At 44.4% G+C, this 72,089-nt stretch overlaps 1 protein-coding gene across 1 annotated transcript; it reads right to left on the bottom strand.

Annotated features, from left to right (window-relative positions):
* Positions 1 to 13,728: 13,728 nt before the first annotated feature.
* Positions 13,729 to 41,084, bottom strand: CB1H8orf74 (chromosome B1 C8orf74 homolog). Its single transcript, XM_030311880.1, has 4 exons — positions 41,037 to 41,084; positions 39,296 to 39,488; positions 16,727 to 17,130; positions 13,729 to 13,965 (listed from the first exon to the last, which is right to left on the bottom strand). Exons 1-4 carry the CDS (start codon positions 41,082 to 41,084, stop codon positions 13,729 to 13,731), a joined length of 882 nt encoding a protein of 293 aa, XP_030167740.1.
* Positions 41,085 to 72,089: the final 31,005 nt, after the last annotated feature.

The following is a 72,089-nucleotide window of genomic DNA, read 5'->3' as shown; positions in this document are numbered from 1 at the left end:
AGTCAAAAAAACCTTCTAGTCCCAAATAAGTTAATGTCAAGGTAATATTATATTCTAAAATTTCAGATAGAGTGACAGTGGCTGTATGGGTGCAGGGAAGATTATTGTTGAGTAATCGTTGACAGCATTAATTAACCATTTATTTAACCCTCATTTACCTAGTGTTCTGTGCCAATGTGGCAGATCAAATAGGACTAAAAATGCTTTGTCACTCCCTGCTCAATTTTCCTACTCCCTCGATTCTGGGCTGGACCTAACACTGCTCTGGCCAGTGTAATACAATGGAAGTGAAGCTCTGTGTGCCCCTTTCATTTTAAAAGGGCTGTCAGCTTCTACTTCCTCCTTCTTGGAGCCCAGCCACCATGTTGCAAGAAAATCCAAGCAACCACATGGAGAGGCCCATGTGGAGGAGAATCAGGGCTCTGCGTCAACAGTCTCAGCTGAGTTCCCTGTCAGCTGATCATCAACTTACTGGCTATGGAGCTCAAGCATCTTGGGAATGGATCCTACAGCCCCAGTTGAGCTGCCCTAGCCGATGTCATGTGGAGTAGAGAAAAACTGTCCACATGAACCTTACTCAAGTTGCAAAATCATGATTATTTTTTTGAGCCTCTAAATATGGGGTTAGTTTGTTATGCAGCAATAAAGAACAGAAATAGGCAAAGCTGGTGCTGGTATATGGGGATCCAAAGATGAAGACGTGTCTCAGCCTATGCAACTCCCCAAAATAGAACCCAAGACAAAGGTTTGCTGGAAGCATGTAGTGGTTTGGAAAGTGATCATAGAGAGCAGGAATGAAGACAAAATAGAGGAACAGGAGGGAAAGCCAATCTAAGGTGTGCTTCTGAGTTGTCCACCATTGTGGGTGACTGATGCTTGATCCCCCTGGGACTTTCTGAGGAGTCCTACAGGTTGTGTCTCAGAATTGTCTGCCTGAGATGGAAGAAAGAGGCATTTATCCACAGCTCCTACTTCCAACTGGCTGGGTTGTTCCATGGATGTTAAGTCCCCTGTACTTCCAGGATGTGCATGCATGAGTGCTGTGCTGGTTCCTGATGGTGCCCCATGCAGTGACATCAGAGAAGTCCCCAGGCAGGAAACAGGAGACATTTGGCATATGCTGGAGATAAGGTGTTGTGAGCACGAAGTGGACAAAATCTGTACGGAAGAGGTTTTTATAGCCCTGGCTCAAATAAGAGATGAGACCATGAGAAGAGGACGTAGCTCATAAGAGGTATCCAGGATAACAGGACGTTTGAGGATCTGTCTAGTGTCCCTTCTCAGCTCCATGAAGCTGTCAGGCTATCTCAATTGCCCCTGAAGGCTGGGTTTATTCTGGGCTTTGAGTCCCAACCACCAACTATCTCCTGGTTCAGATTTTGAAAGTAAGTGCCTCTAGACAACTAAGATGGTCAAACGGTGTTGTCATGAAGACAGACAGCACTGACTCAAGTTAGTGCTTCTTGCAGAGTCTTGAGCAGCACTCTCGACTTGCACCAATAGCTCTATCCTTTTGCTAGAAAAGTTCCAAAACCTTTGTCTACCTGTCTGGCCTAAGTCATTCGCAAATGCATGAAGGACACTTGGAATCCTCCATAAGAAAACACCCAAGGCTGGTTTACATGAGAGGCTCTGGGCCAGTTTGAGCTGTGCCACTTCCTTTGCTCTGGGGGTCATGGAGGTGGCATTTCCAGGTTCTGCTAGAAGTCTGAAACCCACAGGAAGAACAATATCCTGGGAAACTCTTTGGGAATGATGGGGACTGGGTAACATAGTCTTACTGTATCAGGTTCAGAAAACTATTTCTCTGTTCTCACTCTGGCCGAGGTGCCCTGGAGCCTTGACTGGGAGCCATGTTGCCATGTTCTTAGAGTGTTAGAGCAGGAAGGAGCCTCAGAAAGGATCCAAGGGTTACCTCTCTCCTCATTTCAAACATGTGGGTACTGGGAGTGGCCTCTGGCTTCTCAATCCTTTGAATAGGTTAAAAATGTTAGAAATGTTAGAAAGCCCTTTGAGTTCTTCAGAGGACATTTTACAAGTACCACTGTGAGGAGGTATAATAAAGCATTTACAGTTGATAGAAGTTTGGATGTAATGCATTTTGTGGTAGACACCCTACTGAATGAATAGGGGGTGATGACACTGCTGTTGGGGTAGACATTTTCTGAAGAGGGAATAATGGTGGAGTAAATTCTGTCCAGTGTTTCTCAAATCCTCCTTTTGACTTTGTGTGCACAAATTCCAAGAGCAGAGGTTCTGTCCCCTGGACCCTGAATGGTTTTCCAGCATCAAAGAGTGGATGCTGTGGCCTCATTCCAAGTCCAGAATAAAGAGTGGCTGTCACTCTTACACCACTACACATTTTCGCAGAGTAGTATACATGTGTACAGGGACGGTGCCCTTTGAGGCAGCGGATGAGACAAGAGTTCTCATTTAGAGGGTAGAAATTCTGGTCGCTTCTGCTAAGACTTCACCACGTGACCTTGAGCAATCATTTCACCTGTCTATTGGCTCCGTTTCCTCATCTGTCATGGGGGAAGCATTCTCTGTCCTGCCTGTCTTACTGACCTCAGTCAGATAAAGGGTGTGTGCACACTGGCTCAAACCACTGACAGGGGAGAGATGCCTCTAGGGTGACTGGATAAAGGAGCAAACTCTCAATCAATCTCTCCTCTTTCTCTTCTGGTTCCCTGTGTATATTGTCTTCCTTCTCTCAGGCTGGAATCACAGCTACTGGCTGCTCTTATCAGAACCCTGCTTGCCCTCTAGAAAAACCCATGAATCACTCACCAAGGCTGGGGGCATGGTGGGTGGGGTGAGAATAGAGCATTTTGACTGGTCCAGCTTGAGTCATGTGTCTATGCATGGCTCAACCATTGTGGCCAAGTGCAATGGAGTACTATGTGTTCATCCTTTGGCCCAGAAGGGAGGCACTGTGTCTAGGAACCTCCATCACAAACACTTGATTGGAGTAGCAGGAGGAAAATAGTTCTTCAAAGAAGGAATTATTGATTTGGGCAGTCAAAACTGTAAATGCCCACTGAGGTGTGGAGCTACTTTGTAAGCTTACTTGTAAGCCAGGTAAGTGTAAAGTGCCATCAATGTTTCTGTTGTTAGTCCTGTATCTGACTTTCTATGAGGAGGAAGAGGGACCGGGGCCCTGCTCCACTGTGAGTACTTTGGCCAAGGATGGGGACTTAATTTCTTACCCATCACTGAAAATGCTGATGTCATTTAAATAAAACCGTTCTCCCCTTTAAAACTGAGAGCACAGGATGAGTGCTTCTCCTCATGATGCTTCTCCTTTTCTACTCCACCCACATAGTCACTTTTTCCTGAACAGGTGGTCTTTGGCAACGCTCAAGTCTATGGGTCTGCAACATGCCCAAATGTGTGAGGTGGAAGAAGACATAACAGAGGTACAATGGCTCCTGGCTCTCAAAGGAGTTACAGACTAGCTGGAAGCACAGCTGGCCAACAAGCAACAACAGTGCGGAAGGATGAATGCTCAAGAGCTGGTGGGGTAGAGGAGCTTGGGATGCCTGGTTTGGGGAGACGAAGGTCTCTGCTTTTGTGGACTTCCCCTCCTTGCTCCCCTGCCATTGCCAGACAACATGGAAAAGCAGTAAAACATGGAGGTGAAGAGGATGAGCTCCGTCTATCCTGCCTGGTGTTGTTTAACCCCTGCTCATCAGCTTTCTCATTACACAGTGGGGATGATAATACTAGTGCTTACATCATACGATTGTCATGAAATTATAAGATGTTGCTACATAACAGTGTTTACAAGAGTGCCTGACACACAGTATATGTTCAACACATATCACCATGTGTTACATTCAATATTTACTTGTTCACTTTCTCTCTCTTTCTGTCTTTCTCTCTCTCTTTCTCTCCCTCCACTAAATTATAACCTTCATGAGGAGGGATTTTTTTATTGTTTAGTGTAACAATCTCAGGGCTTGGAAGAGGTGCTAGCACACAGGCACTTACTAAATACCTGTGTATTGCATGTAAGGTGGCTAATAGTATACTTGGCTTGAAATATTTTAGTAACCTCCTCCCAGCCTCTATATCCCTCCAATAATTTTGCTCTCCTGCCTAAATCTTTTAAAGGCTCTTGGTGCTCCTGGGTGGCTCAGTTGGTTAAGTATCTGACCCTTACTTTCAGCTCAGGTCATAATCTCACGATTTGTGCAATTGAGCTGTGTCAGCTCTGTGCTGACAATACGGAGCCTCCTTTCACTCCCTCTCCTCTCAAAATAAATAAATAAATAAATAAATAAACATTAAAAAAGGATAAAGTCTCACAGATGAACATAGGGGAAGGGAAGGAAAAATAAGATAAAAACACAGAAGGAGGCAAACCATAAGAGAATCTTGATTACAGAGAATGAGCTGAGGTATGCTGGAGGGGAAGTAGGTGAGGGGATGGGTTAAATGGGTGATGGGCATTAAGGAGGGCACTTATTGGGATGACCACTGGGTGTCACATGTAAGAGATGAATCACTGGGTTCTACTCTTGAAGCCATGACAACACTGTATATTAACTTTAATTCAAAAGAAATAAAGTCCTCTTTCTCCGCATCCTTACCAACATCTGTTGTTGCCTGAGTTGTTAATGTTAGCCATTCTGACAGGTGTAAGGTGGTATCTCATTGTGGTTTTGATTTGTATTTCCCTGATGATGAGTGATGTTGAGCATTTTTTCACGTGGCCATCTGGATGTCTTTGGAGAAGTGTCTATTCATGTCTTTTGCCCATTTCTTCACTGGATTATTTGTTTTTTGGGTGTTGAGTTTGATAAGTTCTTTATAGATTTTGGATACTAACCCTTTATCTGATATGTCTTTTGCAAATATCTTCTCCCATTCTGTCGATTGTCTTTTAGTTTTGCTGATTGTTTCCTTCACTGTGCAGAAGCTTTTTATTTTGATGAGGTCCCAGTAGTTCATTTTTGCTTTTGTTTCCCTTGCCCCTGGAGACATGTTGACCCAGCAATTGCACTACAAGATATTTATCCAAGGGATACAGGTGTGCTGTTTCAAAGGGACATATGCACCCTAATGTTTATAGCAGCACTACCAACAATAGCCAAAGTATGGAAAGAGCCCAAATGTCCATCGATGGATGAATGGATAAAGAAAATGTGGTATACACACACACACACACACACACACACACACACACAATGGAGTATTACTCAGCAATCAAAAAGAATGAAATCTTGACATTTGCAACTACGTAGATGGAACTGGCGGGTATTATGCTAAGTAAAATTAGTCAGTCAGAGAAAGACAAATATCATATGACTTCACTCATATGAGGACTTTAAGAGACAAAACAGATGAACATAAGGGAAGTAAAAATAATATAAAAACAGGGAGGGGGACAAAACATAAGAGACTCTTAAATATGGAGAACAAACAGAGGGTTACTGGAGGGGTTGTGGGAGGGGGGAGGGGCTAAATGGGTAAGAGGCACTAAGGAATCTACTTCTGAAATCATTGTTGCACTATATGCTAACTAATTTGGATGTAAATTTTAAAAAATAAAATAAAATAAAAAAGAAATAAAGTCTCCTTTTCCCACAAATCAAGAGTTCACACTCTTTCCCTATTCTGTATAATTGGCTTCAGCCTGTGTGGACAGCTTTGTCACTTTCTCTTGCTCCAATCCCTACAACCACCTGGCACAGTCTACTCACTGTCCTAGCTCCTGCTTTTTCTCCTCCAACCTGAGCCTTTACATATGCTTTTATTTTCTTTCTGTATAACGTGCCTTCCCCTATTTCCCCCTCAATTAGAATCCTAATTCTCTTTCACAGTCCATTTCACACTTTCAGTTGAGAGCCTCTCCTTGACCTCTCCTATAGTACTACATTTCTCCCCTTGGTGTGTCTATTTTGGCATTTGTCTTGTTCTTCCTTGTGTTAGCATTGGTGGGGTGGGTATACATCTGCCTCCTGTTTAGACCCGGAGCCGGAGCTCATTCAGGGCACTGTGTCTTTTTTGTATCTTCATATGTGCTTGTTGAAGAACCTAATATGTTCTTCATATGTGCTTAATATGTGCTTGTTGAAGAACCTCAAAGTTACCCCAAATCCTATCACCTCAAAGTTATTGGAGTCCTTTACTTGCTATGGCCTACATATTTCACATCCCAGCCCATGAGTATCTTGCTTATTTACTTGCTTATTCATGTTCTGCTTTATAACATGAACTCAGAGGTGCCTGGGTGGCTCACTCAGCTGAGCATCCAACTTTGGCTCAGGTCATGATCTCACTGCTCGTGGGTTCGAGCCCCACGTTGGACTCTGTGCTGACAGCTCAGAGCCTGGAACCTGCTTCAGATTCTGTGTCTCCCTCTCTCTCTGCCCCTCCCCCAGTCACACTCTGTCTCTCTCTCTCAAATATAAATAAACTTAAAAAAAAACCACAACAAGAACGTGAACTCAAAGATGGGAACCTTGTCTATCTTGTTTACATGTGAGTCCCTAGTGCTTAACAGTGTCTCGTCTGAACAACTGGTCAAGTGATATTTGGGGGATGAATAAGTTCCAACTGGCTCTGACATCAGTGTCTTTGTGGGAGGAGTCTGCTCTGTCCAACTGAATTGCTCACCACTTTCCCACATCCCTCCTTCTCCATCATTTCTGCTTTCTGACTCTCTCAGTGCAGGTCTGACTTCTATATGCCCAGCAGCCAATTCTAGGTACATGTCTGTTCCATAGTTTTTTAACGTGGTGAGAACAGTGCTCTTACCAACACTTATATATTTCAAGTGATATCACCTCAAAATCAATTACTTTTGTCTTTCATGTGGAACTTTTAAAAAAGCACATTCCCAGTAGTATTCACAATATTGAGAGATGTTTCACCTTGAACAGAATGAACTTCTAAAAGCTTTACTTTGATTGTCTGGATTAGATGAAAAAAAGTGAGTTGTTATTGGAATTAACAGATTTTTTCCTATCAACCCATCTGATTACAATAATATAAAACTGGCATCATTTAATCATGTTTACCATTCTTCCCTTGGTGGTGGTTATCAGGTAAACAGTTATCACTTCACTCCTAGCATGTGTGCAAGAAAACTTGGAATTGACAAATGTATTGGCAGCGTTGTCCAGAAAAACACAACCAATCGATAGAAGATTATATATATTTATTTAAGAGTTGTATGATAAGGAGTTGGCTTGCATGGTTATGGAGCCTGGCAAGTCCAAAATCTTCACAGTTGATGTCTCAGGCTGGCAGGCTGCTGTAGAAACAGGAAGAGCTCACGGTCCATTTCAAATGCTTCCAGGCAGGGAGAATTCTCTCTTACTTGGGGAGAAGGCAGCATTTCATTTTATTCAGGCCTTCAACTGATTGGATGAGGCTCACCCACATTAGGGAGAACAATCTACTTTATTTAGTCTGCTAATTCATTTTTTTTTTTGCTCTTTTTATTTATTTATTTATTTTTTTTATGAAATTTATTGACAAATTGGTTTCCATACAACACCCAGTGCTCATCCCAAAAGGTGCCCTCCTCAATACCCATCACCCACCCTCCCCTCCCTCCCACCCCCCATCAACCCTCAGTTTGTTCTCAGTTTTTAACAGTCTCTTATGCTTTGGCTCTCTCCCACTCTAACCTCTTTTTTTTTTTTTCCTTCCCCTCCCCCATGGGTTCCTGTTAAGTTTCTCAGGATCCACATAAGAGTGAAACCATATGGTATCTGTCTTTCTCTGTATGGCTTATTTCACTTAGCATTACACTCTCCAGTTCCATCCACGTTGCTACAAAGGGCCATATTTCATTTTTTCTCATTGCCACATAGTACTCCATTGTGTATATATACCACAATTTCTTTATCCATTCATCAGTTGATGGACATTTAGGCTCTTTCCATAATTTGGCTATTGTTGAGAGTGCTGCTATGAACATTGGGGTACAAGTGCCCCTATGCATCAGTACTCCTGTATCCCTTGGATAAATTCCTAGCAGTGCTACTGCTGGGTCATAGGGTAGGTCTATTTTTAATTTTCTGAGGAACCTCCACACTGCTTTCCAGAGCGGCTGCACCAATTTGCATTCCCACCAACAGTGCAAGAGGGTTCCCGTTTCTCCACATCCTCTCCAGCATCTATAGTCTCCTGATTTGTTCATTTTGGCCACTCTGACTGGCGTGAGGTGATACCTGAGTGTGGTTTTGATTTGTATTTCCCTGATAAGGAGCGACGCTGAACATCTTTTCATGTGCCTGTTGGCCATCTGGATGTCTTCTTTAGAGAAGTGTCTATTCATGTTTTCTGCCCATTTCTTCACTGGGTTATTTGTTTTTCGGGTGTGGAGTTTGGTGAGCTCTTTATAGATTTTAGATACTAGCCCTTTGTCCGATATGTCATTTGCAAATATCTTTTCCCATTCCGTTGGTTGCCTTTTAGTTTTGTTGGTTGTTTCCTTTGCTGTGCAGAAGCTTTTTATCTTCATAAGGTCCCAGTAATTCACTTTTGCTTTTAATTCCCTTGCCTTTGGGGATGTGTCGAATAAGAGATTGCTACGGCTGAGGTCAGAGAGATCTTTTCCTGCTTTCTCCTCTAAGGTTTTGATGGTTTCCTGTCTCACATTTAGGTCCTTTATCCATTTTGAGTTTATTTTTGTAAATGGTGTGAGAAAGTGGTCTAGTTTCAACCTTCTGCATGTTGCTGTCCAGTTCTCCCAGCACCATTTGTTAAAGAGGCTGTCTTTTTTCCATTGGATGTTCTTTCCTGCTTTGTCAAAGATGAGTTGGCCATACGTTTGTGGGTCTAGTTCTGGGGTTTCTATTCTATTCCATTGGTCTGTGTGTCTGTTTTTGTGCCAATACCATGCTGTCTTGATGATTACAGCTTTGTAGTAGAGGCTAAAGTCTGGGATTGTGATGCCTCCTGCTTTGGTCTTCTAGTCTGCTAATTCAAATATTAGTCTCATTCAAGAATGCTCTGACACACACCAGAGTAACATTTGACCAGGATTTAGACAGTGTTCTTAAAATCACTGATGACCTTGGAGGTAGATGCTGATGCTTCTGGAGCAGATCTGTGTCCTGCTTTTTATGTAGTCAGTGCTATCACCACGGTTCTCTGGGAAGATGGTAAATGCTGATAACCATTTTGTGCATGTTACAGTTTTATCGTTAACTTTATTGAAAAAAGATATTTACATTTCCATTACTCATGCAGTTTCTTTTTTGTTGAACTTATTGCTACTGAAGGTTTATTGTAAAATGAAAACGCCATAGCAAACACTAAAATAAATAGTTCTAGATTTATACTGCACAGAATGTGGAAAAGTTGCCACAGCAAGGCTGCTCCCATTACTGTCTATGGGCCCTTGAGCAAGACCTCTGCCTTCTAGCTTCTGCACATCATACCTCTCACCCTGACTTTCCCCACTGACCGGGGAGGCCTGGTGGCCTGTGGTTTCCTGCACCTTGCAGGGCACGGCACAACTGGCAAGAACAGAAATACTGAGTCTGTATCTTAGCACCACTCCAGAGGGGGAATTACTCTCCTTAGTGGCTTGTGTCTATGTGCATTTCAACGTCTAGAGGAGAGCTGCACGCAGTGTCTCTGAGATGGCTGCACTGAGTCAAGAAAGGATTGGGAAGGAGAGGCAGGTCAGCCCTCATTGTCTTCCAGATGTATCCTGGAGTTGAAGTGAGAACTCACTCACTGCACATGTGACGCCCACTCCAAGAGATGCAATTGTGGCAGAAGCCAGAAGTACAAGGGAAAGGGCACCAATCCTATCTTGGTTTCTTTTAAAGCAATTATTATTTTTTTTTACAATGTTTTTATTTTGTTTTTGAGAGAGAGAGAGAGAGAGAGAGAGAGAGAGAAAGCAGGAGAGGGGCAGAGAGAGACACACACATACAGAATCCAAAGCAGGCTCCAGGCTCTGAGCTGTCAGCACAGAGCACAATGTGGGGCTTAAACCCACAAACTGCAGGGGCATGACCTGAGCTGAATTCAGACGCTTAACCGACTGAGCTACCCAGGCGCCCCTTAAAGCAATTCTTAAGAAGAGTCCATTACACAATAACAAACTAGGCAGGGCACTAGGACAATATGGGTCAACAGTCATGATCCATGACAGAGCATTTGGTCACCCTACATATAGGTGCTTTATCCTTGGGCTCTAAGGGATGCTCTTATCTCAACTCAGTTTTTAGGGTCGTTTCTCTGTTTGGAGTTTCCACATCTGTGTGGTGTCAGTGACCAGGACTTGCATGAGCGTGGGGGCAAGATGGGGATTCTGCCCTCCCGCAGACTTGGGGTCCTCCAAGAATTGCTGCCGAAGGCAGTTCAGTGATGCTTCCTAGGTGAATGGGAGGGAAGGGCTTCCCAATGGGACCACCCATTCTCTGTTCTTACCTTGATGTAGAAAGCCCAATTTTAACTCCTGGCCTATATGGGGCCTGAGGCCTCCACTCTTGTCCCCATGGAGGCCTTAAATCCACTTGTTGTTGTGGCGTCTCTCCTCATTTCTGATCCTTGTGACTTCCCTGTCCCAGCCTCTTTCATAAATGCAACTCAGCTACCCATGAAACAGACATGTACTGAAACCAGAATTTCTGTATGTTTGAGTAGGAGCTGAAGGGGGAGGATTGCTTAGGATGTCCCCTCCCTCTCAGACATCAAACCTCTAGGCCTCCTCTGCTTGCCCTGGAATAGAAGGCACCAAATGACTGTGGAAGTCAGATGGGCATAGGGGTGTTTTCTCCCTGCTAATCGGAGACAGCTTCTTAAAGGCAGAAACTTCTAGCACAAGGCTGAGCCCGTGGAAGATTCTATAGGGAAGGCCAGGGCAAGAGAGTTTTCTACCTCTGTCATACGGTAGAGGCTACAACTCTGCTTTTGGCCTTGGAAGGAAGGAGGATTGTTTTGTATCTGAGGAGTTTGATAAGATAGATTCTCCATACCTCTTTGGGCAGAGGAAGTAAGTTCCAGGATTTTCTTAACATTTTCATTCATTCATTCATTCATTCTTCCTTAACTCTCAAAACATTTTTTAAAAGTGTATTTATTTATTTTGAGAGAGAGAGAGAGAATGTGGGGGAGGGGCAGAGAGAGAGGGAGAGAGAGAGAATTTCAAGCAGACTTCACACTGTTAGCATGGAGCCCGACTTGGGGCTTGAACCCATGAATGACAAGATCATGACCTGAGCTGAAACCAATGGCCGGATGCTTAACTGACACCCAGGTGTCCCACCTCCCAAATACTTTTTTAACATCTACACCTAATGTGTGGCTGAAATGCTAGCTGTGATGCCAACCCTTCCAGGTTAAGGAGAAGAGCTGCCCCTGAGGGCAAAGGAGGGCCCTACAGACTCACTGTGTGGACACAAGTCTCTAAGAACCACTTCTTCCCCCTTCACAGCCACTACAGGAAACTCTTATGGCTCCCATCTCTTTGCTAGAGGCCTGACTATTGCTGGGAGGAAGACCCTTGGCCAATCTGTGGGTCCACCAATGGGGGTGGTGACTAGGGGCTCTCTTGGCAGGAGAGCTGGGGAAGGTCCAAGTCCAATGGGGGCAACAACACCAATAGAACCCTGTCAACAGCTCAGGGTCTGAGTGGCCAGAAACTGAAAAGGTTCAAAGCTTCAGGGGTCCTGAGGGTCGGTTGGGGCATTGGCAGGACAAGCCTGGGACATTGGGTGTGGATGGGATGGTTGAACAACCCCCCTTGACTTGGGAGAAAGGCAAGGCAAGAGGGAGATATTAATCCTTTTATACCGGATTGACCCAGCCTAGTGTTGACCACTGCTTCCAGCATCTTCTGGATACTCTAACAGTACTCTCAGCAAAGCTTCTTCCCAGGCTGGCCAGGGTACCTGATTCTCTCCTGCTCCAGCACTGTCTCTAGCGTATGGCCTGGAAGAGTGCCCATCTGCCCCTTCCCCCTCCCCCCAAACACACATACATACTCACACACACATACACGCACACACACACATATTTTAAGCATACATACACCCACGCATGCACATGTGGGTGTGCACGCACACACACATGCACACACACACACACACACACGCACACATCTCATCCACACAGGCTGCAGGAGTGTTTTGCAATTCTGGTCAGGCCTGGGCAGGATAAGATGGCAGCTCTCATATTTCCCTCTAGGTCATAGTGGTTTCAGTCACATAGTAGATGTGGATGTTTAAAAAAAATGTGAAATATGAATACATGAATAAGTGAGTGAGTGAAGGGATGGAAATTTAAGAAGAACCTGGAACCTCCTTCCTCTGTCCAAAGAGGTCTGGGAAAGCTTACTGTATTTCTGATATAAGGCACACTCCCAGTGGCCTCAACGTAAGATGGAAAAGAGTGGGGCAGTGCTCCTTGTGAGGCGCCTTCTCAGCTGGGGCACACCTGTCTCCTGGACTTCTCTCAGAAGGTACTCCAGGCCAGTGATGTGCCTGCTCTGGGGCTCCCTCTCTCTACCTGAATCCAGCTTGACCTCCAAGAGCAGGCTGACTGCATGGAAACACATGGAGCCAGGCACACTTTGGATGGCAAGACCCAGAAGGCAGCAGTGGCAATGGTGAGATGATGGGTGTGATCCACTGTGGCCCATCCCATCATCAGCAAATAAATAGGGCAGACCACAGAGGTGGGAGAGCAGACTGCTGGCCTGGGAAGAATCAGTGAGTGGTAATGTCTCTTCTGTCTTAATCCTGGGCCCACAGTCCCCTGTCAGTTACACAGCTGTGATAAGCTGACTACTACAGGATTTGTGCCACTGTGTGGATGAGGCATGAGGCTGTAGGGGAAGCAGCACAGAAATAAGAATCCAGGTACCCGAGTTCTAGTCGTGATTCTCTCATTGCATCTTGTGTGACTTTGAGATAGGTACTTGACTTCTTTGAACCTTGAGCTCCTTGAAAAATGAGTATAGCCAACTTTGCTTCATCTCTCTTCTAGGGGAGATGGGGCCTCCCAGGGTTAGAATGAGAGAGAGACTTTAGACACCAGCCAGCAATGCCCTCACCTGACACAGATAGAGAGCTGAGGTCCAGAGACAGAAGGGACATGGGCAAGGTCACACAGCAGACCAGAGGCAAAACTGTGCTCCCAACCAGGTTTCTGGCCTCTTGGGCAGCGCTGGTTCCCCTGCCTCAGTCTACAATGTAGGTCCTCACAAAAGGAAGAGTTTTCTAGAGGCTCTAGGCAGCTCTAGATCTTCTAGCAGGGAGACCAGCACGTGAATTAACAGGCTGCAGGAGGTCAATCCTATTGTACAAATTGCAGAAAGGAAACAGAATCCCAGGACCTGTTCCCACACTAGCCAGAGAACCACTTTGTTAGCTGGAAGTCTTTCCTGGTGTCTGGTGTCACCCTCACCCTTATCCATTTAAACCCACTGGTGGTAGTTCTGTCTTTAGTGTCTAAGCTCAGCCTTAGTCAACAAGTGATGTTTGCCTGTCTGAGCATAAACTCTGTGCTTAGCAGAGAAAGACAGCTTTCTTCCAAGATGCAGGGAAAATTCATTTGGGTTCGATTTTCAGGGGGTAGAAGGTGGTTTTCAGAAAGAAGAGAGAGGAGATATGATGACTGCCATTTTATTTATTTTAATCACTAGAAAGCTCTGATCTACTGGGTGCTGAGCACATCACATAATACTTTCATAATTGTCAATGGCTTTTCCTCAATCATAGTCTTTAGTCAGTGGACACCAGGAGCTCTCTACTTCTTCTTTGCTTTTGCTTTCTTTCCTTTGTTTGTTTTGTAGAACTTAAGAGATTCATCTTGGCCTGGCTGGCCAGTGATAGAGAGGGGGGAAGGGATAGGAGCATTGAGGTTCAAAGTCTTCTGAAGTTTCAGGTCCAAAATATCAAAAGTTATCTGTATCTCATATTGCAGCAGCTCCTTCAGGCATTCAGTCTGAATGTGAATGACCTCATCAATGAGCTTTTCTAACTCCTGGAAGAAATAGAACATGGCTGGTGATCAGAACTCTGGGGAGACTGAGGCTATCTGCAGATATCCAATTCTGAACACATCCACTCCTTTTTCTGTGTTCTAAACCTTACATTTCCCCCACCAGATCTCTTGGTCACCCTTCTCACCCCTACTCTGTGCTCTGAGAGGCTAACTTATAAGGGCTGCCTCAACCAGCTACCTTGACCTATGGCTTTGAGTTCAGCCAATGGGAGGTACTGGCAGGAGATCTGAGCCTGGGAAGAGAATGAAGTCTCTCACCTCCTTCAGGATCCACTGTAGATTGTCCATGACTCTAACCCTCTGCCTACAGCCTCCTAACCCACAACCCTCTCCTACAGCTCTCTTTTTGGATTCCAGTGACTGTTTCTTTCCTTCTCCCATCAGGCCTACTGTGGCAACAACCCTGTTGGACTGTGTCATTGACTACTAACATTGTTCTGGGCCCATAGGCTAGTCCCATCTTCTCCTATCTTCTGGTCAATGAACTTTCCATTTGGATATCATCCCCCTTCCTTCCCCTCCTGCCCTCATCTCATTTTTACATCTCAAAGTTCTAGTAGCAGCACTGTCAGAAGGGACAGTGCAAGTTGCTCAGAGAGTGGGAATGTCCTCCAGCCAGCCAGCCATGGAAAGAATGGAAAGTCAATCACCATCTGCCATGTTAAAATGAGACCCTGTCTGTCATCTCAATCAGGATTATGGCACCATGGAATCCTGGAGACATGGACCATGTAACTGTGTGTCTCTAAATTTCCTGCTTGAGGAACCAAACAGCAGAGGAGAGTTTGTGCTTGTCTTGAGGGTGTCAGGGGACATACTTAGAGTAGCTGATGCCTAGAAGACATTTCTTTGAGATCTCTTATTTTAACTAAAACCTAGTGTAAAATCTTATATTTGCCCCAGAATATCTCCTTGGTTGTTTTATATAAAAGTAATGTTCTTCCCCTAAGTCCTTGGGGAGGACTGTGCTCCAAGAGGATGTACTGTGTTTATCCTATGGTGTTCAGTGTCCCCACCTCTGGCACACAACCAGGGGCACACAGTGGAAGGGACTCTAGTCCACGAGCTCCACCAGGCAGGGACCAGCAGCAAAGTAATGGGGGCTGGAAGAGGACCTGGGAGGGGCAGGGAAGGACAGCAGGAGTGGGAGGGAAGGCAACACCTCCCATCCATCGCCTTGTCCACATGTTCTAGAGCAAGGTCCCCCAGAGGAGACAAGCTATTGCTTAAGTTCTTTTTTTCTTTAAAAATATTTTTTGATAGGGGCGCCTGGGTGGCGCAGTCGGTTAAGCGTCCGACTTCAGCCAGGTCACGATCTCGCGGTCCGTGAGTTCGAGCCCCGCGTCGGGCTCTGGGCTGATGGCTCAGAGCCTGGAGCCTGTTTCCGATTCTGTGTCTCCCTCTCTCTCTCTGCCCCTCCCCCGTTCATGCTCTGTCTCTCTCTGTCCCAAAAATAAAAATAAAAAACGTTGAAAAAAAATTTAAAAAAAAAATATTTTTTGATAGAAAGCACAAGCAAGGGAAGGGCAGAGGGAGGGAGGGAGAGAGAGAGAGAGAGAGAGAGAGAGAGAGAGGCAGAGAGAGAGAATCTTAAGCAGGCTACATGCTCAGCACGGAGCCATACGCAGGGCTCGATCCCATGACCCTGGGATCATGATCCAAGCTGAAATCAAGAGTCAGATGGACACTCAACTGCCTGAGCCACCCAGGAGTCCCTGTTGTCTAGGTTCTGTTGGGTCTTTCTTTGCTGGACATCTTACTGCACTAAGATTACCTGGCAGCCCAATGTGCTATTTCTCTGGGAGACTTGACTTAACCTTAGAAGAGTATCATTTATTCTATTGTGTTAATTGCTTTTTAGAGATTTTCCCCATGTTATAATTCACAGGGCTGTTCACTCTTTGGCTGACTTTGAAACACACAGGCCCTGTGACTCTCCACCCCCACCCCAGCATATACCAACATATGCCCTCATGTGTACACATATGCAATACTTGTCTCTGTGTTCAAAGATAATGCAGCAATGATGATATTAGTGCCTATGTTTAGTTAAAAAATAAATTTGGACTCTTCCAGGCCCTTAAGAAGTTGATTGCCCTGGGGCCAAGATAGTCACCATTTAGTAAAGAGCTGGTCATTGAGACTCTGGCTCCTCGAGCCTCTGTGGCCTTAAGACTGGTCAAGAGGGCAGCCCGATTTCTTCTATCCATGCCAGACTCTTCTAGGTTCTCCCTGGACCACTAGCCCCACCCCTTTGCCTACCTCAGCATATCACTCACATTGGGCTGTCCCCAGTGGACCTTCCTTTGTCACCTTCCCCCACCCCCAGGCCTCAATGGATGCCAGCTCTGCAAGTAGATGAAGGGCACTGAGACCATCTGTGGTGGTTCAGATCCTGGGCTCTTCATTAGACGTTGGGATCCACCAGGCCTCAGTCCAAATGTAAACAATTCTACTTGCTAGGTTGGTGACCTTGGGCAAGTGGATTAAATTCTCTGAGCCTCAGTTGTCTCATTACTAACATGGGGACAAGAATTATACCTCACAGAGATGTTTTGTGAAACATGCATGCAAAGCCTGTGGCTAAAGCTCAGTGACTGTCCCCTTCTGCCCCGTCCCATGTGTGCAGACCATGGAGTCCTGTCTGTGAGTCTGACTCCAGCTTTGATGTGCTCTTGGTAGGAATGCGCATTTGTATGTGGTAGGTGAGCATCCTCCCACTTCATGGGTCCAGCCTTACCTCCCTCTTTAGAACCCGGCTGGGCTGCTCAGACACCTCAGAGAACGTTTTCTGTAGCTTGTGCTCCTGCTCCAGGTGCAGCGCCTCCTTCAGGAGCAGTACATTGGTGCGTTTCTGCACCTCAGCCTTACGGAGCTCCGCCATCTGCTGCTCAAGCTGCCAGATGTCCTTGTCCATGCCCTTGGCCAGCGGGAGGGGCTGGGGCGGTGCACATACTTCCAGGTGGTTGACAGTCAGGTTGACTTCCTGGTCCTGGCCCAGGACATACTGGTAGAGTTTGTAGTGGCGGATGAAGGTGTTGTGGAAGTAGTCACAGAGGGCCAGCAGGTGGGTGGTATTGAACTGTCCCTGGTAATCTCTGAGTTTGTTCCCTAGGATTGTCACTGCCTCAGTGATGGAGCAGCCTGTGGGCACAGAGGGGCTGAGCATTGAATGTGAACTGAGGTAAAGCTGCATTGATAGGTGATCAACATAGGTTCTGAATCTAGGCACCATCCACCCATCCACCCATCCATGCACCCATCCATTTCCCATCTGTCTGCCCATCCATCCTCCCATTCATCCCCCTACCCACCCACCCATCCATGACACCCACGACCCCAGAGCCCATGTCCTACTAGTTATTCTATATTACCATTTATCAGTTCTTAAAAATTATGGAGTAGAGGCACCTGGGTGGCTCAGTTGGTTGAGAGTCTGACTTCAACTCAGATCATGATCTCATGGTTCATGGGTTCAAGCCCCTCATCGGCTTACTGCTGTCTGCACAGGGCCTGCTTCAGATCCTCTGTTCCCCCCTTTCTTTTCCCCTCCTCTGCTCATGCTCTGTCTCTCAAAAATGAATTAATATTTTAAAAAAATCTTTAAAAAAGGCTATGGAGTATATCACATTTCTCCTTTTACCTTGGCTTCTAGGAAGTTCAAAGCCAAATTTAAGTAGTAACTTACTTTATCTCATTTTTTAATATGATTATCTCACCCCTTACCAATATTTTGACCTTTAACTCTTATTTTGAAGGTTTACTTCAGCTGTTCTTTATGTTGTTTCCACTTGAAACCCTTTGGAAAGGAAATGAGGGTGTAAAAAAAGGGATTCTGATAAGAGTAGGCTATGAGATGGCTGGAGAGACAGATGTCCAGACCACTGTTATCTTGGAGATGTGTGTCACAGATTTAGGCAAATATTGCTTCTATCTTGCAAACAAAGATCAGCTCTGGGATTACACCATGGGCAATGCTCCTGAGCAAACCATCTTCTCTCACCCCCTCCCATACACTCCTTTTGCTCACAACTTTATCAAAAGCTCAGGGTAGTGTGATCAAGGAGGAAGGACTCTTCCCAGCATGTGATTGGGTCTTAACACAGGGGGAGGTTCAGTAAAGGGTCATGACTGAATGATGGGTATGCCTTGATGAACAGACATTGGGCAGAGAGAGGGGCAAGAAACAAGGGACAGAGAAAGAACATGCCTTAGCGTAAGGAGACCTGAGTCCTCACACAGATGCCATCCCTGAAGTGCACTGTAAATTCAGTCAAGTGTCTCTTGCTTCCTGACTCAGTGTCTACCTCTGTAGAATAGGAGCTTGGGCCAGCTAACCACCAAGTCACATGATTTGGGGGATTCAGTTTTATCTACTGAAGGGAGAGATTAAGTATTGCATGCAGGGAACCTGGCTTTCCTCCTGGAGTGGAGGCCCAACCTGTCTGTAGATCCCCCTCCTCGTCTCTCCTATGTGAGGCTCCCATAGGGCCCTAGTGAAGTCTCTTACCTTCCTAGCCAGAGGGCTCCTTTCTCCTTTAGGAGGAGCTGTCTCAGTCTTGCCCTTGTAGTTGCTTGTAAAGTCCTCCACACCCCACCCCCACAATGAACATTGTATGTTCATTTTGGCTTCTCACTCTTGGCTCTGTATGGGAATATTTACCTCAAATCTTCCCAGAGTGCTGAGATGGTAAGTTATCACTGTCTTAGAAAAACATTAGTAGATGGAGCACTACTCCACTTTTAGCCTCATTTAGAATGTGCTTGGGAGTGTCACTTGGATTTAGACTTCAGTCTTCTGGGTGAGGGATGAAGAGAGGCCTCTCCAATGTGCAGAACAGGAGGTTGGTAGGCTGTGTTTTCCCCTTCTTTCAAGGCAAATCATCAGGCTCAGAGGTCCAAGAGAGTGCTTCTGTTTCAGGATGGTGTAGAGGGAGGGCACTGGATTTGGAGGCCTGAGACAGTTCTGTCCCGTTTTAGTTGTGACATTGGGCCTTCATTCCCACAGATGTAAAATGAGGGATAATATTTAGTTGATAGGATTTTTATGAGGATCAAATGGGATGACTTGTCCAAGTGCCTGATACAGAGCCTGCTACAAGGTAGTGATCAATAAACAGTGTAGGGAAAGAAGAGTTTGTTTCTGCCCTGTGAGAAAAGTCTCTCCTGGCCACATATATCTTTCCTTCTTTCCATTTCTCCATCTATTCATCCACCTATCAATTCACCCATCCATGCATCTATCCATGAATGCATGCATGCATCCATTCACCCTCCATGCATTGCATGCATGTATCCACTTTTCCATCCATCTTCCACCCATCTATCCACCCATTCATCCACCCATCCATCCACTCATTCACCCACCCATCCACCCATTTATCCATTCATCCATCCATCTATTCACCCATCCACCCATCCATGCACCCATCCATCTGCCCATCCACCCTCCCATTCGTCCTCCTACCCACCCACCCAACCATCCACTCAAGATTAATTTGTCAATTGTTACTGAGTGCCTATTAATTACTAGGAACTATGCTAAGTCAATACTATGGCACTACTGTGACAAATAAGACACATTCTTTGTTTCTAAAGTGCTCACAGGAAAGACAAACAAGTAAATGTTATGATATGTGTGTAAAGAGAAACAGAAACAGGTGGAGAGGAAGGTTCAGTTGAGGATAGGGATTCCCCTGGAGGAGATAATGCATGAGCTACATCTCAGAGGCTTAGTGGGAGGACTGAGCCAGTAAAGATGGTGAGGGAGGCATTTTCTGGGTACAGTCTGGGTGAAAGCATTGGGGCAAGAAGCTGTATGGCATGGGTGGGGAACAAGCCTGGGTTTGTTATTTTTGGCATATAAAAATGGAAGCAGAAAATGGCAAGTGTTGTGTGGAAAGGTAGGCAGAAGACAGATGGGAGGGCCTTGAATGCTGCATTCAGAAGTATTGCATTGTAGGAAGTGCAGAGTCTGCCTAGCATTGTAGGAAGATTGTACACATGGTCATGCTTGCCTTGAGCTAAATAACATTGATGTGGTGTTGGTGCATCGCATTGTCCGGTCCAGATGGGATTGTTGTGGCCTGAGACTGCCAAGTCAGCAGGTGCGGGCAGATTTGAGTGGCAGGACTGATGGTCCGATGTGGAGTGTGGTAGTGACCTGCAGATGCTTACATAAAAAGAGTGGTGGGACCACTAATAGAATATGATACAGGTGGCACATTCACCTCTGACATGACCCCTGCCCTCAGAGAGATTCCAATTTGTAGAAGAGGTGACAAAAAGATGACATTCCCCTTTTTATGCTCAGTCCCCAGCACAAGGCTTTGTGCACAGTTGGAGCCAATGGGTAGCTAGTGAGTAAATGAGCAAATTCTGATATTAAGTGCAGTGACAGAGTTATTCATTTATACATCCAACAAGTATTAGGGACTTTTCATGTGTTAAGACCTGTTCCAGGTTCCAGGGAGGCAGTGAAGGGCTAAGGAGAAAACACACAGAGTATAACTCTGTTCAGGGTTCTTCAGTCTGGGCGGACACGGAATAGGAAGAAGTGACTTTGTTAGGGAAGTCAAAGAGCAGTTCTCTGAGAGGGTGATGAAGAATCTGAGATGAACAGTGTCAGAGGAGTTACTGGGCAAAGAGAGGTAGGAGAGAATGAATCAGGCAAGGGCAACATCATGTGCCTGCAGTTGGAGAAAGCATGGCCCATTTGAGAAACCAAAAGACTGGGGGTGAGGGGCTGTCAGGCTAGAAGGCAGCTGGTGAGAGATTCCCTGGTTCTAGAAAAGGTTGGGTGGTGGACAGCAGCCCAGTGGTGCAGGACCTCCTAAGACCCTATGGGAGGAATTTGGTCTTCAGCCTAAGAGTGATGTTAAAACAATGACCCTTTCGCAACATGAGTCAGATCTTGGTCTTCCTCTGCATAAAACCCTCCTTTCCTCTTCTCCTTCTGCTTCTGCCTGGCACACTGGCCTTCCCTTATTTTTCCACCATACCCTGTATTCCCTTGTGCCAGGCCTTAGGCTTGGATGCCATTCCTGGCTGATGACGTATTCTTCACTCCCAGGATGCCACCTTCTCACAGACACCTCCCAGACCACCCTACCCCCAGCCCATCCTCCAAATATTTAATGTATGAAGGAAAAGTTGAAAGTTAAGGTTACTGAAAACAGTTTTAAAAATTAATTTTGTAAATTTTTGTCAAAGAAATGGCAGTTTTGAATGACATTTTAAGATTTGATTGCATTGCTATTATCGTTATGCATCTACATAAATTGCTTCTTTGCATGTGTAATTTGACAATTACAATTTACATAAGTGAATAAATTATATTAAAATTACTTAGAAGTTACAGTTGTAACATTAAATTAGATGTTGATAGCTTTTAAATTTTGAATTTAACTTAAAAATTTTCTTTAGTCATCTTTAACCCTGCATTACATACAAAGAGTAAGCTTTATATGTGTATAAAGCAGACATACATACAACACAAAATCAGATATACAAAATATTTATGATATTAAAACTAGATAGTAGGTCATTAAGGAGTAGGTCATTAGGGAAAAATGTCTAGAATGCCTCCTCAGTATGATCCAGCAATTCCACTTCTCAATATATACCCCAAAGAAATGAATTAAAGATCTTTAAGAGATCTGTTCTCCCATATTCAAGGCAGCATTATTTACAGCAGCCAAGATATGGAAACAACCTAAGTGTGCTGATGGATGAATAGTTAAAGACATTGTGAGATATATAGATATAGAATATACATAGAATTCTATTCTATGATCTATATAATCTCTCTCTATATAGGATATATAGAGAGAATATCTATCTATCTATCTATCTATATCTATCTATCATTTATCTAGAATATTATTCAGCCTTAAAAAAGGAGGGCACTTGTTGGGATGAGCACTGGGTGTTGTACACAAGTGATGAATCACTAAATTCTACTCCTGAAATCAATATTGCACTATATGTTAACTAACTAGAGTTTAAATAAATTGAAAAAAGAAGTAAATCCTGTCATTTGCAACGACATGGATGGGCCTGGAGGACATTGTGCTAATTGAAATAAGAAGGACACAGAGAGACAAATACTGCATCATCCCACTTATATGTGAAATCTAAAAAAAGTGGAACTCATAAAAGCATAGAGTAGAATGATGGTTGCCAAGGGCTGGGGGGAGGGAGAAATGGGAAGATGTTGATCAAGGTATATAGAGTTCCAGTTATGCAGGATGAATAAGTTCTGGGGATCTACTTAGTGCTTAGAGCTAGCAATACTGTTTTGCATATTTGAAATTAGCTAAGAGAGTAGATCTTAAATGTTCTCACTACAAATAAAAGTGGTAACTATGTCAGGTGATGATTATGTTAATTAGCCTGATTGTAATAATTTCACAATGTATATCAAAACATTATGTTTGTACACATTAAATATTTTTCAATATTAAAAAAAATGTTTATTTATTTTGACAGAGAGGGGGAGAGAGAGAGAGAGGAAGGAGTGGAGAGGCAGAGGGAGAGACAAAATCCCAAGCAGGCTCCACACCGAGCATGGAGCAGATCCTGATGCGGAGCTCGAGCCCATGAAACATGAGATCATGACCTGAGCTGAAATCAAGAGTTGGATGCTCAACTGACTGAGCCACTCAGGTGCCCCTATTTTTCAATGTTTTTATTTGTCAGCTATACCTCAGTAAAGCAAGGAGGGAGTATTTCACACACACACGCATTCAGGAAACAAATAAAACAGCTTCTAAGGGAGGCAATAATGGCAAGAAAAGAGATGCTGCTTTTGCATGGTAGGGTGTGAAATGCATTCTCCCCATTTTCTGCTTTGCTTCTCACTTGTGTCACAGATACTCTGCAGCCACCAGGACAGCGACCTAGGCATTCCTTGACTTCTCTCTTGCGCTGGGAAATATCTGGCTAGGTGGCTGATCCTGAAGACCCTTTCATTACTGAATAGTGGGGAGGGGCCCAGGGCCAGTGGAAGCCCTGTGTTCCACAATCACCTGGATCTTTCTAAAAATACAGAGCACCCCACATCTCAAAAGAAGGAAGTGCTGATTCCAGGGTGGGATTGGCTTGGGAATTGTTGCTCCTCAGTTATGAGCCAGATTGAGCCGAAAGAACTCAGATGTTGACACACGGGGGCCATGGAGTTATGAAATGCCCAACTTGCAAAAGGATGAAACCAAAGCCCCCAGATGCTCTGTTCTGCTGAGTGACCTTTACACAAGACACCTGTCTCAGGACCCTCTCACCTGTCACATAGTTGCCAGGTCCCTTCCTGCACAGATGTGAGCTTTGTGCTGCTGGGATCCCGTGGGCATTTTGTTCTTTTCTCTTTCGCTTTTGGAGAGGGTTGGTTAAAAATGACACAGAACGTACAAGTCTCTGTTGTTGTTGTTTTTAAGGTGCTCAAATACATTACATAACGACATAACAAGAGTTGAAGATTCCTCTAAAAGCAGCATGCAAGCAAGTACCCATGTTTAGGATAAAACTGGGCACTGAGGTGCAGAGAGGAAGAAGTGAAAGTACAAGGAGATGGGGTAGGTGCTCTCATGGGGAAGGCATCCTGACACAGGATGTGGGGGGACAAGGAGCCAGGGAAGGTTTCCCACAGAGAGGACATTGGAGCCCAAAGGAAGAATGGGGAGTTTGGCAGAAGATGGTAGGGAAGGGCCCTCCAGGTGGAGAGCCTGCAGAATAAAGGCTGGAAGCAAATAGGGTACAGTGTAGGCATGTGCTTGATCCACATGGTTCAGAGTTTCTGGGAAGAAAAGCTGGAGTCTGGGGGACCCCCCAGGGGGACAGAAGGGCTTGGCATCATCAGTTTGCAAAGGGCAAACTCGTATATGTTACATGAAAGAGCTGGACTTCAAAACAGAAACCAGGCTCTTTAAAGAGGATTCATGGACCCCAATGTTGGGCTTCAGGACCAACTGGCATCTTCTGAAATTGTATCCAGAATTTCACATGCACTTTTTTTCCCCTGGGGGTGGGGTGTGTGCATAGAAAGAATCATCAGATTTCTGAAAGGAAAATTAAGAACCGTGGCCAAGAGCTGCAGAGCCACTCAGAGGTCTTAAGCCGAGAAGGGAGAGCTCAGATGGGCATTTAAAAGGGATGGTGGTGGTGTGTGACGGCAAAAATAATCAGTAAAGGAATCTCAGAGACTGGGGGACCAGGGTTGGTTTCTGATAATCAAAGCTGGACTCCAGGTTGGTGTGGAGGCGACTGTGTGAAATTTGTGAGGTGAATCGTTGCCTCTTCTCTGGGCTCTGCGGAGCCGAACAAACATACTGGAAAATGCTGTCCCTCCTCCAGCCTGGCTTATGAGTGGACGGGGCTGGGATCACCTGCATCCTCCAGATGTGGGTGGCCACAACTGCCTCATTTGTCAAGGCCATGGTTTTCTCTATTCAGCCCCTGGGCAGCCATGCATAGAGGCCAGGTTTGAATCAAGAAGTCTGAGGGCCCAGTTGTGCTGAGTGACCTCAGCAAATGTTGGCAAGTGCTCCCAGCTGCCTGTCATCCTGGCAGGTGCCCAATTATGGGTATGAGCTATGGCCTTAGCCTCAAGGTCATAAAATGCAAGAGTGGACCTCATCCAGGGTCACTGGGGAAGGAGTCCCTGGGCTGGTTTCTAACTTCCAGCCCCAAGACTCCTTGGCCAGCTCTGGTTTTCAGCAAAGATCATCCTAAGCTGGCTCATGAGACACACTTTCTTGGCCCTCAGACCATTCTCTATTTGCCGCAGGTTGAGAAGTTCCGATGACTCAGAAAGCCAAGGATTAAGTCTCAGAGAGAAGCCTCTGGCTGCCGGGGGACAGATCTGTACGTGCAAGTTGCTCTTCAATAACAGGGAGTGGCTTTCATTTGCATTGGCTGCTGGGAACTTCCTGAAGACAGTCCCCAAGCCCCTGGAGGCCAGCACCTGCACGGGGACGCAGGCATGGGAGAGGAGGAGAGCAATGAGGAGGGGAAGAGCAGGGGGTGGGATGACAATACCAGATGCTCCAGAATTAGGGTAAAAAGGCACTGGGCTTGGACCAAGCACTCTGGGCGCCTGCCTCCCGCTGCCCCTCATGTTCGGGGTCTGGGGCTGGATGACAGCAAGGGAGATGTGCCATGTCCTGGAAGGGTTGGGAACGGTGAAGAGGCATTGTTCCTTCTGGGTGGGTGTGAGGGGGAGGATCCAGGTGCCACCAGTGCCCCCTGACAAACCAGTTTGGTTGCCCCCGCCTTGGCTCAAAGGGGAGGAACAAGTCAGGCTGCAGCGTGGCTTGCTTACCTTTCTGTGCACCTACCAGGGCTGACCTGGGATGGTGGAAAGCAGATGAAAGCACAGAACCTTCATCTCCACCCCCATCCTGCATCCTGAAAGCTGCCCCCTGCCCATCTTTCTGCTCATGGTAAGGTTCTGCCAAACTCATTTACACCAAGGTGCCAATAACAGTGACAGCTCACGTGCTTTCCTTGAGGCAGCGGAGGACTCTTGTTGAGGGAGCTCCCACTGGGTGCTGCATGCCCTGGGTCATCTCGTTCCACCCAATCCCTCCTAGCTCTGTGAGGCAGGGGTACAGGCACTTTACTCGTGAGAGAAACTGAGGCTCAAGGACTCAAGGGGTTTGATTAAGGACACACAGCTGGTGGAGTGGGGAAGCCAGAATTCAAGCCACTGCCTGGCACAGCCATCTAGTCCCAAGCAGCTTTGGGCTGTCTTTGTAGACCCTTAGAGATGGACACTGGAAGGGGCCCCCAATCCTTTCGGACACAGTTTTCCAAAGGATGTTTTGCAATAGGTATTACATAGAAACCAGTACTTCAAAGCCAGAGACCTTGAAGATATGTTGGATCAAAAGATATGAAACAAGGCCCTTAATATGCTAGTGGGCTCAGCAAATGGCCCAAAGGGGTTGAGCATCTGCAATATTTCTCAAATTTATTTGAGGTAAATGGTCTTTCGGACCAAGGAGCATATTTGAGCAACTATTGAGCTAGTCTAGTCCTTTCATATTAGAGATGGGAAACTGAGACCCCTCTCTGCCTCTATGAACCTGACTGCTCTAGATACCCACACATAAGTGGAATCATAAGGTACTTGGTCTTTTGTGGCTGGCTTATTTCATTTAGGGTAATGTCCTCAAGGTTCATCCATGTCAGAATTTCCTTCCTTCACCAGGCTGAGAAATATTTCATTTTATGCATAGATCACATTTTGTTTGTCCATTCATCTGTTGATGGACAAAGTAGCCCATACAGATGGGTTGCTTCTGCCTTTCGGCTATTGTGAACAATGCTTCTGTGAGCACAGGTGTGCAGATATCTGTTCAAGTCCCTGTTTTCAGTTCTTTATACAAAGAAGTGGAATTACTAAGTCATGTGGCAGTTCTATGTCTAATTTTTTGAGGAGTCTCCCTACTATTTTCCTGCCCATGGTATTTTGTTTTTGTTTTTAAGATAAACCAAGAGTCACCTTAAAGAAAAAAATCTACTCCAACAGCAGGACTGGAAAGATTATGTTGATCTTTTAAAGATTTCCTTGCTATTCAAAGTCCTGGGACTCAAAAAGGGCAAACACAGGGCCATGTATTTTAGATTGTCATGAACTTTGGCCGAAGCTCTTCTCATTGCTTAAAATGGTCCCCTGACCTTGTCTATTTAGTAAATGCACCCCTCACTCTTCCTCACTTCCATTCCTCAAGAAGTTTGCATGATTTTTTTTACTTTAAAACATTTTTTAATGTTTATATTTGAGTTAGAGACAGAGTGTGAATGGGGGAGGGAAAAAGAGGGGGAGACACAGAATGTGAAGCAGGTTCCAGGCTCTGAGCTGTCAGCACAGAGCCTGACCTGGGGCTCGAACCCACAGACTGTGAGATCATGACATGAGTTGAAGTCAGATGCTTAACCAACTGAGCCACCCAGGCGCCCCTGGAATGCTTTTTTATTTTCATTGAAAAGGAAGTGTTTTTATTTTGATTTTTTTTAAGTTTTAATTTTAATTCCAATTAGTTAACATGCAGTACTATATTAGTTTTGGGAGTACAACATAGTGATTCAACACTTCCATACACCACCATGTGCTCATCACAACAAATGCACTCTTTAATCCCCATCACCTATTTCACCCATCCCCCTTCCCACTTCCCCACTGGTAACCACTAGTTTGTTCTCTATAGTTAAGAGTCTGTTTAAGAAGTTGGCACGCTTAATGCTACAGAGCTTTGGCAGGAAGAACAGATCTGGGGCCAGAAGGTCTCAAGGTTAATGCTGGTTCTGCCCTTATACTGTGTGATAATTTGCAAGTTACCTAACCTCTCTGAACCTCAGCTGCATCATTGCTAAATCCACCTACAGTTGCTGTGGACTTTAAAGGAGATGATTCATGAGGAGAGCTCAGCACATAGGGACTGCTGAGTGGATGTCTCATCTTCTTCACCCCCTAGCACAGTGCCCTGGAAATGTTTGCTGGAGGATGGCTGACTGAGTGCAGTGGATTAGGCTGATTCAGGGAGGAAAGTTCAGAAGGCAGAACAGAAGTCTTCAGATGGAAGTCTCAGACAGGTTTCAGCTCAGCAGCAGAACATTCTAGAAGCAAAAGCTTTATTAGCAGAGCAGTCTAGCTTGAGGAGTTAGAAGGCATTTGGCTGGTAAGAGGATTCTTGAATAATGTGTTTGTTGTGGCGGTGGTAGTGGGGCTTGGATCAGGTGAGATCTTGGGTTTCTTTTTGATTCTCAGATGTTATGGTTATTTCCATGGAGCTGACGGTCCTCCATAGCCACATCTGGGGCACTGTGGGTACCTCGTGGCCAAGCTCTGCAGCTGTCTCAAGTTTAGTGAAAGGAGTCCTGACTTTTGATCTTCATCATCATCCTGTTGTCATCATCCCTGAGTTGAAAACGACCAAGGAATCCCACTGTCTCAGGGACCTAGACTAAAAATAGACTATATTGTATCTGTACCGTGTCCCCTCTAATGTTGGGGGCTCTGAGACTGACCAGTATGTCCAGCTGACTGAAGAAGGACATGGGAAGTTAGAGGTAGAGCATGAGGTCACTCCAAAGGGCCAGAGGTTGGGTTTAAGGCACCAGAACCACCCACCCGCACACAGGTGGCACATCCAGGCCAGAACACATTACCCAAAGGGCATGGCTCCTCTTTGCAGCTGGGCCTGTGCCACCCACCACATTGGAGCCATCCTGTTGAGGGTCAGGATCCCAGGTACATGCTGTAACTCCAGGTGACCCACTTAGGAACCCCACCCCCAGGTGTTCCACACCTGGTTCTTCCAGGTGTCTCCCTCTTCCTGCATGCAGGCGGCCTCATTCTTCTCATCGCAGGGTGCTTTCCCAGGCTTCATGCTTCTCAGACCCTCATGTGCTCTGTGTACAGATCCCTTTAGTCAAGATAGAAGGGTCACATGGCAGGGCATGTGCTCTGCTGTCAGACAGACCTGGGTTCAAATCCATTTACTGGGGGTGTGACTTAGGGCAAGTTACTTAACCTCTCTGGGCCTCAATTCATCATTAAAATAATGGGTATGATGCAAGATCATGGTGAAGATTATAAATGCTACATGCAAAAATGCCAGGATCATAAAGTCCTCACTGTTGCTCCCTCTACAGGATGTATGCTCCTCCAGGGAAGTTTGGGGAAGGTTTCTATTGCATAGTCTTGATTTCTGGCTTCCTAGCTGGCACAGTCTCACCTGGAGAGCTTTGACCTTACTTAGCGTTATGGGCTGAATTAGCACAGCATCCCACACAATTCATATGTTCAAATCCAAACACTCCGTGCCTCCTAATGGGACTGCTCTTGGAAATAGGGTCTTCAAAGAAATAATTAAGATTAAACGAGATCATGTGGGTGGCCCTAATTCATTATGACTGGTATCTTTACAAAAAGAGGTTAGGACACATACATCCACATAGGAAAGGCCATGTGAGGACACAATGAGAAGATGGCCATCTGCCAAGGAGGGAGGCCCCAAAGAAACCAACCCTGTTGACACCTTGATCTTGGACTTCCAGCCTCCAGAAATGTGAGAACAAAAATGTTTGTTGTTGCAAGTGCCCCATCTGTGGTATTTTGTCATGATGGTCCTCACAGATTGATACGCTCAGGGAGGTATCTATGAAATGGCAGTTACCCATTTGCCCCCACAAAATGCTCTCTCAGGATTTCAACCAGTGGCCTCTGTGGCAGCTTCCATTCTCCATCAGCAAGGAAGTTGCTGCCAAAGGCCCCTCCTTAGAGTCTAGTGGGAGAGGCATTGAAGTCAGGCTGCCCCAAGGAAGTTACCTTCCAAGAAGAATGAAGGTGCATTTTCTCTCTGGGCTGGTCCTGAATTGCTGGAGGCTCTCCCATATGGGATGCGGTACTTGGGGGCTGGTGGAGTAGACCCTGGGCATGGCCATGAGTATTCTGGTAGGAAGAACTCACACAGATGAGCTTAGGCAAGTAATGCGTCCTGCCAGCCCCAGGCTGCTGGGGGAAGGTGGGGTGGCTGCCTTCCATGCTATGGCTGCCCAGATGACATTTTCTGGAGAATCAGGAGTGGCCATGGATGGAACTACAGATACAGTGCTATGACCCACTTCCCTGGCCACCTCATACCTCTAACAACTGGCCAAGGCCCACTTCCTCATGGCTTCAGGATATGAGGGCCAGGACAGAAGGAAAGAGGTACTTCTAGCCCAGAAGTCTAGGTAAAGTATCAGAGAGAAGACCAGGGCCTGCCAGACACTGCTGATGACAGATGCCACAGAGGCTGTTCCCCTCCAACCCCTCACCTGCTGCTACATGTGAGTCAGAGATAGGATGTGCAGGGCCTTCTGGGCACCCTAAATCTCTGCCACTCCTGTATGCAAAGTGGGAGACCTCAGGGTTCCCATATGTCCCAACACCTCTCTTCAGACACTCAACAGGGTGTGCAAAATCTGTCCACTTCCTGCGATTTCTTCCCACCAGGACAGAGTTGGCAGTCTTCTGTTCCTCTGTGTTGTTCCTGGTGACTTCCTCCCAGGCCCTACAGAGACAGAAGGATGGGATCTGCCCAGGGCTTCCTGGAGGCTGGCAAAGGAGGTGCAGTTGACAGGACTCTCACTTCTAGCTTGGAATTGAGACCAGAACATCCTGGTGAGCCATTTGCCAGGGCAGAATCAGCTTATGCTTTTGAATAAGGGCCACTCTTTCCCTCCTGGTACTGAGGACTGATTGGGCCAGGAAATAAGCCCAGCTGGCAGCTGGCCTGTCAAAGCTCTGAATCATTGTTGTACAAACATGACCCTCCTTAAATACTGTCCACCAGCTTTGTTATCTAGTATGCAAACAGAACTCAACCATCCTTAGCCCCAGATTAACAAAAAACAAACAAATAAACAAATCCCTGGAGAATCTCCCTTCCAAGAAGAGTGACAATCCACTGTGGAAATCAGCTTGCGCATAAGTTGGCTGGTCAGTAGGACCCTGCTGTCTGCATCCTGTATCCCATGACCTATGAGGAACTGACTTGCTGTCTTACCAGCTCTTCCTGCCCCTTGCTGTCTGGGTCCCCTAACAAGGGCAGTGAACAGATGCCTTCTCCCCTATGCTGTTGGGCAGTGGCGCTTCCTCACATATGTGCCCAAGGGCAGGTCATGGATGCTGGGTGTCTCCATTAGGGGCCAGGTTTGAGGTTATCTGGACCACCATTCTGTTGGCCCATGATTTGAATGCATCTGCAATCCTGCCTGCAAGGTGAGGGGAAGACAATAAATGGCACAGACAGCTAGTTCTCCGAGGGGCAGCATGTAGCATCTTCTAGCCCTGGACTTCCAGCACCTTCTATTCATCTCACCTCCCTTCCATGTGTGATGGGCACACGGGAGCTAACACTTGTTGAGCACTCACTATGTGCATGTTACTGTGCTATACATTTTGTAGGCCCTGTCTCGTTTAATCCTCCCAACTGCTCTATGAGTTAGAACTATTATGCCACCCATTCTAGAGCCAAGGAAATGAAGGTGTAGAGAGGTATAGTAACACATTAGTAAGTGGTAGAGGTAGGATTTGAACCCAGATCTTCTGACTTTAGAGTTTGGTGCTAATCACCCCACTGTGCAGCCTCTAATATCACCTGGACATGCAACTCAATGAGGTCACCCTGGATGAGTCAAGCACCCTAACTTCCTCTCTGCATACAGGGCATATCATCTCCATGGGCATCAAATATCTATTCATTCATTCATTCATTCATTCATTTTCTTCATTTAGCACCCACTGTGTGCCATATACTGTGTTTGGTATGGGGGTATTAATAGAGGGAGAAAAGTGAAGTGGGCATAGACCCCTCTCCAGGAGATCCAGCCTCCCCAGGGTCTAGCCTTCCTTGCTGTCTAACTATAGCTCTTTGGGGGAAGAGTTTAGATCTGAATAGAGTACGAAGGAGGACACCTTGATATAAACAGCGTTTGAGAAGGATGAACAAGGTGGCCACCACAAGCAAGAGGGTGCTTGCAGGCATGTGGATGCCCAGAGAGATGTAGCCGCAGACATCCAGGTATAAAGTGTTGAGGGCATTGGGAAGGTGTGGCCATGGCTGGGAGTGGGCCTGACGTGGGAGGTTCTAAGGATGGCTCTGGGTGGCAAAGTCTGGGTACCTGGAGGGTGAGGGGATGGGATAGGGTGTGAGAGTGTGAGAAGGCCCTGGGATGATCTCAGAGATCAATGTAGGGGGCATCTCAGAGGTAATGGACAGCATGGGTGGACAGGGCCTGGGGAGGGGCAGGTTAAGTTGAGAAAGGATTTGGAAACACCCTCCAGCAAGTGGGACTGATGTCAGGTGCCTCTTTGTTCAGCTGGACACTTATTCATTTGGCCCCTACTGGGGTTGGATCCAAGGTTAGGAGAGGAGTTTACCCAGAGCTGGTAGGCACCTGAAGGAGCAAAGTGGGCCAACTCCTTAGAGAATATGGTCCAAACCTGGGTAGTGTGGCTCAGATAACACCAGATAGGAGAGAAAGAGAAGATCAAGATTGGGTTAGGAATTGGGTAGAATGGCAACAGAACTAAGTAAGCAAAGGCAGGGGTTTTGGGAGCAAAGTCAAGAGGAACAAACCAGGCACCCTCAATGAACAGGACCGAATGGCTGTCTCCTGCTGCAGGTGTAAGACCTACATTTCTGGAAGGACAGCTGAACCCATGGGAGTGCCTAAAACCCCCGAGGAATGGGTATTATAATATTAGCAGTCAACCCACTGCACATTCACAGGGCTTCCTATGTAGCAGTCACCGATCCAAGTGATTTACATAAATAGACTCATCTAATCCTCACAAAGATCCCATGAAGTTGGTGCCATTTTTGTCCTCATTTTACAGATGAGTGATCTGAAGCACAGAGAGGTTAAGGGACTCTCACAAAGTCACACAGTGAGGAAATGGCAGAACCAAGCCTTGAAGCAGGGCCCCAGCAATGTTGAGGACCAGTCCAGCCTGATACTGGGGTTGACTACAGACTGAAGAAGAAAATCCCTGGGAGTAAGGAGGCTTCAGATGAAATTCTATCCCCTGTTTTGGGGGTATTGATGAACTTGTTCATGCTCTCGCTAGTGTCCCTGGGCTGGATTTCCGGGAAGCAGTGTGGGCATGGCTGCCATGGAGATGCTATCTGGGCCAACCTGACAATCTTCAGGTGTAACAGCCACCATCCTGAATGGCACCATGAGGGGCCCAAGGTGAACAGGACCTAGCTCAGGAGGCCTGGTTCTAGTGTGGCTCTGTACCCCTGGGTGCTTCCACTGCACACCGTTGTCTACTCCCTGCAAACCCACAGCCAGCCTGGTGTTGCTCTCGAGTCAGCTCTCACAATAAGTCAGTTACCTGGGAGCCAAGCTGGGAACAGTCTTGTCTGCCTTTTTCCTGCGCCCCCACTTCCTGGACAAGCCTGCCAGTTTACTTTACCTCCGGGGCCTGCCTCTGGCTGAAGTGTCAGCCCTCTTGCTTTCAGTCCATTGTCCTGCCCACTCCCCAGGTCACAGGGTCTGCCAGGCAGTGCTGGCAGCTGGGTTTCTCTGCTGCCCTTGACAGGAGCTGATGCTGCTTTTGTACATCTGGAGGCCGATCCATCGTGGATGCTGCATAAAGTACATGCAGCCACATCTGATCATGCCATCTCTGAATCACATCCTGTTCTCTCAAGCCTTGGGTCTTTGTCCCTGTGGTCCCCTCCTAAGAACAATAGCTGACTCTCACTGAGTACTTACGCGGCACCAAATGCCATGCTATGGGCTTTATGTATGTAACCTCGTTTAATCCTTAAAACAACCCTAGCAAGTGGGTGCTCTCACTTTTTCCACTTTCTAGATATGTAACCAGAGGCTCAAAGGCGATGCGACTTGACGAGGACCACACATCCAGTAAGGGACTGAACGAGGACTGGAATGTTTGCTTTGAGTGCTGAACCTCCTGATGGATTCTATCTTCAGTGAGTCAAATTTCAGGCATGAGGGGCCCACTTAAGTGCTTGTTCCCACTCAGTGTTTGTACCAACCATGTTTCTTAAATTTTGAGATGATTTAAAGGTAAGAGAAAGAACTTGTAAGGTGGAGAGCCCAAGACCAAGATTTAAAAGTTGTTAGGAAGAGAGAAAGATGGGCCAACACTGACAAGATGGAATCCATGCAGATAATTGTAAAGTCCTGCAAGTTCACTCAAAACTGCCATTGCACAAGGGCAGGATGGGAAAAATCATTCACATGTGGAACTGCCTGCCCAATATAAATCAGTGTGACTTTGATGTTGATAAAGTAAGTGCACCTATATACTATATAAACAGGAGCATCATCACCAGGACAGAGGAGATAATAAAATCCCCGACCCCTTCACTGACCAATTTTCAGGTTTTTTTTTTTTTTTAATTTTTTTAACGTTTATTTATTTTTGAGACAGAGAGAAACAGAGCATGAACGGGGGAGGGTCAGAGAGAGGGAGACACGGAATCCGAAACAGGCTCCAGGCTCTGAGCTGTCAGCACAGAGCCCGACGCGGGGCTCGAACTCACGGACCGCGACATCATGACCTGAGCCGAAGTCGGCCGCCCAACTGACTGAGCCACCCAGGCGCCCCGAGGTTGTTTTGTATTTGTATTTGGATGACATTTTAAGAACAATATTGACAATCACAAGTTTGCCCAGAGAAGGACAGCAAGAAAGAGCAGTGTTGGGAAGGTAGGAGGAAAGGGCCTGTGGAAATGATGTCACATTAAAATGATAAAATTGGGCTGCCTGGGTGGCTCAGTTGCTAAAGCACTGACTTTGGACCAGGTCATGATCTCCTGGTTCATGAGTTCAAGCCCCGCATTGGGCTCTGTGCTGATAGCTTAGAGCCTAGAGTCTGCTTCAGATCCTGTGTCCCCCGCCCACCCCCACCCCCGTCCCTTCCTCACTTGTGCTCTGTCTCTCTCAAAAATAAAATAAATATTACAAGAAGTAAAAAAAAAAAAAAAGTGATAAAAGCAACTGGGAGTTGATAGTCACATTAGATAAAGTGGATTAAATATCTGCAGGACTTGCATTCTGGGTCCAGGTGACAGACTTTGAACATTCTAGTAAAAGGTGCAGAAGGCAGATGTAGCTAGATATAAATAAGACCTTCAAATAATTGGTATGGTTTTACAAAGGCATGAGTGGCCTTGGAAAGAGGGAGCACCCTGTTGCTTGCAGGGTGTCTGCAGAGGCTGGAAGAACCTTGCTGGCTGGTTGAGGGTCTCCCTACAGTAGAGGGAATTGAGTGTCCTTCCAACTGCAAGGTTTTAGGAGTCCACAAGACATATATAGGCTGCATTGGCTGCATGCACTAACCAGATATGATGAAAGCTCCAGGGTGTTCTAATCTCCTCAGTGTGAAGATGGGTCTGCATCGTCATTGACTGTTTTTCACGGGCCCAGCCTGTGGAAGGCTCTGATGGAAACTTGAAAGAGCCCGAGTTCCCACCTGCTTGGGGCAGACATTCTTCTTCCCGCTCGTCAGTGTTTGTTCTGGCCACAAGCCACTGCAGAGCTCAGCCGAAGGGGATGAACTCTGGTACCTGTGTATTGCTGTGAGCAGCAGGGAGTGGGACCCAGAGGGATTCCAGGAAGGCCCCAGGGGTGGGGGCTAGGGGGTGGCTGGTGGGAGATGAAGTTTCCCAAGAATCTCTGAAGCCAGCCCAGGAGCAATGCCATGTCTGGTTCAAGCCTTCAGACAGGGATCACTGGTTTGGAGGAGAGAAGTAAAAGGGCACATTGGCAGCATAAAAAATAAAAAGAGGCTGATCCACATGCACATAAGATGTGCGATTCAGTGGCAGCCACTAAATGGCTTGAAGCAGAGGAGTGATGGGATTTTATTTATGCCTGAAAAAAAATCACTGGGCAGTTCAGTGAAAGGCTGCAGAGGTATAAGATTTGAAAGCAGTGGGCTGGTCAAGAGATGGAGGTGGGTTAGAAAGGGTGGCAGACAAGGAGCTGGTGAAAAGTGGTGAGCTTAGGGAAGGACATTGAGGCACTGCTGACTGGACTGGTGGATGAGCTCTGGGCACATAAGGGATGGGGACCTGATGCACAAGGGACAAAGCATCATGTGTCCTATTTGCTTGGCAGCTGTTGGAGACCTTGGTCAGAAGTCCAGAGAATTTCAAATGTGCCACATGTTAAAGAAAATATTATGCTTAAAAATTTTCAAAATAAAGAATCACAGAAAAGTTTCAAAAAGAGTTCATCATCAGGGCTGTGTGGTATTGGCAAAAGAAAAAACAAAGAGATCAATGGGGCAGGCAGAAGAGAGTCCAGAAATAGACCCACACAAATATAGGCAACTGATCTTTGACAGAGGAGCAAAGACAACACAATGGAGCCAAGATAATCTTTTCAACAAATGTGCTGGAACAACAGGACATCCACATGCCAACAAATGGAGTCTAGATACAGACCTCATACTCTTCACAATATTAACTCAAAATGGATCACAGATCTAAATCTAAAATGCAATACTATTAAACTTCTAGAAGATAACATAAAAAAACCTAGATGACCTTGGGTTTGGTGACTACTTTTTAGATACAACACAAAGACACAAAGACATGGCCCATAAAAGAAGAACTGGTTGGGGCACCTGGGTGGCTCAGTCGGTTAAGCTTCCGACTTCAGCTCAGGTCACGATCTCGCGGTCCGTGAGTTCGAGCCCCGCGTCAGGCTCTGTGCTGACAGCTCAGAGCCTGGAGCCTGTTTCAGATTCTGTGTCTCCCTCTCTCTGACCCTCCCCCATTCATGCTCTGTCTCTCTCTGTCTCAAAAATAAACAAACATTTAAAAAAATTAAAAAAAAAAACCCATAGAATGCACAAAACCAATAATGAATCCTAATGTAAACTAGGAACTTTGGGTGATAATGATGTGCCAATGTAGATTCATGAGTTGTAACAAATGTACCACTCTTGGAGGGATGTTGAGGGAGGCTGTGTGTGTTGGGTGGGCGGGGGTGGGGGAGACAAGGTTTCTGTGGGAAATCTCTGTACCTTCTGTTCCATTTTGCTGTAAGAAATAGTCTACTAAAAAACAGCACAACTGAAACCATAAAACTCCTACAAGAAAACAGGGGGAAACCTCCTTGACATAGGTCTTGACCATGATTTTTTGGAATAATACCTAAAGCACAAGCAACAAAAGCAAAAATAAACAAGTAGAGCTACATCAAAGTAAAAGGCTTCTGCCCAGAAAAAGAAATTTTGTAGAAAATTAAAAGGCATACTATGAAATATGAGAACATATTTGCAAAGCACATTTCTGATAAGGTGTTAATATAAGGAACTCAAACAATTCAATAGCAAGACTCCCAATAATCTAATAAAAATGGGCAATGGATCTAAATAGACATTTTCTCAGAGAAGATATTCAAATGCCCAACAGATCCATGAAAACAGGCTGAGTATCACTAATCATTAGGGAAATGAAAATCAAAACCACAATGAGATATCACCTCACACCTGTTAGAATAGCTAGTATCAAAAAGACAATAAATAACAAGTGTTGGAGAGAATGTGAAGAAGAGGGACCCCTAATGCACTGTTCAGTGGGAATGTAAACTGGTGTAGCCACTGTGGAAATAGTATGGAGATTGTTCAAAAAATTAAAAATAGAACTACAACATACGATCCAGCAATTCCACTTCTGGGTATATATGCAAAGGAAATGAAACTGCTCTCTTGAAGAGGTACCTGTGCCTACATGTTCACTCCAGCATTATTCACAGTAGCCAAGTCAAGCCATGTACACAACCTATGGTCCATCAACAGATGAATGGATAAAGAAAATATGGTATTTTTTGGCCATAAAAACGAAGGAAACCCTACGTTTTGCAACAGCATGGATAAACCTTAAAGGCATAAAGACAGACACTATATGATCTCACATGTGGAATTAAAAAAAGAAAACTAAACTCATGGAAATGAGACAGACAGGTGGTGGTTCCCAGAGGTGGGGGGGGGTGCAAAATGGATTACGGTGTCAAATAGTACAAACTTCTGGTCATAAGAGAAATAAGTCCCAGGGAATTAATGCACAGCATGGTGATTACAGTTAACGATATCATGTTGTATATTTAAAAGCTGGTAAGAGAGTGGATCTTAAAAATTTTCATCACAAGAAAAAAATTGTAACTATGTGAGGTGATGGATATTAACTAAACTTACTTTGGTAATCACTTTGCAATATATACATATATCAAATCAGTATGCGATACACCTTAAACTCATACAATATTATATGTCAATTGTATCTCAGTAAAACTGGAAAAAAATAGTACAAAGAAATTTTTTCCAAGTACTTAAATGATCAGTGGCCCACAAAATGCCCCATCATCTCAGAATGTTTTCATGTAAATTACCTAACATAGGGCATTCATAACCACAGCCATGGTTCGGGAGATCTCCCTTGACACACCACTACTGTTTAACCTCCAGACCTCATCCAAGTTTTTCCAGTGTCCCTTATATCCCTTCATAGCAAAAGGACCCAAACTGAGGCCACATGTCATGTTTAGTGGCCACATCTCCTAGGTGGTTTTCAGTTTAAACCAGCTCCTCTGTCTTACCTTGGCTCTCAGGACCTTAATGTTTTTGAAGCTCACAGGAGAGGGACTTTGCTCAGTGACGCTAATTTAATGCTTTCTCGTGATTAGATCAGGTTCTGAGTCTTTGCTAGAACCATCACAGAAGGATGCTGGGTTCTTCTTTTGCATTCTACCAGGTAGAACGTGATTCTTAGTGTGTCCCTTTACTGATGATGTCTACTTGGATCGTTTCATGAAGGAGGTGTCTGTCAGCCTCACTCACATAGAAGTAGCCTTTTCCCCTTTGTGATCAGTAAGAATGTTGTGGGGAGGGAGTATGTAAATGTCCCATTTCCCATCAAGCATCTACCTACTGGTTGTGGTACTTATTGATTATTCCTGTCTGAGTATTACTATGATGTTGGCCAAAGAGGGGCTGCTCCAAATATTTGCTTAAGGAATGAATCTGCATCTCACAGCCCAAGATGAGGATGGGTGTGATCACATTCCCTTGTGCCAGGGAGTCACAGGGAGAGATATTCTTCCTCTTCTCATGAAGCCCAGCACAGGGCAGAGGTGGGAGAGATGCTCCCTCTACAAACTCACTTTACTGCTTTTCCCCTCATCCCTGCCAGCAAGCTGCTGCCTGTAAAGGATTCCTCCAAGACATTCAGTAGACCCAAACTTGATACTTGGAACAATTGTGGTCTTTCAGGAATGCAGTGGGGGGGGGGGGTGTGTCAGTGAACCAGTAGAGTGACACGTTTGATTTCTGTTAAGTGAAAACAAAACAAAAATTATGAATCTTGGCCCCTCCTCTTTTCACTAAAATAAAATCTGATTCCATTAGGAGCCTACTCTCAGCTAGCTGCCTCAGAGGTACTGATCAGATAAGGAAATTCATATTTAAGCATAAATGACTGACTGACCAAGAGACAAACATCCTGGCTGCTGTGTGAACAGCTTGAAGTTGTGCGAAATTTTAAGCCAGGGAGATAAAAATAAAGACGCAGCATGGACACTCAGTTTGCTTCAATTTCCAGAAAGCCTAGACAGGAAGTTTGTTTATGAGCATGGGAGGATGCTAAATGTCAGAGAAAGAAAGAAAGGGACTTCCAGCTCCTCACAGGGTTCCTGAGGCTGTGGACTGCAGGGGGGTCCTGTGCCCTGCATTCCCCTGCAAGCCTCGCTGACCCCTGCTCTGGATGCCCCATACCTTTGGTTTCCTTGAGCAGCTCTTCCGTGAACTTGACCACCTTGGCCACTTCCACCCATGGGAAACCTTTGCCCACGGCAAAGATGATGCTTTCGTAGAGGGTATCCAGCAGAATGCTTCTGCGGGAGTCTCTCACTTCATCAAACTCTTCCCAGTTCAACAGTCTCCGTAGGTGCTCCCTACCTTCTGGTTTCTGCAGGGCATGATATGAGGGATGGAGAGTGAGACTGAGGAATCAAGATGCTATCCTCACTGAGCAAATCACCACTGGGGTCCTCACAGGGCTCTGCATTGTCCTGAAGAGTGACCAGAAATGTGAGTATGCCTGGGGAGAATCATGCTTTCAGTTTTGGACAGCTCTCCCTCCCCTTTCTGGGAATGCACTGTTCTTTCTAGCACTGCTCCTTCCTCTCAGAGTTCTCATGCTAGTCATTGCAGCTTCAGCAGGCTTCAAGTCCTGAATTATGGTTCCTCCTTCCTCTTCTCTAAAACAAAAGTTGACTTCCCTATGAGTCCACTCTCAACTAACTGCCCCAGAGGTATTGATCTGATAACATAATTCATACTAAAGTGTAAATGACTACAAAGAAGCTTGGTGAGTCTATGTTTTAAAAGAAAGAATACGCCTTACTTGGTGAAAATTTGGGCACTCTAGCAGGTCAGGCAGGGAAACCTGATCAGGGAACTAGCCAAAAGAACCCATTTCACACTTGAGAGTTTGTCTGGCCTTTCCAGAAAGATTCTTATAGGTCATCAACAGATGTAGGAGAAGCAAGTGTCATTAAAGGAGGGAGTAAGAAAAGGTGCAGCATGAAGTGGAGAGCCACTGAACATGGGAACGTTGCTCCCTTGGGGTGAGGGAGGTTCCTGGCTGGGGGGGTGGGCATTTGTGGGGAAACTGTTCTCAGGGGAAGGTCCAGAGCCCAGGGATTCCTCTCTCACCACCTGACCCAGGCAGCCATTCCTTGCAGCGCTCACAGATCCCCAGGTTGGTGTCAGCTGGTTGGGAGATGTAGAGCAGCCAGTGAAAGCACATGTCCCAGGGCGGGGAGGGAGGCCCCACCAGGAAAGTTTTGCCTGGTGCCTACCCATCAGCTCATGGCTGAAGGTCAGAAGCTAACCTGTGCACATAGTTGCATGACTCCTCTTGCCTGAGCTCTGTAACAGTGCCCTGACACCCCTCTGTGGAAAGCCCTATTCTGGAAGGAGCCCTATTCTGGAAGGTCCAGGCCCCTCCTTACTCACACCAGTCACCATAGAGTTGGGTCTAAGAAATTGATGAAATCTGCCCCCTCCCTGCCTTAAAGCAACAGCCCCCTTCCCCCACCCCCACAACCACACACATTCCCTACACACATTGGCATATAAGCCCAAAGGGCTCACAGGGCCCTGAGGCTGACTGATAAGAGGTAGCATCCCATGGTGATCAGCCCCTAGGGCCTTCCTGGCCCTCCTCAGAGTGGAGGCAGGCACAGTGCCTTTATGGCCATATCCTCCTTCCCTTCAGGCAGGCTCTGTCCCTATAGGTTGGGAAAACAGCCTCCAAGCTCCAAGGGCTGGTAAGCCTTTGGCCTGGCATTCCAGCTGGCATGCCCCTGCCCCCCATTGTGGGCCTCCTGGGCAAGGAGTCATGTCCAAGGTGTCTATCTGAAGAAGCACTGTTGAGGGGCCACTTTACACACACACCTCACTCTTACATCACCGAGCAAACTCCTTTTTAAAAGTTAGGTTTTCTCTTCACCTGAAATTGGAAGACTTTTTTTACTCCCTGGGGTGTTAAGAGTGCCATGCCCCCTGCATCCAGTTGCTAGGAGACTTAGCCAGTACTGACTCAGATTTTCTGGAACCCTGGGGATGAGTGTGCCAGCTTTGTGAGGTCATAGGGTCTGCTTTGAGGTGGTTTCTTCCAGGTTTCTTTTCTCCTGGCCCCTCCTCTCCAGCTGGGTTCTGGGTCTCATCCCCCAACACCTGCTTCAGGGGCCTTGGTCCCTTTCCTTTGTCCCACCTCTCCTTCACAGAGGTGAGCTTTCTCAGGCTTTCCTATAAACACTCACGAATGCCCCCATCTTACATATCCTTCTAACCCAAGCCCCACTTCTCTCCTTCCTTTCAAGGTCAAGGATTTATCTCCATGAAAAGACGGACCTCCATTTACTGTCTTCATGCGCTTTTGGACTTTATGCCCACCAAGGTCTAGTTTCATCCCACTTCTTCACTGGCCTGTAACATCTGTGACTTCCTGTTCCCTGTATCCTGACTTTGCTTTGGGGTGCAGGAAACAGCTCTGTGGGGGTGTCCCCTAGCACGGTGCCCAAGCATCCACATGCTGAGATTAGTAGGGATCGAGTCTTCTCCTGGCTAGCTTTGCCCTCTGCGTCCTGGAAGCCCTGGTGCCCACTGACAAGGGTGAGTCCTGCTTTCCCTGCCTCCTTGACTGTCGGCCATGACTCCTTGCCCAGGAGCCTCCATGAAGAAAACCTTGGATGCTGGCTTAGGTTGGTGGCTGAACTGTCTGATCCTGCAGCTATCTCCATTGGTACCTTCCCAGGTCTCCTCGTCTCTTTGCGTTAGGGCCTACCAAGGGAGTTCCTGGCCAGGAGTGACAGCTCCCAGGTTATAGTTTTTCCCTGAGTCAGGGAAGAAGTAAGAGAGCCCAAGCGTCTAGCATCTGCCACTTCAACTACTCAAAGTATTATTACCATCAGCCCAGTGACTCCATCAGGCTAGTTCTGTTCTGTACCACTTTCGTTACCCTCATGGTCATATTACTTCAGGGCCCCTTGCTGTCTTTCCCGCCATGAGGAAAAACTTGGTTAGGGCACTTTGTTCCACTCCTGCAAATTACTAGGGTTAAAGGAATGGGGAGGGGGTGCCCTTCCTTCCCACGAGGGCCTCAGGCTCCTCATTCCAACTTACCCATTCTCTTTCTGGCAACCTTCACACTCTTGTTAATCTCACAGAGGGTGTCATTTTGCAACATGTGGTTGCTGCATCATGGATCCCTTTCCATCCTTGTCATCCTTGGCTGATGTTTCTTGGTTTCTCATAAGCTGCTTTCTCCTGAATGACCTCTCTCTCCATGCATTCACTCTCTGCCTTCTGTGAAGACTTCTCTTCCTCTATTTGTCCCTGACATGTTGGTGTCATCCATTGTTCGATCCTTACCCTCTTCTCTTTTTAAACTACATGTTCTTTTTAAAAGCTCTATTATGGGGGCGCCTGGGTGGCGCAGTCGGTTAAGCGTCCGACTTCAGCCAGGTCACGATCTCGCGGTCCGTGAGTTCGAGCCCCACGTCGGGCTCTGGGCTGATGGCTCAGAGCCTGGAGCCTGTTTCAGATTCTGTGTCTCCCTCTCTCTCTGCCCCTCGCCCGTTCATGCTCTGTCTCTCTCTGTCCCAAAAATAAATAAACGTTGAAAAAAAAATAAAAAAAAATAAAAGCTCTATTATGGTAACACTTAACATGAGATCTATCTTCAATACATTTTTAGGTGCACAGCACAGTCTTGTTAACTACAGGCAATCCATCATCCAGCAAGTCTCTAGAACCTATCCATCCCATGTAACTGAAACATTATGCCCACTGATGAGCACCTCTCCGTGTTCCTTTTCTTCCAGTCGCTGGCAATTACTGTTCTACATGCTGGCTCTATGAGGGTGAATACATTAGACATCTCATATAAGCAGAATCATACGGTATTTGCCCTTTTGTGATTGGTTTCTTTCACTCAGCATAATGTCCTCAATGGTCACAGGTCACATATTCTTGAGGGATTTTTTTTTCTAGCCACATGACTTCAATGTCCATCCATTGCAAATGACTTCCAAATTTATGCAATGGATGTGTCCTCTCACCTCTACCCCCAGCCTGGGGAGTGTTAAAGTGCTCAGTCTTCTCCCATAGAATGGATGACTGGGGAGCTTTGCTAGGTTTTTGGGGTCCTTGGGGGCTCAGGATTTTCATGGGGTGTTTTGCCAGGGGGAGTGGGTCCTGACACAGTGGTTTGAGGGGGTGAGTCTCCGAGTCTAGACCCACTGGGTGGGAGCTGTCCTTGCCCACAGTTCTGGGGTAGGTCCTACAGGTCAGTCACTGTGCCTGGAAACTCAGGTGTTCTTTCTTGACTTCTCTCCTAAGTGGCATTGATCTGGGGCTCAACACCCTGGACCCAGAGGCTGCTCTCACCTCCTTTTCCATCCCTCTCAATTTTCTCCTCATAACCACAACTCTCTGTTACATCAGAAGCTCAAACTAGCTTAGACCAAGTGAGATTTTATTGTTGCACAGAAGTAAAATGTCTTAGGGTATATTTAAGGTGAGGCTAGATCCAGGTGCTCTCATCTGTATTCGTTCCCAGGATCTTCCCTGAGATTGTCCTTTGCCACCCCCTTCCTAAAATGCACTTTTCACTCCCCTCACCTGGCTAACTCTCATTGATTTTGCAAAACTCAGCCTGCACATTAGCTCTTCTGGAAAGTCTTCCAGATCCTTCTTCCCCAGGGTGGTTAGGTGTCCCTCCAACTACTCCAGCCAGCAACTTGTGGGTCATTCCTGACTGCCCCTCCCCTGTTCCTTCCCAGACATTCCAAGCTCTACCAACGTTTTCTTCTATTTATTGAGTTCCTTCGCTTCAATCCTCATTGCTACTACCCAAGTATATCCCTCATCAGTTTTTGCCCCCACCCCCATCACCCATTCTCTACACTATTGCCAGAGTAAATAAACATACAAAACAAGTCTGATTATGGAATGGACGTTGGCAAGAGGGAACTTGCTAAAGTGATCATAATGTCCTGCATCTTGTTTTGAGGGTTGGTTACTTACTCCAGCATGTATCCTCACTTAAGATCTCTGAATTTTATTTTATGTAAATTATATCTTCCCTTTTTGCTACACACAAATATATAACATACATAAAGTTGAACTATGTCAGTTTCTTGCTTCAAACTTGCAATACAATTGTTGCTCACAGAGTAAGCCCCAAAGACTTCATGAGGCTTAAAAGGCACTATAATGATATGGATTCTTCTTTCTTGTCGAGTCCATCCTGGTGGCTATACCCACTGCCTCCGGGCCTTACCCATCCACACTTTTCCAGTCCTCCTCTGTCCTCCCTCCAGAACTTTGCATACACTGTCTTCTCTCCTAGAACACACTCTCCTCACTCATTCTGCCTCCATCATTCTGGTTCATGTCTCAGCTTAATCATCTCTTGCCCGGGGAAAGATTTCCTGAGCCCTTGTGACATGGTCTATGGCACTAAATGCATCACCAGCAGCACTTTGCACATTGTAAGTGTTCACTTAACCATTTGAATGATTAGTTTTAATGACTGTTTCCCCCTAGATTGTAAGTCATGAGAGTATTTCATTTTATTGATGACTATTTTATTCCCTATTCTCCAAGCCATAGTAGGCTTGTTGAATGAATGTGACTATCTTTATCATAATGACAGGACATTTCACCTGTTTATTGAGGGCCTCTCCTTATAGCTTGCATGTCCCACAAAGACATGGACAATGCCTTCTTCCTCTCTGGGGCCCTGATGCCTTGTGTAGGGCCTGGATGGTGGCTAGTACTCAGTAAGTGTTTGTTAGTTGAATAATTGAAAGCATCATGAGGTGATATTGACAGGAGAGAAACAGGTTATGGACCTACCTATGAACGTGGCTCATTTTGGCCACACCCAATGTTCTTTAGTTAAACATGGACTTTTCTCAGATCTCCCATGAGATCCATACAAAAGCCACAGAGTCCAGCACTCTTGAACTTAATGGTACTTGATGTGCCTTTTCCTATTTACTGTTTGTGGAATGAATGTTTGTATCTCAGCTCATCTATCTTACAGGCCTGTTTGGTCATAAAAACAACAAAAAACAAAACAATTTCATGTACTTACCAAGGAATGCTGAAGAGTACTTTCAGTTAGTAAATAGAGTTATATTCCAGGAGCTTTAACTATCTCTTTTTAATCCTTGCAGTAATTCCATAGGATAGATATAATAATGGTCATTCTCATTTCACATATGAGGAAACTGAGGCTTAGAGAGACTAAATACCTTGTACAAGATCACAAAACTAGTGTTGAAACCCTGACCTTAACAGTTGGCCATACTAACAGCCATTGCAGATTGCCGGATTCAAGAATTTTCTAGATAAGACCTGGATGTTTAGGTTCACAGATTCCAGTTAGTGTTCAAGTAGAGTTTACATAACTGCTTCCTTCAGAAGGCTATGATATACACTATAACCTGGAGATTTCGGCTATGTTTGAGTGATTCAGGGCAGATCTGATCATTACTTTTTCTTTTCATCCCTTATCACCAACTTTTTTTGTAGTAGTTACCATGTTACAACATTAGACCCTCAGACCTTATTCATCGTATAACTGGAAGTCTGTGCCCTTTTACCAACTTCTCCCTATTTCTGTTCCCTCAACCCCAGCCCCAGCAACCACTTTTAAACTCTCTGTTTCTATGAGTTTGACTTTTTTTTTTTTTTAGATTTCACGTATAGTGAGACCAGGCAATAACTGTCTTTCTGTGTCTGGCTTTTTTCACTTAGCATAATACCTTCCAGTTTTATCCATGTTGTCACAAACAGCAGGATTTCCTTCTTATGGCTGAATAATATTTCATTACACACACACACAAACACACACACACACACACACATCATGTTTTCTTTATCCATTCACTCATCAGTAGATACTTAGGTTGTTTCTATATCTTGGTTATTGTGAATAATGCTGCAGTAAACATGGAGGGGCAGATATCTCTTTGATATCCTGTTTTATTTATTTTGGGTACATACCCAGAAGTGAAATTTCAGGATCATACATGGTAGTTCTATTTTTAATTTTGGGGGGGAATCTTCATATTCTATAATGTTGATCAACATTGTTTTTATCACCTTCATCATCATACTAAGACATGACTGTGGATCCTAGAAGTACAAAAAAATACACAGTAAAGTCGTATTTTAACATATAAAATATTGAAATTAAAATATTTAATATTTAGATTAAAATCAGAATATTTAAAATATTTAATATTTAAAAATATTACATCTGGAAGGGAACACAAAGGTATTCTTGTCCATGCCCTTAAATTTCCAGATAATGGAATGAGGCCCAGAGCAAAGGGAACATCACTAGATATCAGAGTTCAGACTGGAACCCAAGGCTCTGACCCGACATTAGTGCCATTTCATCTACGTTGTGTTACCTGTCTATGATGGTCAGTTATATGTGCCAACTTGACAGGACTATAGTACCCAGTTATTTAATCAAACACTAATCTAGGTGTTGCTAAGGTATTTTCCAAGTGTGATAGACAGCTGTAATTAGTTGACTTTAGGTAAAGGTGACTACTCTTGATATTGTTGCTGGACCTCTTCTAATCAACTGAAGGCCTCAAGAAAAAAACTGAAACTTCCTGAAAAAGAAGAAATTTTGCTTTAAGACTGCAGCACCAACTCCTACCTAAGTTTCTAGAATGCCATCCTGTACTATAGATTTTGGACTAATATACTAACATACCATAATCATATAAGCCAATTTCTTAAAATAAATTTCTTAATATTTATCTATCTATCTATCTATCTATCTATCTATCATCTACCATCATCTGCCAATCATTTATCAATTTATCAATCTATAAATCTACTATCTATCACCATCATTTATCAACTATCTATCTAAAATCATCATCTATCTATCTCTCCTCTTGGTTCTGTTTTTCTGTAGAATCTTGACTGCTTCCCTAAAGGAACTTACATGGCACACATAACTTTTATTTACATATATATAGCATAGGTACACTGAAAGAAAATACATAAAAATAAAATTTTCTAAAAACTTTATTCTACCTACTAAGAATGACCAAAATAAGGTGAAAGCAGTCTAATAGGACAGTTGACAGATTGGCTATAAGATGCTGGCTTGTGGTTTCAAGAGAACTTGAATTTCATCAGTAGAGATACAGAGAATTCTCGTTGTTCTCCAACATTTACCTTCCTCCTTTGCATTACTAACAGAATTCTCATGTTTGGAGAGGGCTGGCTGTTTGATAAAGTTCGTCCCCAATAACATATAAGTAGCAGTTCTTAGCTGGTATATCAGGGAAGTGTTTTAAGAGGAGCATATCCACCTGAAACACACATTTTATAAATTCATTTACTTATTTTGAGAGAGAAAGAAGAGAGAGAAAAAATGCAGAGAATGAGAGAGAGAATCTCAAGCAGGCTCCATGCTGTCAGCACAGAGCCCAGTGCAGGGCTCGAACTTATGAACTGTGAGATCATGATCTGAGCTGAAATCAGGAGTTGGACACTTAACTGACTGAGCCACCCAGGCACCTCTGGAACACACATTTTTGTCTCTCTTTATCATTTGCTCTTCCTGCCGAGAAGATAGATGACATGGCTGAGATCTCAGAAGCATCTTGGACCCTAAGAAAAAGGCTATTCAAATCAGAGAGGTCTTAACCTTTACACACCAAACCAACACCATCAGTTACCTACTTCTAGACTGTTCGTTAGACAACAAAAACAAACCCATCTCTGTTTAAACCGCCATAATTTGGTGGCTTCTACCACACAACTCTACCAATTCCTACCTGAGGCAGACAGGTACCAGGAGTGGGACTGACAACCTAATATTTGAAAGTGAATGAAGAAAGTAGGTAGAGAGATATTAATATATCAGATATTACAGAATAAAAACTAGTAACCTCATGATGCATTTGAAGACATTTTAAACTGTCACCTACTGTACCTTGGAATGTATACCATATGCCAAACAAAGCTGTAGCATCAGGGAATATGGTAAGAAAAATACAGACTTCTGACAGCAAAATACAGAGAGAAAGAGAGAGAAATTCAGACTGGAGTAGGGCAGTCTGCAAGCAGAGATGGATGAAAATACATCTTAGAGATACACCCTTCACCTACAGTCTACAATCTATGCTGAGAACATTGCAATTTTTTTGCTTATAATTTATTAAAGATGATTTTTTAAAAATTATGGCAAATGCACATAAGATTTACCATTTTAATAATTTTCAAGTATACAGTTCAGTGACATTAAGTACACCCGGATTGTCATGCAGCCATCAGCATCATCCATCTCCAGAACTTTTTCATCTTCCCAAATGGAAACTCTGTACCCAGCAAACAATAGCTCCCCATTCTCTTCTCCCCAAAGCTCCTGACAACGACCATCTTAATTGTCTATGAATTTGACTACTCTGGGCACCTCATATTATTAGAATCATTTGTCCTTTTGTGATGAGTTTATTTCATTAGAATAATGTCCTCAGAGTTCATCCATGTTGTAGCTTGTGTCAGAATTTCCTTCCTTTTTAAGGCAGGATAATATTCCATTGTATGGATAGACTATATTTTGTTTGTCCATTCATCCACTGATGGACATTGGGTTGCTTCCACCTTTTGGCCTGCTATCCACATGGGTGTCCAAAGAGATCACTGTAATTTGGAGTCTTACAGGATCAAAAAACCCAACTCTTTCTATACTTCAAATTAAACAATTTATAAATAAGGACTTGAGAATGACAGCCACAGTAAGATAAGACTGGACTGCTATCCCATCAGGCAAAAGTATTGATCTCCTAATAAAATTAGGATTAAACCTTCTGATTGGAGCTTATTGTTAGAAGTTACCTCAGGTCAGTAGTCATATTTTATGGGCTAAGGGATTACATAGAGGCCAACAGAAAAAGGCAAGCAGCCCTAAAAATTAAGTCTGGATAGGATCTTTGGTTCTGTGTGGTTGTTTGCATATGGAATTGGCTGGAGCCAATTAGAACCAAAGTCAGTTAAGTTTTGAGAGAACAATATTACCATCAAAAGCCTAACCTGACCTGCAACATCCCAAGATTCTTAAACAAAAATGATTCCTGCACCTCCAAACCGAAGCAAATAGGAGGTGAGCTTTAAAAGCTGTGAATTTCTAAGGAAAGTCATTCTTCCAAAGACCATTCTGAGATGGAGCAAGGGGAGTAATGGATGAGGAAAAACCTCCTAGAGGGGAAACAGTGAGGAAAATGCTTAAGAGAAATTCTCCCAGAGGATGAAGCAACTGGCCAGGAATACAGTCCATGGCCAAGACCAACAGTCCATGCTTATTCTGTGTTCTGTTTAGAATATTCCAGAATTGTTATGGACCAATGACTGCAATGAGTTTCCCGTTATTCTCTTTCCTTGATGGGGGTTTTAAAGACAGTTATCTTCTTTTTCTGTCATTGCATATGGGGGATGCTGAGGTAGAATCTTTGACTTTTAGTTTTTAGACCTTTGGGCTACAGGGACCACATTTAGACATAACAGAAAGAAAGCATCACTCTTAGTGGGCATGAATATGAATATGAAAAAGGATATTCATGGATGATGGGTAGCTCAAGAGGGTTGATTCTGAGAGAGACTCTTTGTGGTCTATCCAAGATTTATTCTCCCCTAGTCTTACCAATAGGACCTCAATTTTCCCAGAGGGGCAATGTACACAATCGAAAAACATTTCCCTGCCTCCCTTGCAGATTGGAATGGTTATGTGACATAGTCCCTGGGTAGGTTTTCTGGGCTTTGGAAAGCCCATTTGCCCATTATTCCTTTCTTTCTTCGGATTGGGAATGCAGAGATGATCACAGGAGCACTAGCAGTCCTGTTACAAGCACAGGAGTGAGTATCCCATCTTGGGGTCCCTGATGACAGCTAAGGCTACCGCACCAGCCACTGACTACTGGACTCCGGACTTGTGACATGAGAGAAAAAAACACCCACTTCTTTGTTAAATTTTTTTTTTCAACGTTTATTTATTTTTGGGACAGAGAGAGACAGAGCATGAACGGGGGAGGGGCAGAGAGAGAGAGGGAGACACAGAATCGGAAACAGGCTCCAGGCTCTGAGCCATCAGCCCAGAGCCTGACGCGGGGCTCGAACTCACGGACCGCGAGATCGTGACCTGGCTGAAGTCGGACGCTTAACCGACTGCGCCACCCAGGCGCCCCAAAAACACCCACTTCTTAAGCCACTGGTATTTGGGTTTAGAGTTATGTGTATTGACATTCAGTCTCTAACTGCTATAGAAACTAATTTCTGAGGCCCAAGTTGGGTCAAATCAGGTCATGAGATGGACCAGGCAATGGGGGTTTCTTGTTCACAGAAATAAAGCGATTTGCCAGAACCAGGAAGTGGGGGAGTTTAGGTTACAGGATATCTCCCCTGGTCACCAATGTGCATTGCAAGTCCTACTTCCTGTCAGGGCCCTGAGAAAGGGACAGTCATCAGTCATCTTGGGAAACTTTTTTGGGCCTGGGGAGTGGGGGCAGGAAGTCTACTCATTAACATAAAAGGAGCTCCATTAAGGACAAATTATCATGTAAGCCAAAGGTTTACCCTATAGGGGACACTTGTCAGAAGGTAAATTTAGGCTTTGTGAGCATGCAACCTGTTAGATGGGTGGGAACCCTTAGTTTCCTTGGGCAAGGACCCCTGAAAGTAGGAGACATACACAGTAACCCTCAGCATGTTTCTAAGCAATCATTCATTCACTCAAAAAAATGTTTATGAAGCATGTGAGAGAAGCCATTCCACTGCAGGTGTGAGATACAGATATATCCTATAAAATCTCCTATGATGTGCCCCCTGTTCCTTGCACTGGCCTTGGGGCAAACTCATTCTTGGGGATTTTGAACATTTTCTTGCCTCTGTCCAGAAAGCTCTTCTCCCAGGTACCTATCTGACTAGTTCTTTTCACTCAGAACTCAACCAAATGTCACATCCTCAGAGATGCTTTCCCTGACCATGTCCCTAAAAAGGCAGTCCCTTCTTCTCACTCTCTGTATCCTCATCCTGCTTTATTTTGCTTCACAGCACTTATTACCACCTGTCATGTATTTATTTGCTATGTGTTTTTGTTCCCCTCACTAGAATGAATGTCTATGAGAGCAGGATCTTTGCTCTGCTCACTGTAGGGACCATGTCCCTAGAACAGCATCTAACATAGAGCAGAAACTTCATATTAACTGAATGAATGAACACACAGGCCTTGTCCTCACAGAGTCTCCAGTCTAGAAGAGGAGCAGACCAATCACAATAGTGCTGTTTGAAGATAAGGGCAGAGCACTCAGGAGGAGAGGAGGGACACCCAGTCCAGACAGGGATGGATGCCTGGAGAAAATGACTTTGTGGAGACAGAGCAGGACTAACTGGGGACTGAGGGTCAAGGCAGAGAAAGAGGATGGAGTCTGGTAGATTAGCCAGGTTGGGGACCACTTCTCCCTCTAGGTCAAGAGAAGTGAGTGGATGATGAAACAAAGAACAGGTAGACGTGTGGGGTCATGATAGAAAGTTGAGAAGGGCCATTATACAACAGGACCCTAACTTCAATGTGGGAGAGACAGATGTGGAAGTTAGCTTTAGGGCCAGGGGAGAGATCATCTTGGGAAGAAATTTTTTAGAATAACTTAATTGGCTTCTTTGGTTGTGCCAAGATAGCTCTTGGGGAATACTGGAGCAGAAGGCAGAAGGCCACATAAATGGCTTTGCATAAGAAGTGGACAGGACATTCAATATTCAGCCTCAAAAAGTGGGGTCCTATTGGCAGTGAAGAAAGCAGACATGGCAGTTAGGTAAGCAACTGATCTCACCTGCCCCAACAACAAAGTCTTTTTGCCTGAGGATAATAAAACATTTGTTGGGGAAAAAGAAATAGCAAAACCTTAGGGGTAGAAGAGGTGAGGAATCTGGGGAGTTCCAAGGAGGAATTTGAAGAAGAGGGAACAATGGAGGAAGCTAGTGTCCAAGAGGAGGGGCCACTATGAAAAGTCCTCACTGGCGGGAAGGGGTGAGGACCAAGGCATACATCCCTTTTGGCATACAGGGATGTACCAGAGTCACTTTAAATTGTCCTTCCTCGCTGGGCTGTGACATAATCTGAACTGCCCATCTTTACCCCCTACATCACAGACATCTAGTATGCACAATGATCTGGTTATGAAGAAATTAAGATCAATGTAGGACAGAGAAAAGTAACAAATAAAAAGCTACTCAGTGAGTGGGAATTTGGCAGCAGTAAATGAGATTCTGGTGCATGAAGATCAAAGCTCTAGTCCCCCGAATCCCTTTAGAGACATGGGGAAAGGTACTGAGTTTCCCATCTATGTGGGATGGGGTTGGAACTTGTTTAACTGCTTATTTGAGAAAAAAGTGACCACATTCTGATTTTTACTTTACAATAGTAGGGCACAGATGATGTTGTTGCTAAGGGTGAGGGGGCATTAATGGGGCTTGGGCAGGTGGGGAAAGCAGAGGTTTGGAAGAATAGCTGTAGAGAGTAGGACAGTGATAGATACAAGGATAGCCTTATATCCCCTAAACCCAAGCTGTGGAAAACATAATTCAATCAAAGACTTTACCACACTTGGTGAATGCATATTGGTCCAGGTCTAAAGCTCTTCTGAGGGTCTTTCTTGGAGAGGAGGGAGTAAAAAGAGGTCAACGCCTAGAGAGGGACAAGTAGCAGAGGAATGATTTTAATCTTATGGACAAAAAGCCCAGCTCCTATTATCTTGGTCAGAAGTCTGTTGAGGCAGTGACCTGGAAAAATTGGTGATGGTTTGGAGTAGAGTGAGGACTGGACCTGACCAGAGAAATGTAGAAGCACTGAGGAGTAGCATTGGATGCCCAGATAATGTTGATACCAGGAGTTGGCAGAAATTTCAATCCACTGGAATGAGTGAATTCCTCCAGAAGCTTCCAAACCCTGAGGGTGGAAAAGAAGAAGGAGATGGCTGGATTGATCAGCAAGACAGTGGCTGAAAGAATGTCCCATGGGCACTGGGCTGGGTACAAAGTGATCCAGAGATAGGAAGGAGGCAAAGGAATCTGAGGAGAGTGACTAAGTTCAGCTGAGCTTCCAACCCCTGAGGGTGGAAAAGAAGAAGGAGATGGCTGGATTGATCAGCAAGACAGTGGCTGAAAGAATGTACCATGGGCACTGGGCTGGGTACAAAGTGATCCAGAGGTAGGAAGGGGGCAAAGGAATCTGAGGAGAATGACTAAGTTCTGCTGAGCATGGAGAACACTTGTAGTAGGGGGAAGAGAGGAAGAGAGCCAGAGATAGAAGACCATGGCCTGAGACTGACATCTTAGAGTTGAGGTTTCCAGAACCAAGCATGTCTGGGAGAGAAGACCTTGGGAATGGACATGGGAGTGAGCTGGTGATGTGGGGTATAGACATAGAGTATTGAGTCAAGGGCATTTGAAGCCAGCTTGTGGGCTGGGTGTGACAGAGACATCTAGATCTCAGAGAATGTTGGCTGGAATGAAGCAGAAAGGGAGATTCTGCATCATTGGGATCTGCATCTTCCCCAGGACTGAGGAAGACAGAGTGAGTCCATGAGATGATAGTAATGAGGAGTGGTGCATAGTAGCTAAGCCTGATGGCGAGCCCTTCAAAGGGAGAAGGGACTTTGTATGACAGTGAGAAATGGTGGAATAGCAATTTTTGTGGAAAGCCAGTTCCATTCCTAGGAAGGTGTGAGAGGTGACACAGCATTCCCTCAAGGGCTGCAGAGGAAGTGGTGAGATTAGGAGGGTTGGGCTTCAGTTACAGCAAGGAAGCAGAGGTGATGCTCCATGAAAAGGTTGATGATGTAGATTTCAGAAGACACAATGCAAGCACCAGCACAGACAAAGCAGTGAAAGAAAGAATAAGTGCAAAAGGAAACACAGAGTGGTATGAACAATGCCAAAGGTGACAGATAGGCTGACTAGAGAGTCCCAAATTTTACTGGGTCGCTGGAAATCATAGAGACAAGACTCTTGGGAGTGATGACTGTCCAGAGGCTACAGGTTTCCTTGTCTGGGTGATGTGGAAACCTGCTGAAGTTTTTACTCTGTGTCTGAATGGCTGAATTTACATGCCAGTCCCAAGTCCCATAATGAGCTGTGACCCCCCCTTCCCCCACTCTCCGCTCATTGTCTCCTCTCTCCTGCATTCTCTGTGTCCCCCTGCACTGGCTTATCTCTTCTGTCTTCAGGCACACACAGGCCATCTCCTCTGGTTACCATCTTCTCTCCTATCTTTCACTGCAAACTTCCCAATAACTGCCTCTATTTGCCTACCACGCTCTTACATACAGTCTATCTTCTGCTCTCACCTGTCTACTAAAGTAGCTCTTGTGAAGCCACCAAGCCTCTCTGCACTGCCAGCAACTAGGGGCATTCATTTCCCCACCTTTTCTTCCTTGATGTCTCAACAGCCTTTGGCTGGATTCCTCCATACTTGAAACATTCTTTTCTTGGTTTTCTGCACTCTCTTGCTTTTAACTCTTCTCATTCCCTTCTTGACACTTCATTCTCTTTCTTATTCCTTTAATAAAATCATTCCTTCTCTGGGTCTATGCTGTTCTCCCCACAAAAAGTACAGTGTAGTAGTTAGACACATGGAAGCTGATGCCAAGAAGCCTGGATCCAAATTCTGACCCCACCACATGCCAGCCAAATGTCTTTTGGAAAGCTAAGTTTTCCAGGACTCAGTTTCTCCATTCAAAAATTGGTATGATAATAATATCTACTTCATAGGGTAGATGAATTGGCATTTGCTGAATACCAATGAATGTTGTACACTTTTCGGGTACTCAATGAACCAATACATACCATCTGAAATGTGTTTGTGCTTCTTATGTTCTACAGTTGGCATAAAAAAATCTGGATTTCAGCCAATGACTATTGTATTTGACAATATTTGTTCTTATTAAAATTACCTGGGCAAGCCCAGTGTGACTATTAACTTTATGTATCAACTTGACTGGGCTAAGAGATGCCCAGATAGCTGGTAAAACATCATTTCTGGACTTGTCTTGAAGGTGATTCTGAAAGAGGTTCATATTCAAATCGGTAGATTCAGTAAAGCAGATTGTCCTCCCCAATGTGAGTGTGCACCATACAATCCGCTGAGGGCCCCAATAGAAGAAGAAAGTGGAGGGAAGGTGATTTTTTTCTCTCTGCATAAGCTGAAACATCCATCTTCTCCTGACCTTGGACATCATTTCTCCTGGTTCTTGGGTCTTTGGATGCAGGCTGGGACTTGCATCATCAGATGGTTTTCATGCCTTCTGGTTGGGATTAGGGAGGGGAGGGTGGGTAATGGGTATTGAGGAGGGCACCTGTTGGGATGAATACTGGATGTTGTATGGAAACCAATTTGACAATAAATTTCATATTGAAAAAAAAAGAACTATATCACCAGTCCTTCTGGCTCTCCAGCTTGCAGATGTGGGACTTTTTAGCCTCCATAATTGCATAGTCCAATCCCTCATAATCTATTTCTACATATCTATATCTCTAAATATTCTATTGGTTGTATTTCATTGAGGATCTTGACTAATACACCTATATTTCCAATACAGAGTGATCTCCACTCTGTAACACACATCTGTGCACATCTAATTGGACTAAACCCTGTATCTGTCAGCCAGAGCAAGCCTTGAGGGATTTTCATTTGTAGAACTGATCAGTCATATTTATATTGAAACACACATTGGCTAGTCTTTGTTTCTTGATGGCAATTCATTATCAGTTCCAGTTGTTTCTGCAGGTGACTCTTTAACCTCATTAAATTCCATTGAGGAAACCACCAAGTTTCAAGTTACATAGTTCATTCCTGCCTCTAAGCAACCCTGAAACTAAACATGAATTTTCTAAGAAAGAATAGTTTCCTGCTCTAGAGAGAGAAAGAGAAGGAGGAAGGGAGGGAGGGAGGGAGGGAGAGAGAGAGAGAGAGAGAGAGAGAGAGGATTTGATAATTCCAGGCTTCAAAATTTCACCAGAAGTGTTGTCAATGTAAAGCCAAAATGATCACTTCAGTCTAAAATGAGTAAGTAGGGTCTTACAAGGGGGAAACTGGTTATTCAGCATTGGTACAGAAAACAGCTGATGGATATGTGTACTTGTCAGATTGTTCTTTTAGGACTTCATACACCGAATTCCTATGTCCTTGCAATGACATCATATTTCCTTTTCTGATTTATTCAGGGAGATGGGAATCAGCTAACATTTCTCCCCTGGTGTTTCTAGCTCAGTACTTGTGTTTCCATGAGCACCCCCTGTCCGCACAGGCTGCTCATGCCTACCCAAGTAGCTGGAATCAGGTGGGAGCCCCTGGTGCTGGGAGGGCTTCCCTGAAAGCCCATGGGGGCTGTATTTAACAGTCTTGAAGAGTGCAGCCTTGGGCAGAGGGCCAGGAACAATCTGTGTAACCCACTAAGCTAATTATTCTCTCTGCAGAAGGTGTCCTCCACTAATCCTCTCTCAGTTTGTCATAATCCAGTTCTGTTCTGAGGAGAGCTGCTCGGTGTCTGGCTTTCATGTAAAAGGACTGTCTGCTTAAGCAGAGGAGGTAGGTCACCTGCTCTGTGGGGCTGGGGCTCTGGGCTCTTAAGCCAAGGAGAGCAGCCGCAAGGGCTGTCCAGAAGAAGGCCACTAGTCCTGTGGCCCCGGGAGGCTGAATCAGCTTCAGAGAGAGGGGCAAGCATCCACAGTGGTCTGACTTTCCTCCACTGGCCACTTCCCTGGGGTCTCAGAGGGCTCAGAGGAGCCGGCCATGCTCTTTTGCTCTGCAGAGGATGGTGAGTCTTTTTGAGTCTCAGTAGGTCTGTGTCTCTTAGGGTCAGCCGCCCCAGGGGTAGAGTATCTTGGCTCTGGGAAGTCACAGCCAAGAAGGAGGTGTTTCAGCCTGAGACTCTGGGAGGGACGTCTTGAGCAGGATGCATGTGGTGATGCAAGATTGGTTCTCTTCCCCCAGCTTGCTGGGCTGTTTGGTGGTAGGTCATGTTTAAACACGGTGCTGCTAAGATTCAGGTTCCTGCTCGTTAATTTACAGGATGTTAATATTATATAGCCTGTCTGGTTCTCCCACCTGCACTGAGGGGGTGAACAATGCAGTCACTGGAGCCAGAGAGGGAGAAATCCCTCCTGAGGACCCCCCTCAGTCTCTTAGGGTGGAGGGGAGCTGCCCCTCCACTCCTACAGGGTGAGGATGGCCCACGGTGGGATAGTTCAGGGGCCATGTTTGCTTCTCAGAGGATCAAGACTTCAAGAGAAGGCTATAAAGAGCCAGGGCGAATATAGAGATTGGCAGGAAAAAGGGTCAGGAGTCCCTAGGAATTACATTATTGAATTTCCTCTACTGGCTTCAGGGTTAGCATCATTGCACCCATTCCTACAGGAGAAAATGGGGCATGGAGATGTTAAATTATGGAAGCACCACTAAATCAAACCCAGGTCTGCCTCAAATCTCTTTCCTCCTTGTTGCTCTTTTTAGTCATCCCTGGTTGAGGCAAATGCCATCCTCCTGTCCCAGGTTTAATGACAAAGAGACTGAGACTTGGGGTAACTGGGTGATTTGCAGAGGGCACACAGCCAGTGAGGGCAGACTCTCAGCCAAGTCCAGCATGACTGACACTAATTATCTCTGTGCTTCAGTTCTGCACCTTCCCATTGGGCTCCACCCCACTGAAGACTCATCCTGTACTTGGAGAAGGAGGTCCACTCCATAGTGATGGGCAAGGGGGCATGAGCCACTGCCTTCTGGCAGTGTAACCATGAAGGAGGCCCGGGAGGGCATCTGGTTCCTTCCCACAGCCCAGAAGTACACCTCAGACAGTGAGAATATCCTCTGCTCTGGGAAATTTCTAGAGAAGTATAACCTGCATTATTCTTTGTTTATGCTCTTAGATATGTAAACATCATCCAGAAATCCTCTTATTATGGTGGTCTCAGACAGGTCTGCTTTCCTTATCTAAGCTGGGGGAAATAGGAGAGCTTGTTGCCATTTTCAGCACCAACGTGCTTAAACGTATGTTTGTGTATATGTGTGTGGGTATGCATGTCTATATGTGCGTGTCTGTGTATGTGCATGCCTGTAATGTGTGTGTATGTGACTGGGTGTTTGTGTGTTTGTGCATGTGTATGCACATAGGTTTGTGTGTGTGTGTGTGTGTGTGTGTGTGTGTATGCATGTGTGTGTGTGCTGATGCAGGGGACCTGGTTTTGCTGAGAGACCACTGGACTAGTGGTCACAATGCCTAGACCTGCTGACTGCATGGTACCCCTGCTCTCTGGGCTTTGGTGTCCTAGGTGGAAAGCTAGCAGGATGGAGTCAAGGAGCCATATCTTCTTTCCAGTGCAATAGCCTATGCATGCAGTGTTCAGCAGCTTTCTCAGCTCCAAGTTAAATAACCCCAGTCCCCATAACCTTTCCCTGTAAAGCACATTTTCCAATCCTTTAATCATCTTGGTTATTTTCCTCTGAACTCCCTCCAAGATACCTATGTCATTGGATAAGTATGTCGTATAAATTAGTCGGTAAATCAATCTGTCAACAATATCTCTTGAGCAACCACCCTGTGGCTTGCAGGAGGTGCTGGGCTGATACAATCCAACCACACAGGAACAGAAAGATTTTTTTCACTGTTGCTCAGACCAAGGGTTCATTTGTCCAGCAGTGGCCTGAGGCATAGTAGACATGCTGGGAAGATATTGTTCCTTCCAATACCATCATCTCCAGAAGCTCAGGGCTGTGCCTCAACAGCAGTATCTGAGAATGTTTTCAGTAAACACTTAAGGGCACCTGTTCTGTTCTGAGCCCTGTGCTAGGCAATTTGAGGGTTATAAAAATGAGCGTGATGCTCCCTGACCACCTGCACAGAGTACAGAGTAGGGTGGATTCAGAAGCAAAGAGGCGTAAGTGGGTCCTGAGGACCTAGCCAATCTCTCAGCTGCAGATAGGACATTGGTGCTCAATGTGGGCTGCTTTGAAAGCTTTTCTCCCAGATGCAGCATAATCAACAATAAAGTGAAATAGCAAAAATATTTCAGAGTTTGGAGGAAACCAGGCTTTTATCTGAACAATGATTTCACTCCTCATTAACTGGGTGAACCTTGGGCGAGTTAGTTAAGTTCCTGAGTCTCAGGTACTTTACATGGCAGGGTGATACCTACCAAGAGGGATTGTTTGAGATGAGACAACATCACATTTGTCAAATGTCTGGTGCATAGTAGGTGATTGATATTATAGTCTGCCTTCCCCTCACCAGCTCATTAAGGATCAGTTTCTGCAGTCTTCAGTTCCTTTGGTTGGATCTTGGCCATCCCACTAGTTGGGGTTTTAAGTTCTATGAGTTGATCATGTGATGTATACAGTATACAACAGTATCATCTTTGCTTATTGATCCTAAAATAATTTTCTTCAAGGTTGAAGGGCAATATTTTACTTATAGTATAGCATATCCTTCATGATTTTATAGTCTGAGATCAACTGTGATCTTAGCTTTTATCTTTATGGTTGGAGTCCATATTCTTTTTTCAGCTTAGCCTTGACTTTTTGTATTAGAAAGAACACTTGGCCCTTGACCAAGACCTCTGGCTAACCTGAAGGATAACTTTGGACAGGTCACTGAAGAGACAGCTGTAGTACAAAGCAAACACTTCTCAAATATAAGTGTGCACCAAAATCATCTAGAAGTCTTTGTAAACAAACACAGATTGCTGAGCTCCATTCCAGAGTTTCTGATACAGTGAGTCTGGGTGGAACCTGATAATTTGCGTTTCTAAGACATTCACTGGTGATGCTGACTCTGTGGGTCCAGGGCCTGCACTGTGAGAGTCACTGATGTAGGAAGAACAGCTTTGGACCTTAGCGGAGCTTGGCCAAGTTGACCCTTCTGAGCCCGTTTCTTTATTTACAAACCTCTACCTTACAGATTCTATTTAAAGGTAATAATTAGAGAAATTATGATGAGCAAAGAACTGCATAAAGCTATAAAACACAATGTAACTATTAATAGTTTAATATTCCACATCAGCTTTAGCTTACTCACTTATAAAATGAAGATAATAATAGTAATTTTTATAATGATTAAGTGAGATGACCAATATAAAAGCAATTTATGAAATATAAAGAACTATGGAATTTGGTTCTTATAACTTCCCTAAGCCTCAGATTCCTCATCCATAATATGACAAGGTGCTCAGTGAGTTTATTTTATGTGCCAAGTCATGCGGTAGCTCATTATTCTACATGTGGATAATGCAGGTTTGTAGTTAATACCCTGTTGATGCTGCCTTGTGTCCTGTTGGATCCTTTGGTCAAAGCTCCATGTTGGGCCACTGTTGTGTTAGGATGCTTTTGGCTACAAGAAACAGAATTCCCAGCTAAAAGTGTTTTTAGGTTAAGGATTTTGTTGCCCAGAGGCAGAGTGATTTCATGGTTGATTAATTCAATGGCTTGACCAAGTTAAGACTCTAGAATTCTTTTGGCTTTGTCCTCGTGGTCACATGGTGGCTGTAGAAGTGCCAAACCTCACATCCACATACAACAATCAAAAGCATGAAGAGACGAATCCCTGACTTGTATTCTTTTTAATGTATAAAAAAAAAAACAAAAAAAAAAACAAAAAAAACCTTTTTAGAAGCCTCTTATTGGCCAGGGTGATATCACATGTCCTTTGATAAGGGAAATGGAATTACATGATTAGTTTAGACTAGTCAAATATTCAACCTCTGTGGCTGGAAGAGATTCATGAAACATGTGGTCACCCAATCAGGCCTCTGTCAGCAAGTGAGAAAGTCAGCAAGTGTGAAAGAGGAGGTGACCAGCAATGTCCCTTTCCAATCAGAGTCATGTCCATAAGGCTTTACTTGCACACCTCCCCACAGCATTATGAGATTTTCCTGTACCTGGGGCACAGCTAGGAAGGCCCCTCACCAGAATATCAAAAAGAAGTTTAAACAGGTATTTGCCATCCTTCATAAGAGAAACGGAGCTCTCCGGGAGTTAGGGGAGCAATCCATCCCACTTTCCCAACAGGGAGGTTACTGATCTAGAAGGACAGACTCAGTGGCCACAGAGTCTTTCCCAGGCAAAGTTCTTGACCCTGAGAATTCACAAATCAGCACTGCAGCGTTACTACTGTGTGTGGTGTTTCCTCCTGAATCTAGCATAGTGCCAGTACCTAGAGCATGTGCCTGACAGACACCTAAGTGCTTAAGAAAGATACTCTAACTGCCACAATTAAAGTAGTTCGGTCAGCAAGCAGGTTTGGGGAAAGTGAAGGCTTTCATAGTGGAATAGATTTTGCTAGCATTCTAAGACAGTCATGTCTGTGGAATTTTAAAATCTCATTCTTCTTCCTCTGTAAGAGCTTTGTCAACCCATTGGAGTAGTGAATACAAGGGTTTTCTGAGGGAATGGAAGCCCCCCCCACCCCAACAGGTTTCTGTTTTAAGGAACAGACTCCTATCTAGGCTCAGGGATGGCCAACAGCTCTGAAAGGAAACAAATCCTGGATGGGAGCGGTTGGCCACAGCCTTCACTGCCCTCGCTCCTTCTGACCATGGGGTGATGCTCTTGCTCCTGAAGCTCCCTACTTAACCCTTAGTAAGTGACATAGGAAAGCTGTGAGGTTGAGATCCCCAGGGGTGTCTCTAGGGGAGATATGTGCAGAGTTGAGGAAGATAAACACTGAGAAGGTGGAAGATTGTGTCCAGTTCCCCTGTGTGTGTAGTGTCTGTCCATGCTCAGCAAAAATGATTTCTCTAAATGAGATCCTACCTGGAGCTCTAGCACAAGAGTCAGATGGACCTTATTGCTTTTCTGCTTTGAGGGTCTCATTTTACTGGCAAAGACATGGAGGTCACTTCAAATAAGACAAAGAACCCAGGGCTTTGGACATCAGGGTCCATGCCTGTTACACCATTCTTTGTGATTTGTTTTAAAATTTTGGAGATGTGTATCAGATCCATGCAGGAGCAGGATGGTGTGGCTACTAGATTTCAGAACTGTGGTTCTCAAATCTATTTGTTGTAAAACTGCCCAAGGCATTTAAAAAACATGGCTCCTCTAGGAGGAGGCCTGGAAGCCTACATTGAAAAGCAATTAATGACAAGCGTTGGTGAGGATGTGGAGAAACTGGAATTCTTGTGCACTGTTGGTGGGAATGCAAAATGGTGCAGCCACTATGGAAAACAGCATGGCGGTCGCTCAAAAAATTAAACATAATATCAACATACGATCCAGCAATTCCACCTCTGGGTACATACGCCAAATAATTGAAAGCAGAGTCTTGAACAGCTTTTTGTACACTCATGTTTAAAGCAGCAGCATCCACTATACCCAAAAGATGGAAGCAACTCAAGTATCTATCAATGGATGAGTGCATAAAGAAAATGCGGTATACATATACATACAAGGATATTATGACACCTGCTACAACATGGATGAACTTGAGGATGTTGTGCTAAGTGAAATAAGCCACCCATAAAAAAGACAAATACCATATGAATTCACTTATATTAGATTCCTAGAGGAATCAAATTCACAGAGACAAAAAAGGTGGTTCTATCAGAAATGGTAGAGAGGTGGTTTCCAGGGTCTAGGGAAAGGGGGAATGGGGAGTTAGTATTTAATGGGGACAGAATTTCGGTTTTGCAAGATGAAGAGATCTGTGAGTGGATGGTGGTGATGACCACTCAACAATATGAATATACTTTATACTTTATATAGTTTATGGAACTATACACTTAAAATGGTTAAGACGGTACCTTTTATGTTATGTGTACTTTACCACAATTGAAAAAAAAACTGATAGCAGCAACAACAATGAAAATATGCTCTCAGCTGTCACAGATTGGGTTCATTGGGAAGCAGAATCTGAGAGGCAGGTTAGGGTACTGAGGTTTATTGGGAGGTGCCCTTAGAGGGAAGAAATAGGACTGGCAGAGGCAGAAGTGGGTTGCCATGAAGTCTTGGTGGAGACTCAACCAATTTTGCAGGAAGTTCTGAAAGTAGACAGCTCTTGACTGCTTCCTTGACTAGGGGCAAGATGACCAGGACTTTATGGCTGGGCTTGCACAGATGCATCATTGGAGGTACACTACCTTGCAAGAAATGTAGCCCAGGGCCAAGCTGCCTTCTGCTGAAGCAGTACCTAAGGGGGCTAACCACTGAGGGCTATCATTTGAGAAGAATAGGTGCAAAGTGCCTAAGAGCATACATACCATAATAGGCTTCAACACCCATTTTTAAATTTTCATTGCAACCTTCCTAGCACTTTCTGAGGAAAGCATGTCTCCTTGTTTTGTATGTAAGGCATTGAGCAGTTAAGTCACTTGCCTAGCCACATAGCTGGTAAGTAGCTGAGCTGGTTTAGAACTCCAACTTCCTGTCTATGTCCAAGGCTCTGTCCACACCTGCCACCTGTAGATGCAGGTAACAGAGGCTCCACCTTGAGCCCTGGACATTAGAGGGGCTGGCCCTGGCCCATCTCCATTGACACTCCTTCCTAGGGGATGAGGAGTCCAGAGACACCAGGGGATGTGCCCCACCCGGAGTGCATACTGGGGACTCAGGATTCCTTGGAAATTTCTAGAGCCTGCATTGCCTCTTCTCTGGGTCCATGTTCCCAAGGCTCCTAGTAAGGTATGCAAAATCCTTACTAGGTTAATAAATGAAAGACAATATCTTAACACAGCACACACAGGTAAGATACTTAGCCATTCAGAAAACCAGTACTGGTGTCCATGCTTCTGGGTTCAAACCCCAGCTTCCCTCCACAGCTTCTGCCTGTCTCTATGTATTTAAATCTCTTTATGTATTTATGTATTTAAACTTTTCCATTTTCCCACCACAAAATGGAGATGATAGTGGTGGGTCCCACATGTTGTGTGGGGATCAGACTGTCAGGGAAAGTGTAACATAAACAGGTGCTAGTGTTATGAGATCCTCATTACAGCAGGCTCTCCCAGTGACATTGCTGAGTCTGATGCACCTTCTGCTTCTCCTGACCCAGCCTGGTTCTCTCCTGTCTCCAGATGAGGCTCTAAGCTCCGAGGTGCAGGATGTCTCCTGTCATGCTCTCTGGGGTGGCCTCAATGCCCAGCCTGGGGTGTAGTCTGTATCTGCTGAATGACAGAATGAAGATGGGGCAGGGTGGCCAACAGGGTATTGAAGGAATCCAGGCTTTATGAGTGAGACAAAATGCAAGCTGGAAGGAGGAAAAAGCCCACATCAGCAGTTGCCTTTGGGTTCACAGTATGGAATCTTGCACTGGTGACCAATAACGAATGTGTCCTCCACCTGGCCTGGTAGTGACATGGGAGTTGCACTCCCTCGAACAGTGGGAAACAGCCTGTGGGTTATGTTTCTGAGTACTTCCAGAGCCCATAGTTTTATAGTTGGGAACATGGAGACCCAGTCAGCAGAGACTGAAGGCTCAAGGGCACATGACTGCTTCCCTTCCTGGAGGCTTTCTTTCCTGGCAGGATGTGCCCATCCCAGAATGTGTTAGCAGTGATTCTCTAACCTGGCTGTGCTTCAGAATCACCTAGAATGATGGCTCATACCAATTCCCACCCTCAAAGGTTTGGATTCAGTTCTAGGAAGTGATGTTTGGAAAATCTGGGACTTCAACCAAAACCTCTGGTGGTTTGGATGATTTGGTGTTGAAGACTGAGGTTTGGGAACCACTGGTTTGGAGAAGATCTTTACAGAAATTAATTTAAGATTTTATTTCTTCTATTTGTGTATTTCTTCATTCCCACAATAATTTAAGACATTATAGAAATCCAAGAGATCCAGGGGTGCTTGGGTGGCTCAGTTGATTAAGTGTCTGACTTGGGCTCAGGTCATGATTTCCCAGTTTGTGGGTTTGAGCCCTGTGTCAGGCTCTGTGCTGACAGCTCAGAGCCTGAAGCCTGCTTCAGATTGTGTGTCTCCTTCTCTCTCTGTCCCTCCCTTGCTTGCACTCTCTTACTCTCTCTCTCCCTCTCTGAAAAATAAACAAACATTAAAAAAATGAAAAAAAAGAAATCCAAGAGATCCAATGTTAAAATAAATGGTCATTAATATAAAAATCAGTCAAATGGGTTGTTAGTGTTGTATAAGCTAAATAACTACTCAGCTGACTTTTTCATCTTTTATTAGCAATAACATTTACTCAGAGTTGGAGAGAAGTGGTTCTCATTCCTGGCTATATGTTAGAGTCCCACAGGAACCACTAGAAAAGTGCCAGTTTGGTAGAGATCTCTGAGGTCGGGTTCTAGGTAGATTATTACATGTAACCAGGTTTGAGAACTCCAGCTACGGCATTGCCAGAGCTCCCACTACTCACCAGCTTCATGGCATCCTCAGGGCAAGCCTACAAAACAGGAAGGGATTTTGTTTTTATTTTATTAATGAAAAAGGGTGAATAGGCTGAGGCCCAGACTGGTGAATGAACCAGCCAGAAGCTAGAGAGGGAGAGGTGGTCTTTGTTTATAGATGCTATTAGCTCACCTTGACCCAGTCAACTCTTAGTTGTTACATTTTTCTGTTTAGTTGAGAGCAGGGGTGAATCAGACCTGTGTGACCTTGTGTGCCTTTCAAAGAGCAGAGGGTGGCACAGGGATGGTCTGCTATGGGCTGCTTTTCTTTGGAAGCTACAATTCAGGAGAGCCACTGGCTTCTTGTAGAGTCATAGACTTTCAGGATGGACGTCTTTAAGGGCCAACTTGTCCAGCCTCCTCATTTTTTGGAGAAGAAATCAGAAGTCCAGAGATATGGTGTGAAATCTCTGAGTCCTCATTATCCCAGTGAGACAGCATCTCAGTCACCTGGTCCAAGTCCTGAGCAGTCCAGTTTCCTAGACCTTGAATAGACCTTGGGTCTTCTTGGAGAAGAAGGTCAAGGAGCAGAGCATAAGCTTTCCCAGAGGGCAGAATTGGGCTGGATGCTCTCAGGACCCCACATGACCTTCTCGCATCCCAAACTTATCCCTGGCAACATGCCCCCTTGTTGACAGATGCTGGAAGTTTCTGCTACCCTTTCTGATCATCTCCCAATCTCCTCCCACCCACCCTTGGCCACATTTGCCAGAATGACAGACTCTATAGAGTTTTATTGCTCTGGTTTTGTAAATGAGTTTCTTGTAATATACCAGTTGCTTCCATTCTCTGAATTTCCATGACTCCATCAACATGTTTCGGGAGCTGGGTGCTTTGTCACCTACCACCACCTGCCCAGGTGAGAAGTAGCCAGCAAGCCCCCAGGCGAGAAAGGAGTGTTTTTCCAGCACTCACATTAGGTTCTTGGCTGAACCAGGATCTTCTCTTTCCTTATGCAGGGATTACTGGATCACATTCCAGCTTTTTCCAGACTCTTTGTTACCTTATTACCTGGCAAAAGAGACAGATGGAAAGACACTGTTCCCCTCTGCCCAAGACACTAATCTAAATGCTTTCCCTTCCTGAGAAGCCAAGAATGTGTCTCTCATCACTGATCCTCGGGTCTTTGGGGAGCCCATAGCAGACTACCCATCATCCATGGCAGAAGCCAGATTAGGAACCATCAGAAGAGTGGAAGAACTAACATCCAGCACCTACAGGGTGCCAGGCATTTTCAAACTTATGCTTTCATGTAGAACTTGGGGTAATTTTTTTTTTCAGGCGAGGAAACTGGGGCTTGGGCTACTAGTTAATTTAGCCAAAATTACATAAATAACTAGTAAGTGGGGAAAAGAACCAAAATTTAACTGCACCCATGTAACCATAAGCTTCACTGTGTCTTGCTTGAAGCTCTGCATTAAAAAAGAGAGAGAAATAGAATGTCTGTGACATTCCTCTTCAAAAATATTTTTGTAATTTTTAAAAGTTGATCATGGTTTGGCTAGAGTAGATGTTCTCCTGCTTGTGCTTCCTAAGAGCACCCTGCATTCTTCTTATCTTTCCCTTAAGTTACTAAACATTTAATTTAGGGGACCCTGGGCACATAGACAATTCTTTTATAACCAAAATATACTTGAGCTGCCTGTTGGCATTTTGCAGCATACTGGTAGAATCAGAGAAACTCATTCTGATATTTAAAAAAATTTTTTTCCAAAACCAATTATTTACTAAAACCTCCCTAAGAAGCCCCAAGGGGTCATTTCATAGCAAAATATCCAACAGATCTTCACCTATCTTCCCCTCCCTCCTGATTTTTTCTGGTTTTCCCTCCAAATTTTTTCCCTCTTGATTTTAGCCAGTACTACTCTCCATTTTTCTCTTACTTTTAACTACCCAATTATTTTTGTTTTTCTTAAGTTTCTTGGGAGTTTTCTAACGTAAATGAATCAAAGCCATCTCTGGTTTTTCAATTCTGCAGACTTCCTCGTTGTCCTTAAGCACACTAAGCCCCAAGCCAAGTCACCATTCCTCTGTGTGGGGACGGGAATGTTTGGGACTGGACAGGGGGAGATGAGGCACTGAGAGATGTGGTAAATTGTATGGTGCACTAAGTAAGATTACATTTGACTGCAGGTATGCTCACTTCGGTAGCACATATATATTTGACTGCAAATGATGGAAACTCCAAGTTTCAGTGGTTAATTGAAAAAACTCAGAGGGCAGTCCCTGGGCTGGTATGGTAGTTCCGTGGCCATGGCATGTAGGCTCCCTTCTGTTCTCTATCTTTAGTATTAGATTCCATCACGATGACCAAAATGGTGCTGTAGTCATTGTGTACATGTTCCAGGCATCTGGAAGGAGAAGGGAGTGAGGGGGAAAATGTTTAGCACCCTTGAGAGAGGTTTCCTAGAAACTCTTCCAAATGAATTTCTGCATAAAACTCATTGGTCATCCTGGGGTGCCTGGGTGGCTCAGTCAGTTAAGCTTCTGACTGGCTCAGGTCATGATCTCACGAGCCCCATGTTGGGCTCTGTGCTGACAGCTCAGAGCCTGGAGCCTGCTTCAAATTCTGTGTTTCCCTCTCTCTGACCCTCCCCCTGTTCACATTCTTTCTCTCTCAAAATAAATAACATTAAAAAAAAACCCTCATTGGTTATCCCCACCTGAAAAAAGAATTTAGGAAATGTCATTTTATTAATTAGATATATTGCAGCCTCCAATATTTAGGATTTTGTGAGTAAGAAGAAAGGGAGAGTGGGTATTAACAGTCTTTGCCACACATGGTAAAAATTTTGATCACTCTCCCTCTTGGGACTTTTAAAAACTCTTCAGAATATTAAGTCTTTTATTTTGAGGTAATTGTAGTTTTATATGCAGGTGTAAGAAATAATACAGAGAGATCTATAGTCTTTACTCAATTTTCCCCAATGGTAACATCTCATCAGACTATAGTACAATATCACAGCCAAGATACTGACATTGATATAGTCAAGATATAGACATATCCTGCACCACAAAGAATCTTCATTTTGCCTTTTTATAGCCACACCCACTTTCCTTCTTAACTCTGGCAACCATTCCTCTGTTCTCCATTTCTATAATTTTGCCATTTCAAGAAAGGAAGATGGAGTCAGAATATGCAACATTTTGCCTCACAATTTGTGGTGTGCATCAATAATGGTTTGTTCCCTTTTCATTGCTTGAGTAGTATTCTGTGGGATAGATGTACCACCAGTCTGTTTAAGCATTCATTCATTGAAGGACATCTGAGTTGTTTCCAGCCTCTGGCTATTACAAATAAAGCTGCTATGAACACTTATGTAAAGGCTTTTGCGTGAACCTATGTTTTCATTTCCCTGGAATAAATGCCCAAGAGTGCAATTCCTGGGTCTTATGGTAGCTGCTTGTTTAGTTTTATAAGTAGCTGCCAAACTGTTTTCCAAAGTGGCTGCAATATTTTACATTCCCATCAGCAATGTGGGCATATAAAATTTTAGTCATTCTGATAGGTAGGTAAAGATTTCTCATGGCTAATGGTGTTGAACGTCTTTTCACATGCTCATTTGCAATACATATTTCCTCTTTGGTGAAGTATCTGCTCATGTCTTTTACCCAATTTCTAATCAGATTCTTTGTTCCCTTATGAGTCTTGAGGTTTCTTTATATATTCTAGATAACAGTTCTTTGTTGGGCATGTAGTTTGCAAGTATTTTCTCCCATTCTGTAGTTTGTCTTTTCATCTACTTAATGAGGTCTTTTGCAGAACTGAAGTTTTAGATTTTGATAAAGTTAAATTTAATCAATTTTTCTTTTTCTGGATCATGTGTTTGAGTCTAAGAACTTTTACCTAGATCCTAAAGATTTCCTTCTATTTTTCTAAAGCTTATTATTTTATATTTTACATTAAAGTCTGTGATTTTGAGTTAATTTTTGTATAAGACATGAGGGTTAGATTGAGATTAATTTCCTTCCTTCCTTCCTTCCTTCCTTCCTTCCTTCCTTCCGTCCTTCCTTCCTTTAGAATGCCCAATCGCTCTGGGACTGTTTACTGAAAAAACTATTCTTTCTCATTTTGCATTTTGTCAAAAACTAGTTGGAGATCTTTGTGTGGGTCTATTTGAGAGTTCTCTATTCTATTCCATTCATCTATGTGTCTATCCCTCCACCAATAACTTTTGGGGCTTTTAAAATAAAATTAATTTTTTTCCACTAAAAATAACGTATTACATGATAGAATATTGAAAATATACAAAGCCAGTTTTTTTTTAATTACCTGTAGGTACCATCACCTAAGAAAAATTAGAAAAATTTGGAGTACTTTCTTTCCATGTAATTAAAAATATTTTTATTTTTTGTTCTCCTTTTTATATCATGCATTAGTGTGGATAGGCTAGGTTAGGCTGCATTGACAAATAACTCCCAAATCTCAGTGGCTTAGTCCATTGGAGGTTTATTTCTCACCTACGCAGGCAACCCTCTGGGGCTATTGTCATTTAAGTGGTGACTAAGGGGTCCAAGCTGTTTTAATTGGCTCTACCATTCCAACTTGAGGCCTCCATATCTGTTCACATTTCATTGGAAAGAGCTGGTCACATAGGCCATCTGACTGCAAAGGACAAAGTGTGGTCATATACTCAGGAAGGAGGAATATGACATAGGATTTGTTGAGCCATGGCATTGCATCTGCTCCATATCATATGAAAAATGTTGTATTTTATTTTATAGTTAATATTGCAACAGTCTTTTTCTTGTCTCTTATAAAATCTTTTAAAAAATTTTAGTGATTTAGAGCATAGAAAAAATCTTGGTGTTACACAGAAGTAAAACTTTTGTTACTTGAAAGTTAACTTATGCAAAATGGCTCATTTTCCAACTATTTGAGGTATATGAGACTTCACTGTTAAAAGAGTACCATTTCTGAAGTGAAAGGAACAGGGTTAAGCAGTTCAAATCATGCAGCTTTCCTGGGCCAGCCTGTCAACCTCACTCCAAAATCTTCCAGTTTCCGTAGTTTCTTTCCTATGACTGGTGTCATTCCAAGGAAGCTTTATTTTTTGTTTTGTTTTAAGTAGATTAAAGTAGAATCAAAAGACAAACAACAACAACCAAAACTGACTATTCAGGATTTAGAACCCTGTAATAAATATATGCCATACAATGTTCTACCAACACCATCCTTTAAAAAGAGGGAAATGCCACAGGGATTTTTTTTTTTTTTTTTGCCCATGCTGTTCCTTCTACTTGAAATGCTTTTCATCTATCTTTACCAAATTAACTGTCATTCATCTTTTAATACTTTTAAAAGTTTATTTATTTGTTTTGAGGGAGGCGGGGGCAGGAGAGAGAGAGAGGGAGAATCCCAAGCAGGCTCTGCAATGTCAGCACAGAGCCTGATGTGGGGCTCTATCTCACAAACTGTGAGATCATGACCTGACCCGAAATCAAGAATCGGACACTTAACCGACTAAGCCACCTGGGCATCCCCTTTAAAAAAAAAAAAAAAAAAATATATATATATATATATATATATATATGTATGTATATACACACACGTATATATATATATATGTATGTATACACACATATATATGTATGTATATGTGTGTGTATATATACATACATATATATGTATATGTGTGTGTATATATACATATATATATATATATATATATATACACTAAGTTTATTTTCATTCATTTCTTAGATTTGATTTGTTATGGGGTGGATACCTTGATGCCTTGGTAGTCTAAGTACAGTTTGGCCACGTTTTCTCTACTGTCATGAAACTGAAAGGCTCATAATAAGATGCTCAAATAGCATGGTTTGTTAAATAAATTGAAAACATCATCAGGAAGCAAAGAGAAACAGGTAGGTCAGGTTGACACACTTAGAATTGTATTACCTGAATCGTGGATAATACAATGTCTATATGTCCTGTTTCTCTTTCTCTCCTGCTGCTGATGGGGTTACAAGGAGAAGAACTGAGGGTGAGTGAAGGGCCTTCAGCAGAGCTAATGTGTTGCTTGCTCTGTCAGAAAGCAGCAGCAAGAACACCTGGCCCCAGCTGCCCTGCTGGAGCTCCTCCATTAATCTGTTGAGTAGCTAATGGGTTTAATCTGTGTCCTTCTGTCTGGTGATCGCATTTGCCTCGGCTCTAATCTCAATAATTCCCACTCTCAAATGACTTGAGTAGAAACTTTTATCTAATATTTTGAAAAAAAATCAAGGGAAGGAATTATTTCATTTCTTCCTTCATTTTTTTTTATTTCCATGTGAAACTGTCTTAAATTTCTGCTTAAGTTGCAGCATCCACGGGAAGTTCTATCTCAACGCTTCTGTTTAAACTTTTATCATGAAGATGAACCAAACTGTTTTACTATTTGGTTAGACTTCAGTGAGAGTCACTAATGCCTACAAATAAGTGTAAATTTGTTTGAATGTGTGTTTAATTTGAATAGGTAAACTTAGCCAGTATTTTTGTGTTCACATGTGTAATTGACATAAGCCATACCTGAAACTAATGAAATATTACAAAGCAGGTGTTGTCCAATTGTTCTTTCCTGTTGTGGACTTAGGG

Source organism: Lynx canadensis, chromosome B1 (genome assembly GCF_007474595.2).
Source record: "Lynx canadensis isolate LIC74 chromosome B1, mLynCan4.pri.v2, whole genome shotgun sequence".
NCBI classification, from domain to species: domain Eukaryota; kingdom Metazoa; phylum Chordata; class Mammalia; order Carnivora; family Felidae; genus Lynx; species Lynx canadensis.
The sequence above is the reverse complement of the archived record's forward strand: the minus strand, read 5'-3'. Positions and strand labels throughout refer to the sequence as shown.

Bases quoted from the DNA above. Each gene is read 5' to 3' on its own strand.
- CB1H8orf74 (XM_030311880.1), bottom strand. From the start codon at position 41,084: ATGGCACTCTTAACACCCCAGGGAGTAAAAAAAGTCTTCCAATTTCAG. The intron at 39,489-41,036 runs GTGAAGAGAAAA...CATGCCCTGCAG, and splicing joins AAAAAGTCTTCCAATTTCAG to AAACCAGAAGGTAGGGAGCA. The intron at 17,131-39,295 runs GTATGGGGCATC...CTGTGCCCACAG, and splicing joins GCTGCTCAAGGAAACCAAAG to GCTGCTCCATCACTGAGGCA.